Raw genomic sequence first — 72,089 nt, 5'->3', positions numbered from 1 at the left:
GATACTGCCTAAAGAGTTGTGTATCTAATCCTATCCTGTGTGATACTGCTTAAAGAGTTGTGTATCTAATCCTATCCTGTGTGATACTGCCTAAAGAGTTGTGTATCTAACCCTATCCTGTGTGATACTGCCTAAAGAGTTGTGTATCTACTCCTATCCTGTGTGATACTGCCTAAAGAGTTGTGTATCTACTCCTATCCTGTGTGATACTGCCTAAAGAGTTGTGTATCTACTCCTATCCTGTGTGATACTGCCTAAAGAGTTGTGTATCTACTCCTATCCTGTGTGATACTGCCTAAAGAGTTGTGTATCTACTCCTATCCTGTGTGATACTGCCTAAAGAGTTGTGTATCTACTCCTATCCTGTGTGATACTGCCTAAAGAGTTGTGTATCTACTCCTATCCTGTGTGGTACTGCCTAAAGAGTTGTGTATCTACTCCTATCATGTGTGATACTGCCTAAAGAGTTGTGTATCTACTCCTATCCTGTGTGATACTGTCTAAAGAGTTGTGTATCTAATACTATCCTGTGTGATACTGCCTAAAGAGTTGTGTATCTACTCCTATCCTGTGTGATACTGCCTAAAGAGTTGTGTATATAATCCTATCCTGTGTAATACTGCCTAAAGAGTTGTGTATCTATTCTTTTCCTGTGTGATACTGCCTGAAGAGTTGTGTATCTAATCCTATCCTGTGTGATACTGCCTAAAGAGTTGTGTATCTACTCCTATCCTGTGTGATACTGCCTAAAGAGTTGTGTATCTACTCCTATCCTGTGTGATACTGCCTAAAGAGTTGTGTATCTAATTCTATCCTGTGTGATACAGACTAAAGAGTTGTGTATCTACTCCTATCCTGTGTGATACTGCCTAAAGAGTTGTGTATCTACTCCTATCCCGTGTGATACTGCCTAAAGAGTTGTGTATCTACTCCTATCCTGTGTGATACTGCCTAAAGAGTTGTGTATCTAATCCTATCCTGTGTGATACTGCCTAAAGAGTTGTGTATCTAATCCCATCCTGTGTGATACTGCCTAAAGAGTTGTGTATCTACTCCTATCCTGTGTGATACTGCCTAAAGAGTTGTGTATCTAACCCTATCCTGTGTGATACTGCCTAAAGAGTTGTGTATCTAACCCTATCCTGTGTGATACTGCCTAAAGAGTTGTGTATCTACTCCTATCCTGCGTGATACTGCCTAAAGAGTTGTGTATCTACTCCTATCCTGTGTGATACTGCCTAAAGAGTTGTGTATCTACTCCTATCCTGTGTGATACTGCCTAAAGTGTTGTGTATCTACTCCTATCCTGTGTGATACTGCCTAAAGAGTTGTGTATCTAATCCTATCCTGTGTGATACTGCTTAAAGAGTTGTGTATCTAATCCTATCCTGTGTGATACTGCCTAAAGAGTTGTGTATCTAACCCTATCCTGTGTGATACTGCCTAAAGAGTTGTGTATCTACTCCTATCCTGTGTGATACTGCCTAAAGAGTTGTGTATCTACTCCTATCCTGTGTGATACTGCCTAAAGAGTTGTGTATCTACTCCTATCCTGTGTGATACTGCCTAAAGAGTTGTGTATCTACTCCTATCCTGTGTGATACTGCCTAAAGAGTTGTGTATCTACTCCTATCCTGTGTGATACTGCCTAAAGAGTTGTGTATCTACTCCTATCCTGTGTGATACTGCCTAAAGAGTTGTGTATCTACTCCTATCCTGTGTGGTACTGCCTAAAGAGTTGTGTATCTACTCCTATCATGTGTGATACTGCCTAAAGAGTTGTGTATCTACTCCTATCCTGTGTGATACTGCCTAAAGAGTTGTGTATCTAATACTATCCTGTGTGATACTGCCTAAAGAGTTGTGTATCTACTCCTATCCTGTGTGATACTGCCTAAAGAGTTGTGTATCTAATCCTATCCTGTGTAATACTGCCTAAAGAGTTGTGTATCTATTCTTTTCCTGTGTGATACTGCCTGAAGAGTTGTGTATCTAATCCTATCCTGTGTGATACTGCCTAAAGAGTTGTGTATCTACTCCTATCCTGTGTGATACTGCCTAAAGAGTTGTGTATCTACTCCTATCCTGTGTGATACTGCCTAAAGAGTTGTGTATCTAATTCTATCCTGTGTGATACAGACTAAAGAGTTGTGTATCTACTCCTATCCTGTGTGATACTGCCTAAAGAGTTGTGTATCTACTCCTATCCCGTGTGATACTGCCTAAAGAGTTGTGTATCTACTCCTATCCTGTGTGATACTGCCTAAAGAGTTGTGTATCTAATCCTATCCTGTGTGATACTGCCTAAAGAGTTGTGTATCTAATCCCATCCTGTGTGATACTGCCTAAAGAGTTGTGTATCTACTCCTATCCTGTGTGATACTGCCTAAAGAGTTGTGTATCTAACCCTATCCTGTGTGATACTGCCTAAAGAGTTGTGTATCTAACCCTATCCTGTGTGATACTGCCTAAAGAGTTGTGTATCTACTCCTATCCTGCGTGATACTGCCTAAAGAGTTGTGTATCTACTCCTATCATGTGTGATACTGCCTAAAGAGTTGTGTATCTACTCCTATCCTGTGTGATACTGCCTAAAGAGTTGTGTATCTAATCATATCCTGTGTGATACTGCCTAAAGAGTTGCGTATCTACTCCTATCCTGTGTGATACTGCCTAAAGAGTTGTGTATCTACTCCTATCCTGTGTGGTACTGCCTAAAGAGTTGTGTATCTACTCCTATCCTGTGTGATACTACCTAAAGAGTTGTGTATCTAATCGTATCCTGTGTGATACTGCCTAAAGAGTTGTGTATCTAATCCTATCCTGTGTGATACTGCCTAAAGAGTTGTGTATCTACTCCTATCCTGTGTGATACTGCCTAAAGAGTTGTGTATCTAACCCTATCCTGTGTGATACTGCCTAAAGAGTTGTGTATCTAACCCTATCCTGTGTGATACTGCCTAAAGAGTTGTGCATCTACTCCTATCCTGTGTGATACTGCCTAAAGAGTTGTGTATCTAATCCTATCCTGTGTGATACTACCTAAAGCGTTGTGAATCTTCTCCTATCCTGTGTGATACTGCCTAAAGAGTTGTGTATCTACTCCTATCCTGTGTGATACTGCCTAAAGAGTTGTGTATCTACTCCTATCCTGTGTGATACTGCCTAAAGAGTTGTGTATCTACTCCTATCCTGTGTGATACTGCCTAAAGAGCTGTGTATCTAATCCTATCCTGTGTGATACTGCCTAAAGAGTTGTGTATCTAATCCTATCCTGTGTGATACTGCCTAAAGAGTTGTGTATCTAATCGTATCCTGTGTGATACTGCCTAAAGAGTTGTGTATCTAATCGTATCCTGTGTGATACTGCCTAAAGAGTTGTGTATCTAACCCTATCCTGTGTGATACTGCCTAAAGAGTTGTGCATCTACTCCTATCCTGTGTGATACTGCCTAAAGAGTTGTGTATCTACTCCTATCCTGTGTGATACTGCCTAAAGAGTTGTGTATCTCATCCTATCCTGTGTGATACTGCCTAAAGAGTTGTGTATCTACTCCTATCCTGTGTGATACTGCCTAAAGAGTTGTGTATCTACTCCTATCCTGTGTGATACTGCCTAAAGAGTTGTGCATCTAATCCTATCCTGTGTGATACTGCCTAAAGAGTTGTGTATCTACTCCTATCCTGTGTGATACTGCCTAAAGAGTTGTGTATCTAATCCTATCCTGTGTGATACTGCCTAAAGAGTTGTGTATCTAACCCTATCCTGTGTGATACTGCCTAAAGAGTTGTGTATCTAATCCTATCCTGTGTGATACTGCCTAAAGAGTTGTGTATCTAATTGTATCCTGTGTGATACTGCCTAAAGAGTTGTGTATCTAACCCTATCCTGTGTGATACTGCCTAAAGAGTTGTGCATCTACTCCTATCCTGTGTGATACTGCCTAAAGAGTTGTGTATCTACTCCTATCCTGTGTGATACTGCCTAAAGAGTTGTGTATCTAATCCTATCCTGTGTGATACTGCCTAAACAGTTGTGTATCTAATCCTATCCTGTGTGATACTGCCTGAAGAGTTGTGTATCTCATCCTATCCTGTGTGATACTGCCTAAAGAGTTGTGTATCTACTCCTATCCTGTGTGATACTGCCTAAAGTGTTGTGTATCTACTCCTATCCTGTGTGATACTGCCTAAAGAGTTGTGTATCTAATCCTATCCTGTGTGATACTGCTTAAAGAGTTGTGTATCTAATCCTATCCTGTGTGATACTGCCTAAAGAGTTGTGTATCTAACCCTATCCTGTGTGATACTGCCTAAAGAGTTGTGTATCTACTCCTATCCTGTGTGATACTGCCTAAAGAGTTGTGTATCTACTCCTATCCTGTGTGATACTGCCTAAAGAGTTGTGTATCTACTCCTATCCTGTGTGATACTGCCTAAAGAGTTGTGTATCTACTCCTATCCTGTGTGATACTGCCTAAAGAGTTGTCTATCTACTCCTATGCTGTGTGATACTGCCTAAAGAGTTGTGTATCTACTACTATCCTGTGTGATACTGCCTAAAGAGTTGTGTATCTACTCCTATCCTGTGTGGTACTGCCTAAAGAGTTGTGTATCTACTCCTATCATGTGTGATACTGCCTAAAGAGTTGTGTATCTACTCCTATCCTGTGTGATACTGCCTAAAGAGTTGTGTATCTAATACTATCCTGTGTGATACTGCCTAAAGAGTTGTGTATCTACTCCTATCCTGTGTGATACTGCCTAAAGAGTTGTGTATCTAATCCTATCCTGTGTAATACTGCCTAAAGAGTTGTGTATCTATTCTTTTCCTGTGTGATACTGCCTGAAGAGTTGTGTATCTAATCCTTTCCTGTGTGATACTGCCTAAAGAGTTGTGTATCTACTCCTATCCTGTGTGATACTGCCTAAAGAGTTGTGTATCTACTCCTATCCTGTGTGATACTGCCTAAAGAGTTGTGTATCTAATTCTATCCTGTGTGATACAGCCTAAAGAGTTGTGTATCTACTCCTATCCTGTGTGATACTGCCTAAAGAGTTGTGTATCTACTCCTATCCCGTGGGATACTGCCTAAAGAGTTGTGTATCTACTCCTATCCTGTGTGATACTGCTTAAAGAGTTGTGTATCTAATCCTATCCTGTGTGATACTGCCTAAAGAGTTGTGTATCTAATCCCATCCTGTGTGATACTACCTAAAGAGTTGTGTATCTACTCCTATCCTGTGTGATACTGCCTAAAGGGTTGTGTATCTAACCCTATCCTGTGTGATACTGCCTAAAGAGTTGTGTATCTAACCCTATCCTGTGTGATACTGCCTAAAGAGTTGTGTATCTACTCCTATCCTGCGTGATACTGCCTAAAGAGTTGTGTATCTAATCCTATCCTGTGTGATACTGCCTAAAGAGTTGTGTATCTACTCCTATCCTGTGTGATACTGCCTAAAGAGTTGTGTATCTAATCCTATCCTGTGTGATACTGCCTAAAGGGTTGTGTATCTACTCCTATCCTGTGTGATACTGCCTAAAGAGTTGTGTATCTAATCCTATCCTGTGTGATACTGCCTAAAGAGTTGTGTATCTAACCCTATCCTGTGTGATACTGCTTAAAGAGTTGTGTATCTAATCCTATCCTGTGTGATACTGCCTAAAGTGTTGTGTATCTACTCCTATCCTGTGTGATACTGCCTAAAGAGTTGTGTATCTAATCCTATCCTGTGTGATACTGACTAAAGAGTTGTGTTTCTACTCCTATCCTGTGTGATACTGCCTAAGGAGTTGTGTATCTACTCCTATCCTGTGTGATACTGCCGAAAGAGTTGTGTATCTAATCCTATCCTGTGTGATACTGCCTAAAGAGTTGTGTATCTAATCCTATCCTGTGTGATACTGCTTAAAGAGTTGTGTATCTAACCCTATCCTGTGTGATACTGCCTAAAGAGTTGTGTATCTACTCCTATCCTGTGTGATACTGCCTAAAGAGTTGTGTATCTACTCCTATCCTGTGTGATACTGCCTAAAGAGTTGTGTATCTACTCCTATCCTGTGTGATACTGCCTAAAGAGTTGTGTATCTACTCCTATCCTGTTTGATACTGCCTAAAGAGTTGTTTATCTACTCCTATCCTGTGTGATACTGCCTAAAGAGTTGTGTATCTACTCCTATCCTGTGTAATACTGCCTAAAGAGTTGTGTATCTAATCCTATCCTGTGTGATACTGCCTAAAGAGTTGTGTATCTACTCCTATCCTGTGTGATACTGCCTAAAGAGTTGTGTATCTAATCCTATCCTGTGTGATACTGCCTAAAGAGTTGTGTATCTACTCCTATCCTGCGTGATACTGCCTAAAGAGTTGTGTATCTAACCCTATCCTGTGTGATACTGCCTAAAGAGTTGTGTATCTACTCCTATCCTGTGTGATACTGCCTAAAGAGTTGTGCATCTAATCCTATCCTGTGTGATACTGCCTAAAGAGTTGTGTATCTAATCCTATCCTGTGTGATACTGCCTGAAGAGTTGTGTATCTAACCCTATCTTGTGTGATACTGCCTAAAGAGTTGTGTATCTAATCCTATCCTGTGTGATACTGCCTAAAGAGTTGTGTATCTACTCCTATCCTGTGTGATACTGCCTAAAGAGTTGTGTATCTACTCCTATCCTGTGTGATACTGCCTAAAGAGTTGTGTATCTACTCCTATCCTGTGTGATACTGCCTAAAGAGTTGTGTATCTAATCCTATCCTGTGTGATACTGCCTAAAGAGTTGTGTATCTACTCCTATCCTGTGTGATACTGCCTAAAGAGTTGTGTATCTACTCCTATCCTGTGTGATACTGCCTAAAATTTGTGTCTAATCCTATCCTGTGTGATACTGCCTAAAGAGTTGTGTATCTACTCCTATCCTGTGTGATACTGCCTAAAGAGTTGTGTATCTAATCCTATCCTGTGTGATACTGCCTAAAGAGTTGTGTATCTAACCCTATCCTGTGTGATACTGCCTAAAGAGTTGTGTATCTAATCCTATCCTGTGTGATACTGCCTAAAGAGTTGTGTATCTAATCGTATCCTGTGTGATACTGCCTAAAGAGTTGTGTATCTAACCCTATCCTGTGTGATACTGCCTAAAGAGTTGTGCATCTACTCCTATCCTGTGTGATACTGCCTAAAGAGTTGTGTATCTACTCCTATCCTGTGTGATACTGCCTAAAGAGTTGTGTATCTAATCCTATCCTGTGTGATACTGCCTAAAGAGTTGTGTATCTAATCCTATCCTGTGTGATACTGCCTGAAGAGTTGTGTATCTAATCCTATCCTGTGTAATACTGCCTAAAGAGTTGTGTATCTACTCCTATCCTGTGTGATACTGCCTAAAGTGTTGTGTATCTACTCCTATCCTGTGTGATACTGCCTAAAGAGTTGTGTATCTAATCCTATCCTGTGTGATTCTGCCTAAAGAGTTGTGTATGTAATCCTATCCTGTGTGATATTGCCTAAAGAGTTGTGTATCTAACCCTATCCTGTGTGATACTGCCTAAAGAGTTGTGTATGTAATCCTATCCTGTGTGATACTGCCTAAAGAGTTGTGTATCTAATCTCTATCCTGTGTGATACTGCCTAAAGAGTTGTGTATCGACTCCTATCCTGTGTGATACTGCCTAAAGAGTTGTGTATCTACTCCTATCCTGTTTGATCCTGCCTAAAGAGTTGTGTATCTATTCCATTCCTGTGTGATACTGCCTGAAGAGTTGTGTATCTAATCCTATTCTGTGTGATACTGCCTAAAGAGTTGTGTATCTACTCCTATCCTGTGTGATACTGCCTAAAGAGTTGTGTATCTACTCCTATCCTGTGTGATACTGCCTAAAGAGTTGTGTATCTAATCCTATCCTGTGTGATACTGCCTAAAGAGTTGTGTATCTACTCCTATCCTGTGTGATACTGACTAAAGAGTTGTGTATCTACTCCTATCCTGTGTGATACTGCCTAAAGAGTTGTGTATCTACTCCTATCCTGTGTGATACTGCCTAAAGAGTTGTGTATCTAATCCTATCCTGTGTGATTCTGCCTAAAGAGTTGTGTATGTAATCCTATCCTGTGCGATACTGCCTAAAGAGTTGTGTATCTAACCCTATCCTGTGTGATACTGCCTAAAGAGTTGTGTATGTAATCCTATCCTGTGTGATACTGCCTAAAGAGTTGTGTATCTAATCCTATCCTGTGTGATACTGCCTAAAGAGTTGTGTATCGACTCCTATCCTGTGTGATACTGCCTAAAGAGTTGTGTATCTACTCCTATCCTGTTTGATACTGCCTAAAGAGTTGTGTATCTACTCCTATCCTGTGCGATACTGCCTAAAGAGTTGTGTATCTACTCCTATCCTGTGTGATACTGCCTAAAGAGTTGTGTATCTACTCCTATCCTGTGTGATACTGCCTAAAGAGTTGTGTATCTACTCCTATCCTGTGTGATACTGCCTAAAGAGTTGTGTATCTACTCCTATCCTGTGTGATACTGCCTAAAGAGTTGTGTATCTACTCCTATCCTGTGTGATACTGCCTAAAGAGTTGTGTATCTACTCCTATCCTGTGTGATACTGCCTAAAGAGTTGTGTATCTACTCCTATCCTGTGTGATACTGCCTAAAGAGTTGTGTATCTACTCCTATCCTGTGTGGTACTGCCTAAAGAGTTGTTTATCTACTCCTATCATGTGTGATACTGCCTAAAGAGTTGTGTATCTACTCCTATCCTGTGTGATACTGCCTAAAGAGTTGTGTATCTAATACTATCCTGTGTGATACTGCCTAAAGAGTTGTGTATCTACTCCTATCCTGTGTGATACTGCCTAAAGAGTTGTGTATCTAATCCTATCCTGTGTAATACTGCCTAAAGAGTTGTGTATCTATTCTTTTCCTGTGTGATACTGCCTGAAGAGTTGTGTATCTAATCCTTTCCTGTGTGATACTGCCTAAAGAGTTGTGTATCTACTCCTATCCTGTGTGATACTGCCTAAAGAGTTGTGTATCTACTCCTATCCTGTGTGATACTGCCTAAAGAGTTGTGTATCTAATTCTATCCTGTGTGATACAGCCTAAAGAGTTGTGTATCTACTCCTATCCTGTGTGATACTGCCTAAAGAGTTGTGTATCTACTCCTATCCTGTGTGATTCTGCCTAAAGAGTTGTGTATGTAATCCTATCCTGTGTGATATTGCCTAAAGAGTTGTGTATCTAACCCTATCCTGTGTGATACTGCCTAAAGAGTTGTGTATGTAATCCTATCCTGTGTGATACTGCCTAAAGAGTTGTGTATCTAATCTCTATCCTGTGTGATACTGCCTAAAGAGTTGTGTATCGACTCCTATCCTGTGTGATACTGCCTAAAGAGTTGTGTATCTACTCCTATCCTGTTTGATCCTGCCTAAAGAGTTGTGTATCTATTCCATTCCTGTGTGATACTGCCTGAAGAGTTGTGTATCTAATCCTATTCTGTGTGATACTGCCTAAAGAGTTGTGTATCTACTCCTATCCTGTGTGATACTGCCTAAAGAGTTGTGTATCTACTCCTATCCTGTGTGATACTGCCTAAAGAGTTGTGTATCTAATCCTATCCTGTGTGATACTGCCTAAAGAGTTGTGTATCTACTCCTATCCTGTGTGATACTGACTAAAGAGTTGTGTATCTACTCCTATCCTGTGTGATACTGCCTAAAGAGTTGTGTATCTACTCCTATCCTGTGTGATGCTGCCTAAAGAGTTGTGTATCTAATCCTATCCTGTGTGATTCTGCCTAAAGAGTTGTGTATGTAATCCTATCCTGTGTGATACTGCCTAAAGAGTTGTGTATCTAACCCTATCCTGTGTGATACTGCCTGAAGAGTTGTGTATGTAATCCTATCCTGTGTGATACTGCCTAAAGAGTTGTGTATCTAATCCTATCCTGTGTGATACTGCCTAAAGAGTTGTGTATCGACTCCTATCCTGTGTGATACTGCCTAAAGAGTTGTGTATCTACTCCTATCCTGTTTGATACTGCCTAAAGAGTTGTGTATCTACTCCTATCCTGTGCGATACTGCCTAAAGAGTTGTGTATCTACTCCTATCCTGTGTGATACTGCCTAAAGAGTTGTGTATCTACTCCTATCCTGTGTGATACTGCCTAAAGAGTTGTGTATCTACTCCTATCCTGTGTGATACTGACTAAAGAGTTGTGTATCTACTCCTATCCTGTGTGATACTGCCTAAAGAGTTGTGTATCTACTCCTATCCTGTGTGATACTGCCTAAAGAGTTGTGTATCTACTCCTATCCTGTGTGATACTGCCTAAAGAGTTGTGTATCTACTCCTATCCTGTGTGATACTGCCTAAAGAGTTGTGTATCTACTCCTATCCTGTGTGGTACTGCCTAAAGAGTTGTTTATCTACTCCTATCATGTGTGATACTGCCTAAAGAGTTGTGTATCTACTCCTATCCTGTGTGATACTGCCTAAAGAGTTGTGTATCTAATACTATCCTGTGTGATACTGCCTAAAGAGTTGTGTATCTACTCCTATCCTGTGTGATACTGCCTAAAGAGTTGTGTATCTAATCCTATCCTGTGTAATACTGCCTAAAGAGTTGTGTATCTATTCTTTTCCTGTGTGATACTGCCTGAAGAGTTGTGTATCTAATCCTTTCCTGTGTGATACTGCCTAAAGAGTTGTGTATCTACTCCTATCCTGTGTGATACTGCCTAAAGAGTTGTGTATCTACTCCTATCCTGTGTGATACTGCCTAAAGAGTTGTGTATCTAATTCTATCCTGTGTGATACAGCCTAAAGAGTTGTGTATCTACTCCTATCCTGTGTGATACTGCCTAAAGAGTTGTGTATCTACTCCTATCCCGTGTGATACTGCCTAAAGAGTTGTGTATCTACTCCTATCCTGTGTGATACTGCCTAAAGAGTTGTGAATCTAATCCTATCCTGTGTGATACTGCCTAAAGAGTTGTGTATCTAATCCCATCCTGTGTGATACTGCCTAAAGAGTTGTGTATCTACTCCTATCCTGTGTGATACTGCCTAAAGAGTTGTGTATCTAACCCTATCCTGTGTGATACTGCCTAAAGAGTTGTGTATCTAACCCTATCCTGTGTGATACTGCCTAAAGAGTTGTGTATCTACTCCTATCCTGCGTGATACTGCCTAAAGAGTTGTGTATCTAATCCTATCCTGTGTGATACTGCCTAAAGAGTTGTGTATCTACTCCTATCCTGTGTGATACTGCCTAAAGAGTTGTGTATCTAATCCTATCCTGTGTGATACTGCCTAAAGGGTTGTGTATCTACTCCTATCCTGTGTGATACTGCCTAAGGAGTTGTGTATCTAATCCTATCCTGTGTGATACTGCCTAAAGAGTTGTGTATCTAACCCTATCCTGTGTGATACTGCTTAAAGAGTTGTGTATCTAATCCTATCCTGTGTGATACTGCCTAAAGTGTTGTGTATCTACTCCTATCCTGTGTGATACTGCCTAAAGAGTTGTGTATCTAATCCTATCCTGTGTGACACTGCCTAAAGAGTTGTGTTTCTACTCCTATCCTGTGTGATACTGCCTAAGGAGTTATGTATCTACTCCTATCCTGTGTGATACTGCCGAAAGAGTTGTGTATCTAATCCTATCCTGTGTGATACTGCCTAAAGAGTTGTGTATCTAATCCTATCCTGTGTGATACTGCTTAAAGAGTTGTGTATCTAACCCTATCCTGTGTGATACTGCCTAAAGAGTTGTGTATCTACTCCTATCCTGTGTGATACTGCCTAAAGAGTTGTGTATCTACTCCTATCCTGTGTGATACTGCCTAAAGAGTTGTGTATCTACTCCTATCCTGTGTGATACTGCCTAAAGAGTTGTGTATCTACTCCTATCCTGTTTGATACTGCCTAAAGAGTTGTGTATCTACTCCTATCCTGTGTGATACTGCCTAAAGAGTTGTGTATCTACTCCTATCCTGTGTAATACTGCCTAAAGAGTTGTGTATCTAATCCTATCCTGTGTGATACTGCCTAAAGAGTTGTGTATCTACTCCTATCCTGTGTGATACTGCCTAAAGAGTTGTGTATCTAATCCTATCCTGTGTGATACTGCCTAAAGAGTTGTGTATCTACTCCTATCCTGCGTGATACTGCCTAAAGAGTTGTGTATCTAATCCTATCCTGTGTGATACTGCCTAAAGAGTTGTGTATCTACTCCTATCCTGTGTGATACTGCCTAAAGAGTTGTGTATCTAATCCTATCCTGTGTGATACTGCCTAAAGAGTTGTGTATCTACTCCTATCCTGTGTGATACTGCCTAAAGAGTTGTGTATCTAATCCTATCCTGTGTGATACTGCCTAAAGAGTTGTGTATCTAACCCTATCCTGTGTGATACTGCTTAAAGAGTTGTGTATCTAATCCTATCATGTGTGATACTGCCTAAAGAGTTGTGCATCTAATCCTATCCTGTGTGATGCTGCCTAAAGAGTTGTGTATCTAATCCTATCCTGTGTGATACTGCCTGAAGAGTTGTGTATCTAACCCTATCCTGTGTGATACTACCTAAAGAGTTGTGTATCTAATCCTATCCTGTGTGATACTGCCTAAAGAGTTGTGTATCTACTCCTATCCTGTGTGATACTGCCTAAAGAGTTGTGTATCTACTCCTATCCTGTGTGATACTGCCTAAAGAGTTGTGTATCTACTCCTATCCTGTGTGATACTGCCTAAAGAGTTGTGTATCTACTCCTATCCTGTGTGATACTGACTAAAGAGTTGTGTATCTACTCCTATCCTGTGTGATACTGCCTAAAGAGTTGTGTATCTACTCCTATCCTGTGTGATACTGCCTAAAGAGTTGTGTATCTAATCCTATCCTGTGTGATTCTGCCTAAAGAGTTGTGTATGTAATCCTATCCTGTGTGATACTGCCTAAAGAGTTGTGTATCTAACCCTATCCTGTGTGATACTGCCTAAAGAGTTGTGTATGTAATCCTATCCTGTGTGATACTGCCTAAAGAGTTGTGTATCTAATCCTATCCTGTGTGATACTGCCTAAAGAGTTGTGTATCGACTCCTATCCTGTGTGATACTGCCTAAAGAGTTGTGTATCTAACCCTATCCTGTGTGATACTGCCTAAAGAGTTGTGTATATAATCCTATCCTGTGTGATACTGCCTAAAGAGTTGTGTATCTACTCCTATCCTGTGTGATACTGCCTAAAGAGTTGTGTATCTACTCCTATCCTGTGTGATACTGCCTAAAGAGTTGTGTATCTACTCCTATCCTGTGTGATACTGCCTAAAGAGTTGTGTATCTACTCCTATCCTGTGTGATACTGCCTAAAGAGTTGTGTATCTACTCCTATCCTGTGTGATACTGACTAAAGAGTTGTGTATCTACTCCTATCCTGTGTGATACTGCCTAAAGAGTTGTGTATCTACTCCTATCCTGTGTGATACTGCCTAAAGAGTTGTGTATCTAATCCTATCCTGTGTGATTCTGCCTAAAGAGTTGTGTATGTAATCCTATCCTGTGTGATACTGCCTAAAGAGTTGTGTATCTAACCCTATCCTGTGTGATACTGCCTAAAGAGTTGTGTATGTAATCCTATCCTGTGTGATACTGCCTAAAGAGTTGTGTATCTAATCCTATCCTGTGTGATACTGCCTAAAGAGTTGTGTATCGACTCCTATCCTGTGTGATACTGCCTAAAGAGTTGTGTATCTACTCCTATCCTGTTTGATACTGCCTAAAGAGTTGTGTATCTACTCCTATCCTGTGTGATACTGCCTAAAGAGTTGTGTATCTACTCCTATCCTGTGTGATACTGCCTAAAGAGTTGTGTATCTACTCCTATCCTGTGTGATACTGCCTAAAGAGTTGTGTATCTACTCCTATCCTGTGTGATACTGCCTAAAGAGTTGTGTATCTACTCCTATCCTGTGTGATACTGCCTAAAGAGTTGTGTATCTACTCCTATCCTGTGTGATACTGCCTAAAGAGTTGTGTATCTACTCCTATCCTGTGTGATACTGCCTAAAGAGTTGTGTATCTACTCCTATCCTGTGTGATACTGCCTAAAGAGTTGTGTATCTACTCCTATCCTGTGTGATACTGCCTAAAGAGTTGTGTATCTAATCCCATCCTGTGTGATACTGCCTAAAGAGTTGTGTATCTACTCCTATCCTGTGTGATACTGCCTAAAGAGTTGTGTATCTAACCCTATCCTGTGTGATACTGCCTAAAGAGTTGTGTATCTAACCCTATCCTGTGTGATACTGCCTAAAGAGTTGTGCATCTACTCCTATCCTGTGTGATACTGCCTAAAGAGTTGTGTATCTAATCCTATCCTGTGTGATACTACCTAAAGCGTTGTGAATCTTCTCCTATCCTGTGTGATACTGCCTAAAGAGTTGTGTATCTACTCCTATCCTGTGTGATACTGCCTAAAGAGTTGTGTATCTACTCCTATCCTGTGTGATACTGCCTAAAGAGTTGTGTATCTACTCCTATCCTGTGTGATACTGCCTAAAGAGCTGTGTATCTAATCCTATCCTGTGTGATACTGCCTAAAGAGTTGTGTATCTAATCCTATCCTGTGTGATACTGCCTAAAGAGTTGTGTATCTAATCGTATCCTGTGTGATACTGCCTAAAGAGTTGTGTATCTAATCGTATCCTGTGTGATACTGCCTAAAGAGTTGTGTATCTAACCCTATCCTGTGTGATACTGCCTAAAGAGTTGTGCATCTACTCCTATCCTGTGTGATACTGCCTAAAGAGTTGTGTATCTACTCCTATCCTGTGTGATACTGCCTAAAGAGTTGTGTATCTCATCCTATCCTGTGTGATACTGCCTAAAGAGTTGTGTATCTACTCCTATCCTGTGTGATACTGCCTAAAGAGTTGTGTATCTACTCCTATCCTGTGTGATACTGCCTAAAGAGTTGTGCATCTAATCCTATCCTGTGTGATACTGCCTAAAGAGTTGTGTATCTACTCCTATCCTGTGTGATACTGCCTAAAGAGTTGTGTATCTAATCCTATCCTGTGTGATACTGCCTAAAGAGTTGTGTATCTAACCCTATCCTGTGTGATACTGCCTAAAGAGTTGTGTATCTAATCCTATCCTGTGTGATACTGCCTAAAGAGTTGTGTATCTAATTGTATCCTGTGTGATACTGCCTAAAGAGTTGTGTATCTAACCCTATCCTGTGTGATACTGCCTAAAGAGTTGTGCATCTACTCCTATCCTGTGTGATACTGCCTAAAGAGTTGTGTATCTACTCCTATCCTGTGTGATACTGCCTAAAGAGTTGTGTATCTAATCCTATCCTGTGTGATACTGCCTAAACAGTTGTGTATCTAATCCTATCCTGTGTGATACTGCCTGAAGAGTTGTGTATCTCATCCTATCCTGTGTGATACTGCCTAAAGAGTTGTGTATCTACTCCTATCCTGTGTGATACTGCCTAAAGTGTTGTGTATCTACTCCTATCCTGTGTGATACTGCCTAAAGAGTTGTGTATCTAATCCTATCCTGTGTGATACTGCTTAAAGAGTTGTGTATCTAATCCTATCCTGTGTGATACTGCCTAAAGAGTTGTGTATCTAACCCTATCCTGTGTGATACTGCCTAAAGAGTTGTGTATCTACTCCTATCCTGTGTGATACTGCCTAAAGAGTTGTGTATCTACTCCTATCCTGTGTGATACTGCCTAAAGAGTTGTGTATCTACTCCTATCCTGTGTGATACTGCCTAAAGAGTTGTGTATCTACTCCTATCCTGTGTGATACTGCCTAAAGAGTTGTCTATCTACTCCTATGCTGTGTGATACTGCCTAAAGAGTTGTGTATCTACTACTATCCTGTGTGATACTGCCTAAAGAGTTGTGTATCTACTCCTATCCTGTGTGGTACTGCCTAAAGAGTTGTGTATCTACTCCTATCATGTGTGATACTGCCTAAAGAGTTGTGTATCTACTCCTATCCTGTGTGATACTGCCTAAAGAGTTGTGTATCTAATACTATCCTGTGTGATACTGCCTAAAGAGTTGTGTATCTACTCCTATCCTGTGTGATACTGCCTAAAGAGTTGTGTATCTAATCCTATCCTGTGTAATACTGCCTAAAGAGTTGTGTATCTATTCTTTTCCTGTGTGATACTGCCTGAAGAGTTGTGTATCTAATCCTTTCCTGTGTGATACTGCCTAAAGAGTTGTGTATCTACTCCTATCCTGTGTGATACTGCCTAAAGAGTTGTGTATCTACTCCTATCCTGTGTGATACTGCCTAAAGAGTTGTGTATCTAATTCTATCCTGTGTGATACAGCCTAAAGAGTTGTGTATCTACTCCTATCCTGTGTGATACTGCCTAAAGAGTTGTGTATCTACTCCTATCCCGTGGGATACTGCCTAAAGAGTTGTGTATCTACTCCTATCCTGTGTGATACTGCTTAAAGAGTTGTGTATCTAATCCTATCCTGTGTGATACTGCCTAAAGAGTTGTGTATCTAATCCCATCCTGTGTGATACTACCTAAAGAGTTGTGTATCTACTCCTATCCTGTGTGATACTGCCTAAAGGGTTGTGTATCTAACCCTATCCTGTGTGATACTGCCTAAAGAGTTGTGTATCTAACCCTATCCTGTGTGATACTGCCTAAAGAGTTGTGTATCTACTCCTATCCTGCGTGATACTGCCTAAAGAGTTGTGTATCTAATCCTATCCTGTGTGATACTGCCTAAAGAGTTGTGTATCTACTCCTATCCTGTGTGATACTGCCTAAAGAGTTGTGTATCTAATCCTATCCTGTGTGATACTGCCTAAAGGGTTGTGTATCTACTCCTATCCTGTGTGATACTGCCTAAAGAGTTGTGTATCTAATCCTATCCTGTGTGATACTGCCTAAAGAGTTGTGTATCTAACCCTATCCTGTGTGATACTGCTTAAAGAGTTGTGTATCTAATCCTATCCTGTGTGATACTGCCTAAAGTGTTGTGTATCTACTCCTATCCTGTGTGATACTGCCTAAAGAGTTGTGTATCTAATCCTATCCTGTGTGATACTGACTAAAGAGTTGTGTTTCTACTCCTATCCTGTGTGATACTGCCTAAGGAGTTGTGTATCTACTCCTATCCTGTGTGATACTGCCGAAAGAGTTGTGTATCTAATCCTATCCTGTGTGATACTGCCTAAAGAGTTGTGTATCTAATCCTATCCTGTGTGATACTGCTTAAAGAGTTGTGTATCTAACCCTATCCTGTGTGATACTGCCTAAAGAGTTGTGTATCTACTCCTATCCTGTGTGATACTGCCTAAAGAGTTGTGTATCTACTCCTATCCTGTGTGATACTGCCTAAAGAGTTGTGTATCTACTCCTATCCTGTGTGATACTGCCTAAAGAGTTGTGTATCTACTCCTATCCTGTTTGATACTGCCTAAAGAGTTGTTTATCTACTCCTATCCTGTGTGATACTGCCTAAAGAGTTGTGTATCTACTCCTATCCTGTGTAATACTGCCTAAAGAGTTGTGTATCTAATCCTATCCTGTGTGATACTGCCTAAAGAGTTGTGTATCTACTCCTATCCTGTGTGATACTGCCTAAAGAGTTGTGTATCTAATCCTATCCTGTGTGATACTGCCTAAAGAGTTGTGTATCTACTCCTATCCTGCGTGATACTGCCTAAAGAGTTGTGTATCTAACCCTATCCTGTGTGATACTGCCTAAAGAGTTGTGTATCTACTCCTATCCTGTGTGATACTGCCTAAAGAGTTGTGCATCTAATCCTATCCTGTGTGATACTGCCTAAAGAGTTGTGTATCTAATCCTATCCTGTGTGATACTGCCTGAAGAGTTGTGTATCTAACCCTATCTTGTGTGATACTGCCTAAAGAGTTGTGTATCTAATCCTATCCTGTGTGATACTGCCTAAAGAGTTGTGTATCTACTCCTATCCTGTGTGATACTGCCTAAAGAGTTGTGTATCTACTCCTATCCTGTGTGATACTGCCTAAAGAGTTGTGTATCTACTCCTATCCTGTGTGATACTGCCTAAAGAGTTGTGTATCTAATCCTATCCTGTGTGATACTGCCTAAAGAGTTGTGTATCTACTCCTATCCTGTGTGATACTGCCTAAAGAGTTGTGTATCTACTCCTATCCTGTGTGATACTGCCTAAAATTTGTGTCTAATCCTATCCTGTGTGATACTGCCTAAAGAGTTGTGTATCTACTCCTATCCTGTGTGATACTGCCTAAAGAGTTGTGTATCTAATCCTATCCTGTGTGATACTGCCTAAAGAGTTGTGTATCTAACCCTATCCTGTGTGATACTGCCTAAAGAGTTGTGTATCTAATCCTATCCTGTGTGATACTGCCTAAAGAGTTGTGTATCTAATCGTATCCTGTGTGATACTGCCTAAAGAGTTGTGTATCTAACCCTATCCTGTGTGATACTGCCTAAAGAGTTGTGCATCTACTCCTATCCTGTGTGATACTGCCTAAAGAGTTGTGTATCTACTCCTATCCTGTGTGATACTGCCTAAAGAGTTGTGTATCTAATCCTATCCTGTGTGATACTGCCTAAAGAGTTGTGTATCTAATCCTATCCTGTGTGATACTGCCTGAAGAGTTGTGTATCTAATCCTATCCTGTGTAATACTGCCTAAAGAGTTGTGTATCTACTCCTATCCTGTGTGATACTGCCTAAAGTGTTGTGTATCTACTCCTATCCTGTGTGATACTGCCTAAAGAGTTGTGTATCTAATCCTATCCTGTGTGATTCTGCCTAAAGAGTTGTGTATGTAATCCTATCCTGTGTGATATTGCCTAAAGAGTTGTGTATCTAACCCTATCCTGTGTGATACTGCCTAAAGAGTTGTGTATGTAATCCTATCCTGTGTGATACTGCCTAAAGAGTTGTGTATCTAATCTCTATCCTGTGTGATACTGCCTAAAGAGTTGTGTATCGACTCCTATCCTGTGTGATACTGCCTAAAGAGTTGTGTATCTACTCCTATCCTGTTTGATCCTGCCTAAAGAGTTGTGTATCTATTCCATTCCTGTGTGATACTGCCTGAAGAGTTGTGTATCTAATCCTATTCTGTGTGATACTGCCTAAAGAGTTGTGTATCTACTCCTATCCTGTGTGATACTGCCTAAAGAGTTGTGTATCTACTCCTATCCTGTGTGATACTGCCTAAAGAGTTGTGTATCTAATCCTATCCTGTGTGATACTGCCTAAAGAGTTGTGTATCTACTCCTATCCTGTGTGATACTGACTAAAGAGTTGTGTATCTACTCCTATCCTGTGTGATACTGCCTAAAGAGTTGTGTATCTACTCCTATCCTGTGTGATACTGCCTAAAGAGTTGTGTATCTAATCCTATCCTGTGTGATTCTGCCTAAAGAGTTGTGTATGTAATCCTATCCTGTGCGATACTGCCTAAAGAGTTGTGTATCTAACCCTATCCTGTGTGATACTGCCTAAAGAGTTGTGTATGTAATCCTATCCTGTGTGATACTGCCTAAAGAGTTGTGTATCTAATCCTATCCTGTGTGATACTGCCTAAAGAGTTGTGTATCGACTCCTATCCTGTGTGATACTGCCTAAAGAGTTGTGTATCTACTCCTATCCTGTTTGATACTGCCTAAAGAGTTGTGTATCTACTCCTATCCTGTGCGATACTGCCTAAAGAGTTGTGTATCTACTCCTATCCTGTGTGATACTGCCTAAAGAGTTGTGTATCTACTCCTATCCTGTGTGATACTGCCTAAAGAGTTGTGTATCTACTCCTATCCTGTGTGATACTGCCTAAAGAGTTGTGTATCTACTCCTATCCTGTGTGATACTGCCTAAAGAGTTGTGTATCTACTCCTATCCTGTGTGATACTGCCTAAAGAGTTGTGTATCTACTCCTATCCTGTGTGATACTGCCTAAAGAGTTGTGTATCTACTCCTATCCTGTGTGATACTGCCTAAAGAGTTGTGTATCTACTCCTATCCTGTGTGGTACTGCCTAAAGAGTTGTTTATCTACTCCTATCATGTGTGATACTGCCTAAAGAGTTGTGTATCTACTCCTATCCTGTGTGATACTGCCTAAAGAGTTGTGTATCTAATACTATCCTGTGTGATACTGCCTAAAGAGTTGTGTATCTACTCCTATCCTGTGTGATACTGCCTAAAGAGTTGTGTATCTAATCCTATCCTGTGTAATACTGCCTAAAGAGTTGTGTATCTATTCTTTTCCTGTGTGATACTGCCTGAAGAGTTGTGTATCTAATCCTTTCCTGTGTGATACTGCCTAAAGAGTTGTGTATCTACTCCTATCCTGTGTGATACTGCCTAAAGAGTTGTGTATCTACTCCTATCCTGTGTGATACTGCCTAAAGAGTTGTGTATCTAATTCTATCCTGTGTGATACAGCCTAAAGAGTTGTGTATCTACTCCTATCCTGTGTGATACTGCCTAAAGAGTTGTGTATCTACTCCTATCCTGTGTGATTCTGCCTAAAGAGTTGTGTATGTAATCCTATCCTGTGTGATATTGCCTAAAGAGTTGTGTATCTAACCCTATCCTGTGTGATACTGCCTAAAGAGTTGTGTATGTAATCCTATCCTGTGTGATACTGCCTAAAGAGTTGTGTATCTAATCTCTATCCTGTGTGATACTGCCTAAAGAGTTGTGTATCGACTCCTATCCTGTGTGATACTGCCTAAAGAGTTGTGTATCTACTCCTATCCTGTTTGATCCTGCCTAAAGAGTTGTGTATCTATTCCATTCCTGTGTGATACTGCCTGAAGAGTTGTGTATCTAATCCTATTCTGTGTGATACTGCCTAAAGAGTTGTGTATCTACTCCTATCCTGTGTGATACTGCCTAAAGAGTTGTGTATCTACTCCTATCCTGTGTGATACTGCCTAAAGAGTTGTGTATCTAATCCTATCCTGTGTGATACTGCCTAAAGAGTTGTGTATCTACTCCTATCCTGTGTGATACTGACTAAAGAGTTGTGTATCTACTCCTATCCTGTGTGATACTGCCTAAAGAGTTGTGTATCTACTCCTATCCTGTGTGATGCTGCCTAAAGAGTTGTGTATCTAATCCTATCCTGTGTGATTCTGCCTAAAGAGTTGTGTATGTAATCCTATCCTGTGTGATACTGCCTAAAGAGTTGTGTATCTAACCCTATCCTGTGTGATACTGCCTGAAGAGTTGTGTATGTAATCCTATCCTGTGTGATACTGCCTAAAGAGTTGTGTATCTAATCCTATCCTGTGTGATACTGCCTAAAGAGTTGTGTATCGACTCCTATCCTGTGTGATACTGCCTAAAGAGTTGTGTATCTACTCCTATCCTGTTTGATACTGCCTAAAGAGTTGTGTATCTACTCCTATCCTGTGCGATACTGCCTAAAGAGTTGTGTATCTACTCCTATCCTGTGTGATACTGCCTAAAGAGTTGTGTATCTACTCCTATCCTGTGTGATACTGCCTAAAGAGTTGTGTATCTACTCCTATCCTGTGTGATACTGACTAAAGAGTTGTGTATCTACTCCTATCCTGTGTGATACTGCCTAAAGAGTTGTGTATCTACTCCTATCCTGTGTGATACTGCCTAAAGAGTTGTGTATCTACTCCTATCCTGTATGATACTGCCTAAAGAGTTGTGTATCTACTCCTATCCTGTGTGATACTGCCTAAAGAGTTGTGTATCTACTCCTATCCTGTGTGGTACTGCCTAAAGAGTTGTTTATCTACTCCTATCATGTGTGATACTGCCTAAAGAGTTGTGTATCTACTCCTATCCTGTGTGATACTGCCTAAAGAGTTGTGTATCTAATACTATCCTGTGTGATACTGCCTAAAGAGTTGTGTATCTACTCCTATCCTGTGTGATACTGCCTAAAGAGTTGTGTATCTAATCCTATCCTGTGTAATACTGCCTAAAGAGTTGTGTATCTATTCTTTTCCTGTGTGATACTGCCTGAAGAGTTGTGTATCTAATCCTTTCCTGTGTGATACTGCCTAAAGAGTTGTGTATCTACTCCTATCCTGTGTGATACTGCCTAAAGAGTTGTGTATCTACTCCTATCCTGTGTGATACTGCCTAAAGAGTTGTGTATCTAATTCTATCCTGTGTGATACAGCCTAAAGAGTTGTGTATCTACTCCTATCCTGTGTGATACTGCCTAAAGAGTTGTGTATCTACTCCTATCCCGTGTGATACTGCCTAAAGAGTTGTGTATCTACTCCTATCCTGTGTGATACTGCCTAAAGAGTTGTGAATCTAATCCTATCCTGTGTGATACTGCCTAAAGAGTTGTGTATCTAATCCCATCCTGTGTGATACTGCCTAAAGAGTTGTGTATCTACTCCTATCCTGTGTGATACTGCCTAAAGAGTTGTGTATCTAACCCTATCCTGTGTGATACTGCCTAAAGAGTTGTGTATCTAACCCTATCCTGTGTGATACTGCCTAAAGAGTTGTGTATCTACTCCTATCCTGCGTGATACTGCCTAAAGAGTTGTGTATCTAATCCTATCCTGTGTGATACTGCCTAAAGAGTTGTGTATCTACTCCTATCCTGTGTGATACTGCCTAAAGAGTTGTGTATCTAATCCTATCCTGTGTGATACTGCCTAAAGGGTTGTGTATCTACTCCTATCCTGTGTGATACTGCCTAAGGAGTTGTGTATCTAATCCTATCCTGTGTGATACTGCCTAAAGAGTTGTGTATCTAACCCTATCCTGTGTGATACTGCTTAAAGAGTTGTGTATCTAATCCTATCCTGTGTGATACTGCCTAAAGTGTTGTGTATCTACTCCTATCCTGTGTGATACTGCCTAAAGAGTTGTGTATCTAATCCTATCCTGTGTGACACTGCCTAAAGAGTTGTGTTTCTACTCCTATCCTGTGTGATACTGCCTAAGGAGTTATGTATCTACTCCTATCCTGTGTGATACTGCCGAAAGAGTTGTGTATCTAATCCTATCCTGTGTGATACTGCCTAAAGAGTTGTGTATCTAATCCTATCCTGTGTGATACTGCTTAAAGAGTTGTGTATCTAACCCTATCCTGTGTGATACTGCCTAAAGAGTTGTGTATCTACTCCTATCCTGTGTGATACTGCCTAAAGAGTTGTGTATCTACTCCTATCCTGTGTGATACTGCCTAAAGAGTTGTGTATCTACTCCTATCCTGTGTGATACTGCCTAAAGAGTTGTGTATCTACTCCTATCCTGTTTGATACTGCCTAAAGAGTTGTGTATCTACTCCTATCCTGTGTGATACTGCCTAAAGAGTTGTGTATCTACTCCTATCCTGTGTAATACTGCCTAAAGAGTTGTGTATCTAATCCTATCCTGTGTGATACTGCCTAAAGAGTTGTGTATCTACTCCTATCCTGTGTGATACTGCCTAAAGAGTTGTGTATCTAATCCTATCCTGTGTGATACTGCCTAAAGAGTTGTGTATCTACTCCTATCCTGCGTGATACTGCCTAAAGAGTTGTGTATCTAATCCTATCCTGTGTGATACTGCCTAAAGAGTTGTGTATCTACTCCTATCCTGTGTGATACTGCCTAAAGAGTTGTGTATCTAATCCTATCCTGTGTGATACTGCCTAAAGAGTTGTGTATCTACTCCTATCCTGTGTGATACTGCCTAAAGAGTTGTGTATCTAATCCTATCCTGTGTGATACTGCCTAAAGAGTTGTGTATCTAACCCTATCCTGTGTGATACTGCTTAAAGAGTTGTGTATCTAATCCTATCATGTGTGATACTGCCTAAAGAGTTGTGCATCTAATCCTATCCTGTGTGATACTGCCTAAAGAGTTGTGTATCTAATCCTATCCTGTGTGATACTGCCTGAAGAGTTGTGTATCTAACCCTATCCTGTGTGATACTACCTAAAGAGTTGTGTATCTAATCCTATCCTGTGTGATACTGCCTAAAGAGTTGTGTATCTACTCCTATCCTGTGTGATACTGCCTAAAGAGTTGTGTATCTACTCCTATCCTGTGTGATACTGCCTAAAGAGTTGTGTATCTACTCCTATCCTGTGTGATACTGCCTAAAGAGTTGTGTATCTACTCCTATCCTGTGTGATACTGACTAAAGAGTTGTGTATCTACTCCTATCCTGTGTGATACTGCCTAAAGAGTTGTGTATCTACTCCTATCCTGTGTGATACTGCCTAAAGAGTTGTGTATCTAATCCTATCCTGTGTGATTCTGCCTAAAGAGTTGTGTATGTAATCCTATCCTGTGTGATACTGCCTAAAGAGTTGTGTATCTAACCCTATCCTGTGTGATACTGCCTAAAGAGTTGTGTATGTAATCCTATCCTGTGTGATACTGCCTAAAGAGTTGTGTATCTAATCCTATCCTGTGTGATACTGCCTAAAGAGTTGTGTATCGACTCCTATCCTGTGTGATACTGCCTAAAGAGTTGTGTATCTAACCCTATCCTGTGTGATACTGCCTAAAGAGTTGTGTATATAATCCTATCCTGTGTGATACTGCCTAAAGAGTTGTGTATCTACTCCTATCCTGTGTGATACTGCCTAAAGAGTTGTGTATCTACTCCTATCCTGTGTGATACTGCCTAAAGAGTTGTGTATCTACTCCTATCCTGTGTGATACTGCCTAAAGAGTTGTGTATCTACTCCTATCCTGTGTGATACTGCCTAAAGAGTTGTGTATCTACTCCTATCCTGTGTGATACTGACTAAAGAGTTGTGTATCTACTCCTATCCTGTGTGATACTGCCTAAAGAGTTGTGTATCTACTCCTATCCTGTGTGATACTGCCTAAAGAGTTGTGTATCTAATCCTATCCTGTGTGATTCTGCCTAAAGAGTTGTGTATGTAATCCTATCCTGTGTGATACTGCCTAAAGAGTTGTGTATCTAACCCTATCCTGTGTGATACTGCCTAAAGAGTTGTGTATGTAATCCTATCCTGTGTGATACTGCCTAAAGAGTTGTGTATCTAATCCTATCCTGTGTGATACTGCCTAAAGAGTTGTGTATCGACTCCTATCCTGTGTGATACTGCCTAAAGAGTTGTGTATCTACTCCTATCCTGTTTGATACTGCCTAAAGAGTTGTGTATCTACTCCTATCCTGTGTGATACTGCCTAAAGAGTTGTGTATCTACTCCTATCCTGTGTGATACTGCCTAAAGAGTTGTGTATCTACTCCTATCCTGTGTGATACTGCCTAAAGAGTTGTGTATCTACTCCTATCCTGTGTGATACTGCCTAAAGAGTTGTGTATCTACTCCTATCCTGTGTGATACTGCCTAAAGAGTTGTGTATCTACTCCTATCCTGTGTGATACTGCCTAAAGAGTTGTGTATCTACTCCTATCCTGTGTGATACTGCCTAAAGAGTTGTGTATCTACTTCTATCCTGTGTGATACTGCCTAAAGAGTTGTGTATCTACTCCTATCCTGTGTGGTACTGCCTAAAGAGTTGTGTATCTACTCCTATCATGTGTGATACTGCCTAAAGAGTTGTGTATCTACTCCTATCCTGTGTGATACTGCCTAAAGAGTTGTGTATCTAATACTATCCTGTGTGATACTGCCTAAAGAGTTGTGTATCTACTCCTATCCTGTGTGATACTGCCTAAAGAGTTGTGTATCTAATCCTATCCTGTGTAATACTGCCTAAAGAGTTGTGTATCTATTCTTTTCCTGTGTGATACTGCCTGAAGAGTTGTGTATCTAATCCTTTCCTGTGTGATACTGCCTAAAGAGTTGTGTATCTACTCCTATCCTGTGTGATACTGCCTAAAGAGTTGTGTATCTACTCCTATCATGTGTGATACTGCCTAAAGAGTTGTGTATCTAATTCTATCCTGTGTGATACAGCCTAAAGAGTTGTGTATCTACTCCTATCCTGTGTGATACTGCCTAAAGAGTTGTGTATCTACTCCTATCCCGTGTGATACTGCCTAAAGAGTTGTGTATCTACTCCTATCCTGTGTGATACTGCCTAAAGAGTTGTGTATCTAATCGTATCCTGTGTGATACTGCCTAAAGAGTTGTGTATCTACTCCTTTCCTGTGTGATACTGCCTAAAGAGTTGTGTATCTAACACTATCCTGTGTGATACTGCCTAAAGAGTTGTGTATCTAACCCTATCCTGTGTGATACTGCCTAAAGAGTTGTGTATCTACTCCTATCCTGCGTGATACTGCCTAAAGAGTTGTGTATCTAATCCTATCCTGTGTGATACTGCCTAAAGAGTTGTGTATCTACTCCTATCCTGTGTGATACTGCCTAAAGAGTTGTGTATCTACTCCTATCCTGTGTGATACTGCCTAAAGAGTTGTGTATCTACTCCTATCCTGTGTGATACTGCCTAAAGAGTTGTGTATCTAATCCTATCCTGTGTGATACTGCCTAAAGGGTTGTGTATCTACTCCTATCCTGTGTGATACTGCCTAAAGAGTTGTGTATCTAATCCTATCCTGTGTGATACTGCCTAAAGAGTTGTGTATCTAACCCTATCCTGTGTGATACTGCTTAAAGAGTTGTGTATCTAATACTATCCTGTGTGATACTGCCTAAAGTGTTGTGTATCTACTCCTATCCTGTGTGATACTGCCTAAAGAGTTGTGTATCTAATCCTATCCTGTGTGATACTGCCTAAAGAGTTGTGTTTCTACTCCTATCCTGTGTGATACTGCCTAAGGAGTTGTGTATCTACTCCTATCCTGTGTGATACTGCCGAAAGAGTTGTGTATCTAATCCTATCCTGTGTGATACTGCCTAAAGAGTTGTGTATCTAATCCTATCCTGTGTGATACTGCTTAAAGAGTTGTGTATCTAACCCTATCCTGTGTGATACTGCCTAAAGAGTTGTGTATCTACTCCTATCCTGTGTGATACTGCCTAAAGAGTTTTGTATCTACTCCTATCCTGTGTGATACTGCCTAAAGAGTTGTGTATCTACTCCTATACTGTGTGATACTGCCTAAAGAGTTGTGTATCTACTCCTATCCTGTTTGATACTGCCTAAAGAGTTGTGTATCTACTCCTATCCTGTGTGATACTGCCTAAAGAGTTGTGTATCTACTCCTATCCTGTGTAATACTGCCTAAAGAGTTGTGTATCTACTCCTATCCTGTGTGATACTGCCTAAAGAGTTGTGTATCTACTCCTATACTGTGTGATACTGCCTAAAGAGTTGTGTATCTACTCCTATCCTGTTTGATACTGCCTAAAGAGTTGTGTATCTACTCCTATCCTGTGTGATACTGCCTAAAGAGTTGTGTATCTACTCCTATCCTGTGTATTACTGCCTAAAGAGTTGTGTATCTAATCCTATCCTGTGTGATGCTGCCTAAAGAGTTGTGTATCTACTCCTATCCTGTGTGATACTGCCTAAAGAGTTGTGTATCTAATCCTATCCTGTGTGATACTGCCTAAAGAGTTGTGTATCTACTCCTATCCTGCGTGATACTGCCTAAAGAGTTGTGTATCTAATCCTATCCTGTGTGATACTGCCTAAAGAGTTGTGTATCTACTCCTATCCCGTGTGATACTGCCTAAACAGTTGTGTATCTACTCCTATCCTGTGTGATACTGCCTAAAGAGTTGTGTATCTAATCCTATCCTGTGTGATACTGCCTAAAGAGTTGTGTATCTAATCCCATCCTGTGTGATACTGCCTAAAGAGTTGTGTATCTACTCCTATCCTGTGTGATACTGCCTAAAGAGTTGTGTATCTAACCCTATCCTGTGTGATACTGCCTAAAGAGTTGTGTATCTAACCCTATCCTGTGTGATACTGCCTAAAGAGTTGTGTATCTACTCCTATCCTGCGTGATACTGCCTAAAGAGTTGTGTATCTAATCCTATCCTGTGTGATACTGCCTAAAGAGTTGTGTATCTACTCCTATCCTGTGTGATACTGCCTAAAGAGTTGTGTATCTAATCCTATCCTGTGTGATACTGCCTAAAGGGTTGTGTATCTACTCCTATCCTGTGTGATACTGCCTAAAGAGTTGTGTATCTAATCCTATCCTGTGTGATACTGCCTAAAGAGTTGTGTATCTAACCCTATCCTGTGTGATACTGCTTAAAGAGTTGTGTATCTAATCCTATCCTGTGTGATACTGCCTAAAGTGTTGTGTATCTACTCCTATCCTGTGTGATACTGCCTAAAGAGTTGTGTATCTAATCCTATCCTGTGTGATACTGCCTAAAGAGTTGTGTTTCTACTCCTATCCTGTGTGATACTGCTGAAAGAGTTGTGTATCTAATCCTATCCTGTGTGATACTGCCTAAAGAGTTGTGTATCTAATCCTATCCTGTGTGATACTGCTTAAATAGTTGTGTATCTAACCCTATCCTGTGTGATACTGCCTAAAGAGTTGTGTATCTACTCCTATCCTGTGTGATACTGCCTAAAGAGTTGTGTATCTACTCCTATCCTGTGTGATACTGCCTAAAGAGTTGTGTATCTACTCCTATCCTGTGTGATACTGCCTAATGAGTTGTGTATCTACTCCTATCCTGTTTGATACTGCCTAAAGAGTTGTGTATCTACTCCTATCCTGTGTGATACTGCCTAAAGAGTTGTGTATCTACTCCTATCCTGTGTAATACTGCCTAAAGAGTTGTGTATCTAATCCTATCCTGTGTGATACTGCCTAAAGAGTTGTGTATCTACTCCTATCCTGTGTGATACTGCCTAAAGAGTTGTGTATCTAATCCTATCCTGTGTGATACTGCCTAAAGAGTTGTGTATCTACTCCTATCCTGCGTGATACTGCCTAAAGAGTTGTGTATCTAATCCTATCCTGTGTGATACTGCCTAAAGAGTTGTGTATCTACTCCTATCCTGTGTGATACTGCCTAAAGAGTTGTGTATCTAATCCTATCCTGTGTGATACTGCCTAAAGAGTTGTGTATCTACTCCTATCCTGTGTGATACTGCCTAAAGAGTTGTGTATCTAATCCTATCCTGTGTGATACTGCCTAAAGAGTTGTGTATCTAACCCTATCCTGTGTGATACTGCTTAAAGAGTTGTGTATCTAATCCTATCATGTGTGATACTGCCTAAAGAGTTGTGCATCTAATCCTATCCTGTGTGATACTGCCTAAAGAGTTGTGTATCTAATCCTATCCTGTGTGATACTGCCTGAAGAGTTGTGTATCTAACCCTATCCTGTGTGATACTGCCTAAAGAGTTGTGTATCTAATCCTATCCTGTGTGATACTGCCTAAAGAGTTGTGTATCTACTCCTATCCTGTGTGATACTGCCTAAAGAGTTGTGTATCTACTCCTATCCTGTGTGATACTGCCTAAAGAGTTGTGTATCTACTCCTATCCTGTGTGATACTGCCTAAAGAGTTGTGTATCTAATCCTATCCTGTGTGATACTGCCTAAAGAGTTGTGTATCTACTCCTATCCTGTGTGATACTGCCTAAAGAGTTGTGTATCTACTCCTATCCTGTGTGATACTGCCTAAAATTTGTGTCTAATCCTATCCTGTGTGATACTGCCTAAAGAGTTGTGTATCTACTCCTATCCTGTGTGATACTGCCTAAAGAGTTGTGTATCTAATCCTATCCTGTGTGATACTGCCTAAAGAGTTGTGTATCTAACCCTATCCTGTGTGATACTGCCTAAAGAGTTGTGTATCTAATCCTATCCTGTGTGATACTGCCTAAAGAGTTGTGTATCTAATCGTATCCTGTGTGATACTGCCTAAAGAGTTGTGTATCTAACCCTATCCTGTGTGATACTGCCTAAAGAGTTGTGCATCTACTCCTATCCTGTGTGATACTGCCTAAAGAGTTGTGTATCTACTCCTATCCTGTGTGATACTGCCTAAAGAGTTGTGTATCTAATCCTATCCTGTGTGATACTGCCTAAAGAGTTGTGTATCTAATCCTATCCTGTGTGATACTGCCTGAAGAGTTGTGTATCTAATCCTATCCTGTGTGATACTGCCTAAAGAGTTGTGTATCTACTCCTATCCTGTGTGATACTGCCTAAAGTGTTGTGTATCTACTCCTATCCTGTGTGATACTGCCTAAAGAGTTGTGTATCTAATCCTATCCTGTGTGATTCTGCCTAAAGAGTTGTGTATGTAATCCTATCCTGTGTGATATTGCCTAAAGAGTTGTGTATCTAACCCTATCCTGTGTGATACTGCCTAAAGAGTTGTGTATGTAATCCTATCCTGTGTGATACTGCCTAAAGAGTTGTGTATCTAATCTCTATCCTGTGTGATACTGCCTAAAGAGTTGTGTATCGACTCCTATCCTGTGTGATACTGCCTAAAGAGTTGTGTATCTACTCCAATCCTGTTTGATCCTGCCTAAAGAGTTGTGTATCTATTCCATTCCTGTGTGATACTGCCTGAAGAGTTGTGTATCTAATCCTATTCTGTGTGATACTGCCTAAAGAGTTGTGTATCTACTCCTATCCTGTGTGATACTGCCTAAAGAGTTGTTGTCATGAAAACAACACCCACTCTTGGGTCAGACCTTGCAGCTCTGTGGCGCCCCCTTATCCTGCTGGTCAAACACGGTATTGACAGAGGATAAGCACGGGTGCCGCTGCTCTAATTTATGTCGACTATTGTGGCACGTGATGTGACAGGACGTATATATACCACCAGTTCCTTCCAGGAACGTATATATACCTCCGACCAGCCACCCTCAAACCACAATATCACATAAATACTGGTATACTGCCACCACCGATCGCTTAACAGGTGGATCGGGTACCTGGTAGGTAACGTGAATTAGCGGGTGAGGAACGTGTTTGCTCGACATAGGACAAGAAGAAAGAAACTGGTAAATAATTAATGATTTACTCCCAAAAGGGGGGCAGTGTTTACAAAATATATACAAGATATTATAAAGGAGACAATTTACATGTATGCATAAACAGTTATTAAAATAAAAGGGATAAGTAATAGCAAAACCTGCTTCACAAGGTGATGGTCTCAGATTCTGTGGGAGGGACGGCTCCCCGGAAATTAGAGGTGATTCTTCTTACGCCGCGTGATGTGCGTGCGTTCGACGTCCCTGAGAAGAATGACCTGAAAATGGCCGATTTGCTTTTTAGTAAGCAGCCAAAACTCTGGGGAACACCCCTTATTTACCTTACAAGGGGGGCTCGGCTTTGCGAGCCCACCCAGCTGCAGAAGACCTAAAAGATCCTTCAGATTCCATATCTTGGTGTGGGGGGTCCCACATCCAAGAGGGAGACATCATCTTGACCGTCACCAATATTCATGAAGATAGATATTAAATATGAAACCTCTATGACGCTCAGACGCTCAGAATCCATTATCTCAGTTCCCGGTCCTTCCTCAGTTATGCAAGTTATACTATTGTAATGGGAAAAAGGTGAGCATTCAAAAAACTTGGTTCCGATGTTTCTGTCAGACCTGTGCGTGATTAAAATTGGCATAAAACGTTTGTACAATTAAACAATGGGATTTTTTGGAGGGATTTTCCGGTTTGTACTAGCGCTTGCCCTGGACTGAGGTTTTATGGCGGGTCATAAAAATTCCTGGTTTGGGGAAAAGCAAAAGTGAGTTCTATGTCTTCACTTACAAACAGATAGGGGGTGGGGTTTTTTTTTCCTTTTTTAAAACATCTCTCATTTTTAAAAACTCGGGCAAAAATACCTTTTGCCTGACACCTCCCCCTTTTTGACTGCGCTATGGAGGTAGGACCTTCTGGTACTCCTCCAAGCGTATGTCTGGAGGCTCCCCTCGCCGGGACAACCCATCGGCATTGCCATGCTCGCTGCCCCTGCGGTGTTGAACGGTAAAGTCGTACTGCTGGAGGGTGAGGCTCCAGCGTAACAACCTTCCGTTGGCACCTGACATGGTGTGCAGCCAACTCAGGGGGTTGTGGTCAGTCACGACAGTGAAGGGGCGCCCGTACAAGTAAGGCTGTAAGCGGTTGAGGGCCCATACAATGGCCAGGCACTCCTTCTCTATGGTGGAATAGGCCACTTCCCTCGGCAGCAGTTTCCGGCTTAGGTACAACACGGGGTGTTCTTGGTTCCCCGAGTCGACCTGGCTGAGTATAGCACCGAGGCCAAATTCACTGGCGTCGGTCTGTACTAAGAGTGGCCGTGTGCCGTCGACCGCCTTTAGTACAGGAGAGCTGCTCAGGGCAGTCTTCAAAGCCCTAAAGGCCACCTCGCATTCATCCGTCCATTTGACGGAATGGGGTAGGCTCTTCCTGGTGAGGTCTGTCAAGGGCTTCGCAAGGCTACTATAGTCCTGCACAAAGCGTCTATAGTACCCTGCGGTGCCCAAGAAGGACTGCACCAGCTTCTTGGTCCTGGGGGTGGGCCAGGACACGATAGCGTCCACCTTCCCAGGCTCTGGCTTCAGAGTACCCCCACCTACCCGGTGCCCCAGGTAGTGGACCTCGTTCATGCCCATCTGGCACTTTCCCGGCTTGATGGTCAAGCCCGCCTGGTGAATGCGCCCGAGCACCTGCTGCAGATGCTCGAGGTGATCCTCCCAGGTGGGACTGAAGATGGCAATGTCATCCAGGTACGCTACTGCGTACCTCTCCAGTCCCTGGAGCAGGTGGTTGACCATTCGCTGGAACGTGGCAGGGGCATTTTTCATGCCGAAGGGCATGACCGTGGATTCATACAATCCGAAGGGGGTGATAAAGGCGGACTTCTCCTGAGCCCCGGGGCTCAAGGGAATCTGCCAATATCCCCGACTCAAATCCATAATGGAGAGATAGCTCGCGCTGGCTAACCGCTCCAGCAGCTCCTCAATGCGTGGCATTGGTTGTGCGTCAGAGGCGGTGATAGCGTTGAGCCCCCTGTAGTCCACACAGAACCGGGTGGTCCGGTCCTTCTTAGGCACCAGGACTACAGGTGAGGCCCACGCGCTCTTGGACCGCTTAATCACCCCCAACTGCAGCATCTCCTCGACCTCCTGGCGCATGACATGCTGCACCTCGTCGGAGATTCGATAGGCTGTCCGCCGGAGTGGGGCATGATTCCCGGTGTCCACTTCATGGACCGCCACTTCAGTCCTGCCAGGCAGGTTGGTGAACACTGCTTGGAAGGGTTTCAGCACTGCTTGCATCTGAGACCTCTGGTCTGCGGATAGCAAGTCGCTTAGCTCTACATCCTCTAGGGACCCGCTGGCCTTTGCTTGGGCGAGCATGTCCAAGAGGGGGTCATCCTCCCAATCCTCGGGCAGGTTGCAGACCGGTAGGACGCAGGTTCCACGTTCTTGATGAGCCTTCATCATATTAACGTGAAACGCCTTCCGCCTACCCCGCTCGTGGTCAAGGGTGATCACGTAGGTGACCGGGTTGAGCTGTTGGTGAATGACGTACGGGCCTTCCCAGGCCGCCTGAAGCTTGTCCTTTGGTACGGGGACCAGCACCCACACCTTCTGACCCACCTGGTAGGTCCGTTCTCAGGCGTTCTGGTCGTACCAATGCTTCTGGTCAGCCTGGGCTTGCGCCATGTTGTCATGCACCAACTGCGTCAAGGTCTGCATCTTGTCACGGAAGCGCATGACATACTCCACGATGGACACTCCTGGGGAGCTCGGCTCTTCTTCCCAGAATTCCCTTATCAACCCAAGGGGTCCTCGGACACGCCTGCCATACAGGAGCTCAAAGGGGGAGAACCCCGTCGAGGCCTGTGGAACCTCTCTGTAAGCAAATAGCAGGTGTGGGAGGTAACGCTCCCAGTCGCGACCCTGGGTCTCAACCAGCATTTTTAACATCTGTTTGAGGGTACCGTTGAATCGCTCACACAAACCATTGGTCTGTGGGTGATACGCACTCGATACCAGATGCTGCACCTGCATTTTCTTACATAGGGCCTCCATTAAGCGTGACATGAACTGAGTCCCCTGATCGGTAAGCATCTCCCTGGGAAATCCTACTCGCGAAAAGATGGCCAAGAGGGCGTCCGCCACCTTATCCGCCCTAATTGAGGACAGGGCTACTGCCTCCGGATACCGGGTAGCATAGTCTACCACGGTAAGGATGAATCGTTTTCCAGAGCTGCTGGGTATGGCCAGTGGTCCCACAATGTCCACAGCAATCCTCTGGAAAGGCTCCTCTATCACTGGCAAAGAGATCAGGGGGGCTTTGGGGGCCGGCCCTGACTTTCCCACTCTTTGACACGTGGTACAGGATCGACAGTAGTTCACCACATCTGTCCTCATTTTGGGCCAATAAAAGTGATGAGACAGCCGGGCCTTGGTTTTGCTGACCCCCAAGTGTCCAGCGAGTGGAATTTCATGGGCGATCCGCAACAACTCATCCCTGAATGGGTAGGGGACGACCAGCTGTCTTTCCCTCAGCCACTCCTGTTGGGGTGTACAGGGAACTGTCTCCCGGTACAACCTCCCTTGGTCCCAGAATACCCTCTCCTTATCCGACTTGGAGGTGGGTTTCTCCGCGAGGCTCCTTAACGTCTCCAGGCTAGCATCTGAGTGCAGAGCTGCCTGAAACTCCTGGCTGGAGGAAGCCAGAAGTGAGGTTAAGGCCACGTCCTCACTGGGACCCTCTGGGACCGGCTCTGGGTCCATACCTGATCCTGTTATTCCTCTGTCCGAGGAGGGTCCAGAAGGCAGGGCGTTACTTGCATTCTGGGCACTCTGACTGCGGGTAACAGCGGCTATATAGGCCGTCTCCCCGGGGAATAACACCGTCTCATTAGCCTGAGAGGCCATGAGAACTACTTCTCCATCATCCTCCATTACCTCAGGCACAGTGCTACGTATGCGGCAGCTACCATCAGCCAGGTCACCTTCTGTTGTGACACTGGTCACTGGCACAGCACCACCTGCTTCATGGTCCTCGTGCCTCTCCCCATTACCCTTGGCACTGACATTTGCTCCTGCTAGGGGATCCTCAGCAACATCACCCCGCAGAGTGACATGGCTGAGTTCTCCTGCACCTTCCAATACAACAACATCATCATCATCATCATCATCATCATCACCATCATCATGTAAAGCATTGACATTCACATTATTAGCATTAACCTTACCAACCGTATCAGATCGGGGAGGGGTGTCAGGGACATAATAAGCAAACATCCTCCCCAAATCAGTTCCCAACAAAACATTTGCAGGTAGGTTTTTGGATACTCCCACTTCCTTCACCCCACTCCCCGCACCCCAATCAATAAAAACCCGGGCCATGGGCAAGGGGCATCGGACGCCCCCAATCCCAGTGACAGTCAGGGTCTTTCCTGGAATAAGCGCTTCAGGGGACACCAGTTCGGGTCGGATGAGGGTTCGTTCGGCCCCAGTGTCCTTGAGGCCTACAGTGAGAGTGTCCCCCACCCTGACAGACTGAAAGTTTTCACAGGCCCTCCCAACCGGCCCACCCACCAAAAGAACTGAAGCATTAGGCCCTGGGGCCTTGGATGGGGGGTTCTTCCTCTGCTTCTCTGGGCAAGTGGCGCTGAGATGACCAGTCTGGTTGCAGGAATAACACCTGCGGGCATCGGATGCAGGCAGGGCCTTGGCAACGGGAAAAAGGCCTCCGGAAGGTCGGCTGGCAGGGGCAGGGATGGTGGTTGATGGCTTACCCCCTTTCCAGCTGGCGACGACCGGCTTCCGCACCTCTGGTCTCCGGTTGGCCTCGTAGGTGTCTGCGATCTGCGCTGCTTTATTGGCATCAGGTGGCTCCCGATCCATCACGAACTGCCGTACCTCAGTCGGACACAGATGCAGGAACTGGTCTTTCACCATCAGGTCCTTTAGCTGCTCAAAGGTGGTCGCTGACAGTCCTTGGATCCACTGCTCAAAGTTGATTCTGAGCCCGTCTACCACATCACGGTAGGTGTCCTGTGGTCCACGTTGGAGGGTTCTGAATTTTTTCCGGTAAACCTCCGGAGTCAGCTGGTACTTTTTTATCAGGGCCTGCTTGACGGCCTCATAGTCTCCATCCTGCTCTCGAGGGAGGGAAGCAAACACCTCCAAAGCTTTTCCTCTGAGCCCTGGTGTCAAATATCTTGCCCATTGGTCCATGGGCAGCTGATACTGCCTGCAGGCCTTTTCAAAGCCTCGCAGAAATGTGTCCAAGTCCCCATCCTTTTCCATCACAGGGAAGTGCTCAGGACGAGGTTTAAAGCAGCTGGCACTGTTGGACTCACGGGTCTGCGTAGAGGGCGACTCCTTCTGAATCCGGGCTAGCTCCAGCTGGTGTTGTCGGTCAGCTTGTCGCTCAGCAGTCTCTCGGTCAGCTTGTCGCTCAGCAGCCTCTCGGTCAGCTTGTCGCTCAGCAGCCTCTCGGTCAGCTTGGGCTTGTCGCTCAGCCCGCTCCTGGAATTTCAGGATCAGCTCCAGTCGTCCATCATGATTGTCTGTGGCGAGCTCCTCCAAGGCCATCTGCAGGTGGGGGTCCACACTACCCTGGTTGCGGGTATGGCTGGCAATCACCGGTTGGACCCCGGCAGCAGCGCCATCCGGGCCCTGGCTGGCCGCCCCCTCATCAGGGCTCTGCTGTCGGACGGGCTCTGCAGCACCTTGTAACAGTTCAGAAATCATTTGTTCTTTGCTTTTGCCGTGGGGGTCAATGCCTTTGGTTATACATATTCCAGTAAGAGTGTCCTTTTTCTGCTGGTGATACCAGGACTCCCCAACTACGACCATGATCACCAAAATAAAAATAGAACAGAAAAAGCGAAGAAGGGTAGGGGTAACTGCTACACATACAGTATTGTCTCAGATCTAATAAACACTGAGTTCGATCTTCAAAACTTTTGTGCAAGTTTTTAGTGAGAGGAATGATTGCTCAAACCAGATCACTAATGTCCTATGATCCCACCGCTGCCACCAATTTGTCATGAAAACAACACCCACTCTTGGGTCAGACCTTGCAGCTCTCTGGCGCCCCCTTATCCTGCTGGTCAAACACGGTATTGACAGAGGATAAGCACGGGTGCCGCTGCTCTAATTTATGTCGACTATTGTGGCACGTGATGTGACAGGACGTATATATACCACCAGTTCCTTCCAGGAACGTATATATACCTCCGACCAGCCACCCTCAAACCACAATATCACATAAATACTGGTATACTGCCACCACCGATCGCTTAACAGGTGGATCGGGTACCTGGTAGGTAACGTGAATTAGCGGGTGAGGAACGTGTTTGCTCGACATAGGACAAGAAGAAAGAAACTGGTAAATAATTAATGATTTACTCCCAAAAGGGGGGCAGTGTTTACAAAATATATACAAGATATTATAAAGGAGACAATTTACATGTATGCATAAACAGTTATTAAAATAAAAGGGATAAGTAATAGCAAAACCTGCTTCACAAGGTGATGGTCTCAGATTCTGTGGGAGGGACGGCTCCCCGGAAATTAGAGGTGATTCTTCTTACGCCGCGTGATGTGCGTGCGTTCGACGTCCCTGAGAAGAATGACCTGAAAATGGCCGATTTGCTTTTTAGTAAGCAGCCAAAACTCTGGGGAACACCCCTTATTTACCTTACAAGGGGGGCTCGGCTTTGCGAGCCCACCCAGCTGCAGAAGACCTAAAAGATCCTTCAGATTCCATATCTTGGTGTGGGGGGTCCCACATCCAAGAGGGAGACATCATCTTGACCGTCACCAATATTCATGAAGATAGATATTAAATATGAAACCTCTATGACGCTCAGACGCTCAGAATCCATTATCTCAGTTCCCGGTCCTTCCTCAGTTATGCAAGTTATACTATTGTAATGGGAAAAAGGTGAGCATTCAAAAAACGTGGTTCCGATGTTTCTGTCAGACCTGTGCGTGATTAAAATTGGCATAAAACGTTTGTACAATTAAACAATGGGATTTTTTGGAGGGATTTTCCGGTTTGTACTAGCGCTTGCCCTGGACTGAGGTTTTATGGCGGGTCATAAAAATTCCTGGTTTGGGGAAAAGCAAAAGTGAGTTCTATGTCTTCACTTACAAACAGATAGGGGGTGGGGTTTTTTTTTCCTTTTTTAAAACATCTCTCATTTTTAAAAACTCGGGCAAAAATACCTTTTGCCTGACAGTTGTGTATCTACTCCTATCCTGTGTGATACTGCCTAAAGAGTTGTGTATCTAATCCTATCCTGTGTGATACTGCCTAAAGAGTTGTGTATCTACTCCTATCCTGTGTGATACTGACTAAAGAGTTGTGTATCTACTCCTATCCTGTGTGATACTGCCTAAAGAGTTGTGTATCTACTCCTATCCTGTGTGATACTGCCTAAAGAATTGTGTATCTAATCCTATCCTGTGTGATTCTGCCTAAAGAGTGTTGTGTATGTAATCCTATCCTGTGTGATACTGCCTAAAGAGTTGTGTATCTAACCCTATCCTGTGTGATACTGCCTAAAGAGTTGTGTATGTAATCCTATCCTGTGTGATACTGCCTAAAGAGTTGTGTATCTAATCCTATCCTGTGTGATACTGCCTAAAGAGTTGAGTATCGACTCCTATCCTGTGTGATACTGCCTAAAGAGTTGTGTATCTACTCCTATCCTGTTTGATACTGCCTAAAGAGTTGTGTATCTACTCCTATCCTGTGTGATACTGCCTAAAGAGTTGTGTATCTACTCCTATCATGTGTGATACTGCCTAAAGAGTTGTGTATCTACTCCTATCCTGTGTGATACTGCCTAAAGAGATGTGTATCTACTCCTATCCTGTGTGATACTGCCTAAAGAGTTGTGTATCTAATCCTATCCTGTGTGATACTGCCTAAAGAGTTGTGTATCTACTCCTATCATGTGTGATACTGCTTAAAGAGTTGTGTATCTACTCCTATCCTGTGTGATACTGCCTAAAGAGTTGTGTATCTACTCCTATCCTGTGTGATACTGCCTAAAAAGTTGTGTATCTAATCCTATCCTGTGTGATACTGCCTAAAGAGTTGTGTATCTAATCCTATCCTGTGTGATACTGCCTAAAGAGTTGTGTATCTAATCCTATCCTGTGTGATACTGCCTAAAGAGTTGTGAATCTAATCCTTTCCTTTGTGATACTGCCTGAAGAGTTGTGCATCTAATCCTATCCTGTGTGATACTGCCTAAAGAGTTGTGTATCTACTCCTATCCTGTGTGATACTGCCTAAAGAGTTGTGTATCTACTCCTATCCTGTGTGATACTGCCTAAAGAGTTGTGTATCTAATCCTATCCTGTGTGATACTGCCTAAAGAGTTGTGTATCTACTCCTATCCTGTGTGATACTGCCTAAAGAGTTGTGTATCTACTCCTATCCTGTGTGGTACTGCCTAAAGAGTTGTGTATCTACTCCTATCCTGTGTGATACTGCCTAAAGAGTTGTGTATCTAATCCTATCCTGTGTGATACTGCCTAAAGAGTTGTGTATCTAATCCTATCCTGTGTGATACTGCCTAAAGAGTTGTGTATCTACTCCTATCCTGTGTGATACTGCCTAAAGAGTTGTGTATCTAACCCTATCCTGTGTGATACTGCCTAAAGAGTTGTGTATCTAACCCTATCCTGTGTGATACTGCCTAAAGAGTTGTGCATCTACTCCTATCCTGTGTGATACTGCCTAAAGAGTTGGGTATCTAATCCTATCCTGTTTGATACTGCCTAAAGAGTTGTGAATCTTCTCCTATCCTGTGTGATACTGCCTAAAGAGTTGTGTATCTACTCCTATACTGAGTGATACTGCCTAAAGAGTTGTGTATCTACTCCTATCCTGTGTGATACTGCCTAAAGTGTTGTGTATCTACTCCTATCCTGTGTGATACTGCCTAAAGAGTTGTGTATCTAATCCTATCCTGTGTGATACTGCCTAAAGAGTTGTGTATCTAACCCTATCCTGTGTGATACTGCCTAAAGAGTTGTGTATCTAATCCTATCCTGTGTGATACTGCCTAAAGAGTTGTGTATCTAATTGTATCCTGTGTGATACTGCCTAAAGAGTTGTGTATCTAACCCTATCCTGTGTGATACTGCCTAAAGAGTTGTGCATCTACTCCTATCCTGTGTGATACTTCCTAAAGAGTTGTGTATCTACTCCTATCCTGTGTGATACTGCCTAAAGAGTTGTGTATCTAATCCTATCCTGTGTGATACTGCCTAAAGAGTTGTGTATCTACTCCTATCCTGTGTGATACTGCCTAAAGAGTTGTGTATCTACTCCTATCCTGTGTGATACTGCCTAAAGAGTTGTGTATCTAAGCCTATCCTGTGTGATACTGCCTAAAGAGTTGTGTATCTACTCCTATCCTGTGTGATACTGCCTAAAGAGTTGTGTATCTAATCCTATCCTGTGTGATACTGCCTAAAGAGTTGTGTATCTAATCGTATCCTGTGTGATACTGCCTAAAGAGTTGTGTACCTAACCCTATCCTGTGTGATACTGCCTAAAGAGTTGTGCATCTACTCCTATCCTGTGTGATACTGCCTAAAGAGTTGTGTATCTACTCCTATCCTGTGTGATACTGCCTAAAGAGTTGTGTATCTAATCCTATCCTGTGTGATACTGCCTAAAGAGTTGTGTATCTACTCCTATCCTGTGTGATACTGCCTGAAGAGTTGTGTATCTAATCCTATCCTGTGTGATACTGCCTAAAGAGTTGTGTATCTACTCCTATCCTGTGTGATACTGCCTGAAGAGTTGTGTATCTAATCCTATCCTGTGTGATACTGCCTAAAGAGTTGTGTATCAAACCCTATCCTGTGTGATACTGCCTAAAGAGTTGTGTATCTACTCCTATCCTGTGTGATACTGCCTAAAGAGTTGTGTATCTACTCCTATCCTGTGTGATACTGCCTAAAGAGTTGTGTATCTACTCCTATCCTGTGTGATACTGCCTAAAGAGTTGTGTATCTACTCCTATCCTGTGTGATACTGCCTAAAGAGTTGTGTATCTACTCCTATCCTGTGTGATACTGCCTAAAGAGTTGTGTATCTACTCCTATCCTGTGTGATACTGCCTAAAGAGTTGTATATCTACTCCTATCCTGTGTGGTACTGCCTAAAGAGTTGTGTATCTACTCCTATCCTGTGTGATACTGCCTAAAGAGTTGTGTATCTACTCCTATCCTGTGTGATACTGCCTAAAGAGTTGTGTATCTACTCCTATCATGTGTGATACTGCCTAAAGAGTTGTGTATCTAATCCTATCCTGTGTGATACTGCCTAAAGAGTTGTGTATCTACTCCTATCCTGTGTGATACTGCCTAAAGAGTTGTGTATCTAATCCAATCCTGTGTAATACTGCCTAAAGAGTTGTGTATCTACTCCTATCCTGTGTGATACTGCCTGAAGAGTTGTGTATCTACTCCTATCCTGTGTGATACTGCCTAAAGAGTTGTGTATCTAATTCTATCCTGTGTGATACAGCCTAAAGAGTTGTGTATCTACTCCTATGCTGTGTGATACTGCCTAAGGAGTTGTGTATCTACTCCTATCCTGTGTGATACTGCCTAAAGAGTTGTGTATCTAATCCTATCCTGTGTGATACTGCCTAAGGAGTTGTGTATCTACTCCTATCCTGTGTGATACTGCCTAAAGAGTTGTGTATCAAACCCTATCCTGTGTGATACTGCCTAAAGAGTTGTGTATCTAATCGTATTCTGTGTGATACTGCATAAAGAGTTGTGTATCTAACCCTATCCTGTGTGATACTGCATAAAGAGTTGTGCATCTACTCCTATCCTGTGTGATACTGCCTAAAGAGTTGTGTATCTACTCCTATCCTGTGTGATACTGCCTAAAGAGTTGTGTATCTAATCCTATCCTGTGTGATACTGCCTAAAGAGTTGTGTATCTACTCCTATTCTGTGTGATACTGCATGAAGAGTTGTGTATCTAATCCTATCCTGTGTGATACTGCCTAAAGAGTTGTGTATCTAATCGTATTCTGTGTGATACTGCCTAAAGAGTTGTGTATCTAATCCTATCCTGTGTGATACTGCCTAAAGAGTTGTGTATCTACTCCTATTCTGTGTGATACTGCCTGAAGAGTTCTGTATCAAATCCTATCCTGTGTGATACTGCCTAAAGAGTTGTGTATCTAATCGTATTCTGTGTGATACTGCATAAAGAGTTGTGTATCTAACCCTATCCTGTGTGATACTGCCTAAAGAGTTGTGCATCTACTCCTATCCTGTGTGATACTGCCTAAAGAGTTGTGTATCTACTCCTATCCTTTGTGATACTGCCTAAAGAGTTGTGTATCTAATCCTATCCTGTGTGATACTGCCTAAAGAGTTGTGTATCTACTCCTATTCTGTGTGATACTGCCTGAAGAGTTGTGTATCTAATCCTATCCTGTGTGATACTGCCTAAAGAGTTGTGTATCTACTCCTACCCTGTGTGATACTGCCTGAAGAGTTGTGTATCTAATCCTATCCTGTGTGATACTGCCTAAAGAGTTGTGTATCTACTCCTATCCTGTGTGATACTGCCTAAAGTGTTGTATATCTACTCCTATCCTGTGTGATACTGCCTAAGGAGTTGTGTATCTACTCCTATCCTGTGTGATACTGCCTAAAGAGTTGTGTATCTAATCCTATCCTGTGTGATACTGCCTAAGGAATTGTGTATCTACTCCTATCCTGTGTTATACTGCCTAAAGAGTTGTGTATCAAACCCTATCCTGTGTGATACTGCCTAAAGAGTTGTGTATCTACTCCTATCCTGTGTGATACTGCCTAAAGAGTTGTGTATCTACTCCTATCCTGTGTGATACTGCCTAAAGAGTTGTGTATCTACTCCTATCCTGTGTGATACTGCCTAAAGAGTTGTGTATCTAATCCTATCCTGTGTAATACTGCCTAAAGAGTTGTGTATCTACTCCTATCCTGTGTGATACTGCCTGAAGAGTTGTGTATCTACTCCTATCCTGTGTGATACTGCCTAAAGAGTTGTGTATCTAATTCTATCCTGTGTGATACAGCCTAAAGAGTTGTGTATCTACTCCTATCCTGTGTGATACTGCCTAAAGAGTTGTGTATCTACTCCTATCCTGTTTGATACTGCCTAAAGAGTTGTGTATCTACTCCTATCCTGTGTGATACTGCCTAAAGAATTGTGTATCTAATCCTATCCTGTGTGATACTGCCTAAAGAGTTGTGTATCTAATCCTATCCTGTGTGATACTGCCTACAGAGATGTGTATCTACTCCTATCCTTTGTGATACTGCTTAAAGAGTTGTGTATCTAATCCTATCCTGTGTGATACTGCCTAAAGTGTTGTGTATCTACTCCTATCCTGTGTGATACTGCTTAAAGAGTTGTGTATCTAATCCTATCCTGTGTGATACTGCCTAAAAAGTTGTGTATCTACTCCTATCCTGTGTGATACTGCCTAAGGAGTTGTGTATCTACTCCTATCCTGTGTGATACTGCCTAAAGAGTTGTGTATCTACTCCTATCCTGTGTGATACTGCCTAAAGAGTTGTGTATCTACTCCTATCCTGTGTGATACTGCCTAAAGAGTTGTGTATCTAACCCTATCCTGTGTGATACTGCCTAAAGAGTTGTGTATCTACTCCTATCCTGTGTGATACTGCCTAAAGAGTTGTGTATCTACTCCTATCCTGTGTGATACTGCCTAAAGAGTTGTGTATCTACTCCTATCCTGTGTGATACTGCCTAAAGAGTTGTGTATCTACTCCTATCCTGTGTGATACTGCCTAAAGAGTTGTGTATCTACTCCTATCCAGTGTGATACTGCCTAAAGAGTTGTGTATCTACTCCTATCCTGTGTGGTACTGCCTAAAGAGTTGTGTATCTACTCCTATCCTGTGTGATACTGCCTAAAGAGTTGTGTATCTACTCCTATCCTATGTGATACTGCCTAAAGAGTTGTGTATCTACTCCTATCCTGTGTGATACTGCCTAAAGAGTTGTGTATCTACTCCTATCCTGTGTGATACTGCCTAAAGAGTTGTGTATCTACTCCTATCCTGTGTGATACTGCCTAAAGAGTTGTGTATCTAATCCTATCCTGTGTAATACTGCCTAAAGAGTTGTGTATCTATTCTTTTCCTGTGTGATACTGCCTGAAGAGTTGTGTATCTAATCCTATCCTGTGTAATACTGCCTAAAGAGTTGTGTATCTACTCCTATCCTGTGTGATACTGCCTAAAGAGTTGTGTATCTACTCCTATCCTGTGTGATACTGCCTAAAGAGTTGTGTATCTACTCCTATCCTGTGTGATACTGAATAAAGAGTTGTGTATCTACTCCTATCCTGTGTGATACTGCCTAAAGAGTTGTGTATCTACTCCTATCCTGTGTGATACTGCCTAAAGAGTTGTGTATCTAATCCTATCCTGTGTGATACTGCCTAAAGAGTTGTGTATCTACTCCTATCCTGTGTGATACTGCCTAAAGAGTTGTGTATCTAACCCTATCCTGTGTGATACTGCCTAAAGAGTTGTGCATCTACTCCTATCCTGTGTGATACTGCCTAAAGAGTTGTGTATCTACTCCTATCCTGTGTGATACTGCCTAAAGAGTTGTGTATCTACTCCTATCCTGTGTGATACTGCCTAAAGAGTTGTGTATCTAATCCTATCCTGTGTGATACTGCCTAAAGAGTTGTGTATCTACTCATATCCTGTGTGATACTGCCTAAAGAGTTGTGTATCTAATCCTATCCTGTGTGATACTGCCTAAAGAGTTGTGTATCTAACCCTATCCTGTGTGATACTGCTTAAAGAGTTGTGTATCTAATCCTATCCTGTGTGATACTGCCTAAAGTGTTGTGTATCTACTCCTATCCTGTGTGATACTGCCTAAAGAGTTGTGTATCTAATCCTATCCTGTGTGATACTGCCTAAAAAGTTGTGTATCTACTCCTATCCTGTGTGATACTGCCTAAGGAGATGTGTATCTACTCCTATCCTGTGTGATACTGCCTAAAGAGTTGTGTATCTACTCCTATCCTGTGTGATACTGCCTAAAGAGTTGTGTATCTACTCCTATCCTGTGTGATACTGCCTAAAGAGTTGTGTATCTACTCCTATCCTGTGTGATACTGCCTAAAGAGTTGTGTATCTACTCCTATCCTGTGTGATACTGCCTAAAGAGTTGTGTATCTACTCCTATCCTGTGTTATACTGCCTAAAAAGTTGTGTATCTACTCCTATCCTGTGTGATACTGCCTAAAGAGTTGTGTATCTACTCCTATCCTGTGTGATACTGCCTAAAGAGTTGTGTATCTACTCCTAACCTGTGTGATACTGCCTAAAGAGTTGTGTATCTACTCCTATCCTGTGTGATACTGCCTAAAGAGTTGTGTATCTACTCCTATCCTGTGTGATACTGCCTAAAGAGTTGTGTATCTACTCCTATCCTGTGTGATACTGCCTAAAGAGTTGTGTGTCTACTCCTATCCTGTGTGATACTGCCTAAAGAGTTGTGTATCTACTCCTAACCTGTGTGATACTGCCTAAAGAGTTGTGTATCTACTCCTATCCTGTGTGGTACTGCCTAAAGAGTTGTGTATCTACTCCTATCCTGTGTGATACTGCCTAAAGAGTTGTGTATCTAGTCCTATCCTGTGTGATACTGCCTAAAGAGTTGTGTATCTAGTCCTATCCTGTGTGATACTGCCTAAAGAGTTGTGTATCTAGTCCTATCCTGTGTGATACTGTTTAAAGAGTTGTGTATCTACTCCTATCATGTGTGATACTGCCTAAAGAGTTGTGTATCTAATCCTATCCTGTGTAATACTGCCTAAAGAGTTGTGTATCTATTCTTTTCCTGTGTGATACTGCCTGAAGAGTTGTGTATCTAATCCTATCCTGTGTGATACTGCCTAAAGAGTTGTGTATCTACTCCTATCCTGTGTGATACTGCCTAAAGAGTTGTGTATCTACTCCTATCCTGTGTGATACTGCCTAAAGAGTTGTGTATCTACTCCTATCCTGTGTGATACTGCCTAAAGAGTTGTGTATCTACTAGTATCCTGTGTGATACTGCCTAAAGAGTTGTGTATCTACTCCTATCCTGTGTGATACTGCCTAAAGAGTTGTGTATCTAATCCTATCCTGTGTGATACTGCCTAAAGAATTGTGTATCTACTCCTATCCTGTGTGATACTGCCTAAAGAGTTGAGTATCTAACCCTATCCTGTGTGATACTGCCTAAAGAGTTGTGTATCTAACCCTATCCTGTGTGATACTGCCTAAAGAGTTGTGTATCTAATCCTATCCTGTGTGATACTGCCTAAAGAGTTGTGTATCTAATCCTATCCTGTGTGATACTGCCTAAAGAGTTGTGTATCTAATCCTATCCTGTGTAATACTGCCTAAAGAGTTGTGTATCTATTCTTTTCCTGTGTGATACTGCCTGAAGAGTTGTGTATCTAATCCTATCCTGTGTGATACTGCCTAAAGAGTTGTGTATCTACTCCTATCCTGTGTGATACTGCCTAAAGAGTTGTGTATCTACTCCTATCCTGTGTGATACTGCCTAAAGAGTTGTGTATCTACTCCTATCCTGTGTGATACTGACTAAAGAGTTGTGTATCTACTAGTATCCTGTGTGATACTGCCTAAAGAGTTGTGTATCTACTCCTATCCTGTGTGATACTGCCTAAAGAGTTGTGTATCTAATCCTATCCTGTGTGATACTGCCTAAAGAATTGTGTATCTACTCCTATCCTGTGTGATACTGCCTAAAGAGTTGAGTATCTAACCCTATCCTGTGTGATACTGCCTAAAGAGTTGTGTATCTAACCATATCCTGTGTGATACTGCCTAAAGAGTTGTGTATCTAACCCTATCCTGTGTGATACTGCCTAAAGAGTTGTGTATCTAACCCTATCCTGTGTGATACTGCCTAAAGAGTTGTGTATCTATTCCTATCCTGTGTGATACTGCCTAAAGAGTTGTGTATCTACTCCTATCCTGTGTGATACTGCCTAAAGAGTTGAGTATCTAACCCTATCCTGTGTGATACTGCCTAAAGAGTTGTGTATCTAACCCTATCCTGTGTGATACTGCCTAAAGAGTTGTGTATCTAACCCTATCCTGTGTGATACTGCCTAAAGAGTTGTGTATCTAACCCTATCCTGTGTGATACTGCCTAAAGAGTTGTGTATCTACTCCTATCCTGTGTGATACTGCCTAAAGAGTTGTGTATCTAACCCTATCCTGTGTGATACTGCCTAAAGAGTTGTGTATCTAACCCTATCCTGTGTGATACTGCCTAAAGAGTTGTGTATCTACTCCTATCCTGTGTGATACTGCCTAAAGAGTTGTGTATCTAACCCTATGCTGTGTGATACTGCCTAAAGAGTTGTGTATCTACTCCTATCCTGTGTGATACTGCCTAAAGAGTTGTGTATCTAATCCTATCCTGTGTGATACTGCCTAAAGAGTTGTGTATCTAACCCTATCCTGTGTGATACTGCTTAAAGAGTTGTGTATCTAATCCTATCCTGTGTGATACTGCCTAAAGTGTTGTGTATCTACTCCTATCCTGTGTGATACTGCTTAAAGAGTTGTGTATCTAATCCTATCCTGTGTGATACTGCCTAAAAAGTTGTGTATCTACTCCTATCCTGTGTGATACTGCCTAAGGAGTTGTGTATCTACTCCTATCCTGTGTGATACTGCCTAAAGAGTTGTGTATCTACTCCTATCCTGTGTGATACTGCCTAAAGAGTTGTGTATCTACTCCTATCCTGTGTGATACTGCCTAAAGAGTTGTGTATCTAACCCTATCCTGTGTGATACTGCCTAAAGAGTTGTGTATCTACTCCTATCCTGTGTGATACTGCCTAAAGAGTTGTGTATCTACTCCTATCCTGTGTGATACTGCCTAACGAGTTGTGTATCTACTCCTATCCTGTGTGATACTGCTAAAGAGTTGTGTATCTACTCCTATCCTGTGTGATACTGCCTAAAGAGTTGTGTATCTACTCCTATCCAGTGTGATACTGCCTAAAGAGTTGTGTATCTACTCCTATCCTGTGTGGTACTGCCTAAAGAGTTGTGTATCTACTCCTATCCTGTGTGATACTGCCTAAAGAGTTGTGTATCTACTCCTATCCTGTGTGATACTGCCTAAAGAGTTGTGTATCTAATCCTATCCTGTGTAATACTGCCTAAAGAGTTGTGTATCTATTCTTTTCCTGTGTGATACTGCCTGAAGAGTTGTGTATCTAATCCTATCCTGTGTGATACTGCCTAAAGAGTTGTGTATCTACTCCTATCCTGTGTGATACTGCCTAAAGAGTTGTGTATCTACTCCTATCCTGTGTGATACTGCCTAAAGAGTTGTGTATCTACTCCTATCCTGTGTGATACTGAATAAAGAGTTGTGTATCTACTCCTATCCTGTGTGATACTGCCTAAAGAGTTGTGTATCTACTCCTATCCTGTGTGATACTGCCTAAAGAGTTGTGTATCTAATCCTATCCTGTGTGATACTGCCTAAAGAGTTGTGTATCTACTCCTATCCTGTGTGATACTGCCTAAAGAGTTGTGTATCTAACCCTATCCTGTGTGATACTGCCTAAAGAGTTGTGCATCTACTCCTATCCTGTGTGATACTGCCTAAAGAGTTGTGTATCTACTCCTATCCTGTGTGATACTGCCTAAAGAGTTGTGTATCTACTCCTATCCTGTGTGATACTGCCTAAAGAGTTGTGTATCTAATCCTATCCTGTGTGATACTGCCTAAAGAGTTGTGTATCTACTCATATCCTGTGTGATACTGCCTAAAGAGTTGTGTATCTAATCCTATCCTGTGTGATACTGCCTAAAGAGTTGTGTATCTAACCCTATCCTGTGTGATACTGCTTAAAGAGTTGTGTATCTAATCCTATCCTGTGTGATACTGCCTAAAGTGTTGTGTATCTACTCCTATCCTGTGTGATACTGCCTAAAGAGTTGTGTATCTAATCCTATCCTGTGTGATACTGCCTAAAAAGTTGTGTATCTACTCCTATCCTGTGTGATACTGCCTAAGGAGATGTGTATCTACTCCTATCCTGTGTGATACTGCCTAAAGAGTTGTGTATCTACTCCTATCCTGTGTGATACTGCCTAAAGAGTTGTGTATCTACTCCTATCCTGTGTGATACTGCCTAAAGAGTTGTGTATCTACTCCTATCCTGTGTGATACTGCCTAAAGAGTTGTGTATCTACTCCTATCCTGTGTGATACTGCCTAAAGAGTTGTGTATCTACTCCTATCCTGTGTTATACTGCCTAAAAAGTTGTGTATCTACTCCTATCCTGTGTGATACTGCCTAAAGAGTTGTGTATCTACTCCTATCCTGTGTGATACTGCCTAAAGAGTTGTGTATCTACTCCTAACCTGTGTGATACTGCCTAAAGAGTTGTGTATCTACTCCTATCCTGTGTGATACTGCCTAAAGAGTTGTGTATCTACTCCTATCCTGTGTGATACTGCCTAAAGAGTTGTGTATCTACTCCTATCCTGTGTGATACTGCCTAAAGAGTTGTGTGTCTACTCCTATCCTGTGTGATACTGCCTAAAGAGTTGTGTATCTACTCCTAACCTGTGTGATACTGCCTAAAGAGTTGTGTATCTACTCCTATCCTGTGTGGTACTGCCTAAAGAGTTGTGTATCTACTCCTATCCTGTGTGATACTGCCTAAAGAGTTGTGTATCTAGTCCTATCCTGTGTGATACTGCCTAAAGAGTTGTGTATCTAGTCCTATCCTGTGTGATACTGCCTAAAGAGTTGTGTATCTAGTCCTATCCTGTGTGATACTGCCTAAAGAGTTGTGTATCTACTCCTATCATGTGTGATACTGCCTAAAGAGTTGTGTATCTAATCCTATCCTGTGTAATACTGCCTAAAGAGTTGTGTATCTATTCTTTTCCTGTGTGATACTGCCTGAAGAGTTGTGTATCTAATCCTATCCTGTGTGATACTGCCTAAAGAGTTGTGTATCTACTCCTATCCTGTGTGATACTGCCTAAAGAGTTGTGTATCTACTCCTATCCTGTGTGATACTGCCTAAAGAGTTGTGTATCTACTCCTATCCTGTGTGATACTGCCTAAAGAGTTGTGTATCTACTAGTATCCTGTGTGATACTGCCTAAAGAGTTGTGTATCTACTCCTATCCTGTGTGATACTGCCTAAAGAGTTGTGTATCTAATCCTATCCTGTGTGATACTGCCTAAAGAATTGTGTATCTACTCCTATCCTGTGTGATACTGCCTAAAGAGTTGAGTATCTAACCCTATCCTGTGTGATACTGCCTAAAGAGTTGTGTATCTAACCCTATCCTGTGTGATACTGCCTAAAGAGTTGTGTATCTAATCCTATCCTGTGTGATACTGCCTAAAGAGTTGTGTATCTAATCCTATCCTGTGTGATACTGCCTAAAGAGTTGTGTATCTAATCCTATCCTGTGTAATACTGCCTAAAGAGTTGTGTATCTATTCTTTTCCTGTGTGATACTGCCTGAAGAGTTGTGTATCTAATCCTATCCTGTGTGATACTGCCTAAAGAGTTGTGTATCTACTCCTATCCTGTGTGATACTGCCTAAAGAGTTGTGTATCTACTCCTATCCTGTGTGATACTGCCTAAAGAGTTGTGTATCTACTCCTATCCTGTGTGATACTGCCTAAAGAGTTGTGTATCTACTAGTATCCTGTGTGATACTGCCTAAAGAGTTGTGTATCTACTCCTATCCTGTGTGATACTGCCTAAAGAGTTGTGTATCTAATCCTATCCTGTGTGATACTGCCTAAAGATTTGTGTATCTACTCCTATCCTGTGTGATACTGCCTAAAGAGTTGAGTATCTAACCCTATCCTGTGGGATACTGCCTAAAGAGTTGTGTATCTAACCCTATCCTGTGTGATACTGCCTAAAGAGTTGTGTATCTAACCCTATCCTGTGTGATACTGCCTAAAGAGTTGTGTATCTAACCCTATCCTGTGTGATACTGCCTAAAGAGTTGTGTATCTATTCCTATCCTGTGTGATACTGCCTAAAGAGTTGTGTATCTACTCCTATCCTGTGTGATACTGCCTAAAGAGTTGAGTATCTAACCCTATCCTGTGTGATACTGCCTAAAGAGTTGTGTATCTAACCCTATCCTGTGTGATACTGCCTAAAGAGTTGTGTATCTAACCCTATCCTGTGTGATACTGCCTAAAGAGTTGTGTATCTAACCCTATCCTGTGTGATACTGCCTAAAGAGTTGTGTATCTACTCCTATCCTGTGTGATACTGCCTAAAGAGTTGTGTATCTAACCCTATCCTGTGTGATACTGCCTAAAGAGTTGTGTATCTAACCCTATCCTGTGTGATACTGCCTAAAGAGTTGTGTATCTACTCCTATCCTGTGTGATACTGCCTAAAGAGTTGTGTATCTAACCCTATCCTGTGTGATACTGCCTAAAGAGTTGTGTATCTACTCCTATCCTGTGTGATACTGCCTAAAGAGTTGTGTATCTAATCCTATCCTGTGTGATACTGCCTAAAGAGTTGTGTATCTAACCCTATCCTGTGTGATACTGCTTAAAGAGTTGTGTATCTAATCCTATCCTGTGTGATACTGCCTAAAGTGTTGTGTATCTACTCCTATCCTGTGTGATACTGCTTAAAGAGTTGTGTATCTAATCCTATCCTGTGTGATACTGCCTAAAAAGTTGTGTATCTACTCCTATCCTGTGTGATACTGCCTAAGGAGTTGTGTATCTACTCCTATCCTGTGTGATACTGCCTAAAGAGTTGTGTATCTACTCCTATCCTGTGTGATACTGCCTAAAGAGTTGTGTATCTACTCCTATCCTGTGTGATACTGCCTAAAGAGTTGTGTATCTAACCCTATCCTGTGTGATACTGCCTAAAGAGTTGTGTATCTACTCCTATCCTGTGTGATACTGCCTAAAGAGTTGTGTATCTACTCCTATCCTGTGTGATACTGCCTAAAGAGTTGTGTATCTACTCCTATCCTGTGTGATACTGCCTAAAGAGTTGTGTATCTACTCCTATCCTGTGTGATACTGCCTAAAGAGTTGTGTATCTACTCCTATCCTGTGTTATACTGCCTAAAAAGTTGTGTATCTACTCCTATCCTGTGTGATACTGCCTAAAGAGTTGTGTATCTACTCCTATCCTGTGTGATACTGCCTAAAGAGTTGTGTATCTACTCCTAACCTGTGTGATACTGCCTAAAGAGTTGTGTATCTACTCCTATCCTGTGTGATACTGCCTAAAGAGTTGTGTATCTACTCCTATCCTGTGTGATACTGCCTAAAGAGTTGTGTATCTACTCCTATCCTGTGTGATACTGCCTAAAGAGTTGTGTGTCTACTCCTATCCTGTGTGATACTGCCTAAAGAGTTGTGTATCTACTCCTAACCTGTGTGATACTGCCTAAAGAGTTGTGTATCTACTCCTATCCTGTGTGGTACTGCCTAAAGAGTTGTGTATCTACTCATATCCTGTGTGATACTGCCTAAAGAGTTGTGTATCTAGTCCTATCCTGTGTGATACTGCCTAAAGAGTTGTGTATCTAGTCCTATCCTGTGTGATACTGCCTAAAGAGTTGTGTATCTAGTCCTATCCTGTGTGATACTGCCTAAAGAGTTGTGTATCTACTCCTATCATGTGTGATACTGCCTAAAGAGTTGTGTATCTAATCCTATCCTGTGTAATACTGCCTAAAGAGTTGTGTATCTATTCTTTTCCTGTGTGATACTGCCTGAAGAGTTGTGTATCTAATCCTATCCTGTGTGATACTGCCTAAAGAGTTGTGTATCTACTCCTATCCTGTGTGATACTGCCTAAAGAGTTGTGTATCTACTCCTATCCTGTGTGATACTGCCTAAAGAGTTGTGTATCTACTCCTATCCTGTGTGATACTGCCTAAAGAGTTGTGTATCTACTAGTATCCTGTGTGATACTGCCTAAAGAGTTGTGTATCTACTCCTATCCTGTGTGATACTGCCTAAAGAGTTGTGTATCTAATCCTATCCTGTGTGATACTGCCTAAAGAATTGTGTATCTACTCCTATCCTGTGTGATACTGCCTAAAGAGTTGAGTATCTAACCCTATCCTGTGTGATACTGCCTAAAGAGTTGTGTATCTAACCCTATCCTGTGTGATACTGCCTAAAGAGTTGTGTATCTAATCCTATCCTGTGTGATACTGCCTAAAGAGTTGTGTATCTAATCCTATCCTGTGTGATACTGCCTAAAGAGTTGTGTATCTAATCCTATCCTGTGTAATACTGCCTAAAGAGTTGTGTATCTATTCTTTTCCTGTGTGATACTGCCTGAAGAGTTGTGTATCTAATCCTATCCTGTGTGATACTGCCTAAAGAGTTGTGTATCTACTCCTATCCTGTGTGATACTGCCTAAAGAGTTGTGTATCTACTCCTATCCTGTGTGATACTGCCTAAAGAGTTGTGTATCTACTCCTATCCTGTGTGATACTGCCTAAAGAGTTGTGTATCTACTAGTATCCTGTGTGATACTGCCTAAAGAGTTGTGTATCTACTCCTATCCTGTGTGATACTGCCTAAAGAGTTGTGTATCTAATCCTATCCTGTGTGATACTGCCTAAAGAATTGTGTATCTACTCCTATCCTGTGTGATACTGCCTAAAGAGTTGAGTATCTAACCCTATCCTGTGTGATACTGCCTAAAGAGTTGTGTATCTAACCCTATCCTGTGTGATACTGCCTAAAGAGTTGTGTATCTAACCCTATCCTGTGTGATACTGCCTAAAGAGTTGTGTATCTAACCCTATCCTGTGTGATACTGCCTAAAGAGTTGTGTATCTACTCCTATCCTGTGTGATACTGCCTAAAGAGTTGTGTATCTAACCCTATCCTGTATGATACTGCCTAAAGAGTTGTGTATCTAACCCTATCCTGTGTGATACTGCCTAAAGAGTTGTGTATCTACTCCTATCCTGTGTGATACTGCCTAAAGAGTTGTGTATCTAACCCTATCCTGTGTGATACTGCCTAAAGAGTTGTGTATCTACTCCTATCCTGTGTGATACTGCCTAAAGAGTTGTGTATCTAATCCTATCCTGTGTGATACTGCCTAAAGAGTTGTGTATCTAACCCTATCCTGTGTGATACTGCTTAAAGAGTTGTGTATCTAATCCTATCCTGTGTGATACTGCCTAAAGTGTTGTGTATCTACTCCTATCCTGTGTGATACTGCTTAAAGAGTTGTGTATCTAATCCTATCCTGTGTGATACTGCCTAAAAAGTTGTGTATCTACTCCTATCCTGTGTGATACTGCCTAAGGAGTTGTGTATCTACTCCTATCCTGTGTGATACTGCCTAAAGAGTTGTGTATCTACTCCTATCCTGTGTGATACTGCCTAAAGAGTTGTGTATCTACTCCTATCCTGTGTGATACTGCCTAAAGAGTTGTGTATCTAACCCTATCCTGTGTGATACTGCCTAAAGAGTTGTGTATCTACTCCTATCCTGTGTGATACTGCCTAAAGAGTTGTGTATCTACTCCTATCCTGTGTGATACTGCCTAAAGAGTTGTGTATCTACTCCTATCCTGTGTGATACTGCCTAAAGAGTTGTGTATCTACTCCTATCCTGTGTGATACTGCCTAAAGAGTTGTGTATCTACTCCTATCCAGTGTGATACTGCCTAAAGAGTTGTGTATCTAACCCTATCCTGTATGATACTGCCTAAAGAGTTGTGTATCTAACCCTATCCTGTGTGATACTGCCTAAAGAGTTGTGTATCTACTCCTATCCTGTGTGATACTGCCTAAAGAGTTGTGTATCTAACCCTATCCTGTGTGATACTGCCTAAAGAGTTGTGTATCTACTCCTATCCTGTGTGATACTGCCTAAAGAGTTGTGTATCTAATCCTATCCTGTGTGATACTGCCTAAAGAGTTGTGTATCTAACCCTATCCTGTGTGATACTGCTTAAAGAGTTGTGTATCTAATCCTATCCTGTGTGATACTGCCTAAAGTGTTGTGTATCTACTCCTATCCTGTGTGATACTGCTTAAAGAGTTGTGTATCTAATCCTATCCTGTGTGATACTGCCTAAAAAGTTGTGTATCTACTCCTATCCTGTGTGATACTGCCTAAGGAGTTGTGTATCTACTCCTATCCTGTGTGATACTGCCTAAAGAGTTGTGTATCTACTCCTATCCTGTGTGATACTGCCTAAAGAGTTGTGTATCTACTCCTATCCTGTGTGATACTGCCTAAAGAGTTGTGTATCTAACCCTATCCTGTGTGATACTGCCTAAAGAGTTGTGTATCTACTCCTATCCTGTGTGATACTGCCTAAAGAGTTGTGTATCTACTCCTATCCTGTGTGATACTGCCTAAAGAGTTGTGTATCTACTCCTATCCTGTGTGATACTGCCTAAAGAGTTGTGTATCTACTCCTATCCTGTGTGATACTGCCTAAAGAGTTGTGTATCTACTCCTATCCAGTGTGATACTGCCTAAAGAGTTGTGTATCTACTCCTATCCTGTGTGGTATTGCCTAAAGAGTTGTGTATCTACTCCTATCCTGTGTGATACTGCCTAAAGAGTTGTGTATCTACTCCTATCCTATGTGATACTGCCTAAAGAGTTGTGTATCTACTCCTATCCTGTGTGATACTGCCTAAAGAGTTGTGTATCTACTCCTATCCTGTGTGATACTGCCTAAAGAGTTGTGTATCTACTCCTATCCTGTGTGATACTGCCTAAAGAGTTGTGTATCTAATCCTATCCTGTGTAATACTGCCTAAAGAGTTGTGTATCTATTCTTTTCCTGTGTGATACTGCCTGAAGAGTTGTGTATCTAATCCTATCCTGTGTGATACTGCCTAAAGAGTTGTGTATCTACTCCTATCCTGTGTGATACTGCCTAAAGAGTTGTGTATCTACTCCTATCCTGTGTGATACTGCCTAAAGAGTTGTGTATCTACTCCTATCCTGTGTGATACTGAATAAAGAGTTGTGTATCTACTCCTATCCTGTGTGATACTGCCTAAAGAGTTGTGTATCTACTCCTATCCTGTGTGATACTGCCTAAAGAGTTGTGTATCTAATCCTATCCTGTGTGATACTGCCTAAAGAGTTGTGTATCTACTCCTATCCTGTGTGATACTGCCTAAAGAGTTGTGTATCTAACCCTATCCTGTGTGATACTGCCTAAAGAGTTGTGCATCTACTCCTATCCTGTGTGATACTGCCTAAAGAGTTGTGTATCTACTCCTATCCTGTGTGATACTGCCTAAAGAGTTGTGTATCTACTCCTATCCTGTGTGATACTGCCTAAAGAGTTGTGTATCTAATCCTATCCTGTGTGATACTGCCTAAAGAGTTGTGTATCTACTCATATCCTGTGTGATACTGCCTAAAGAGTTGTGTATCTAATCCTATCCTGTGTGATACTGCCTAAAGAGTTGTGTATCTAACCCTATCCTGTGTGATACTGCTTAAAGAGTTGTGTATCTAATCCTATCCTGTGTGATACTGCCTAAAGTGTTGTGTATCTACTCCTATCCTGTGTGATACTGCCTAAAGAGTTGTGTATCTAATCCTATCCTGTGTGATACTGCCTAAAAAGTTGTGTATCTACTCCTATCCTGTGTGATACTGCCTAAGGAGATGTGTATCTACTCCTATCCTGTGTGATACTGCCTAAAGAGTTGTGTATCTACTCCTATCCTGTGTGATACTGCCTAAAGAGTTGTGTATCTACTCCTATCCTGTGTGATACTGCCTAAAGAGTTGTGTATCTACTCCTATCCTGTGTGATACTGCCTAAAGAGTTGTGTATCTACTCCTATCCTGTGTGATACTGCCTAAAGAGTTGTGTATCTACTCCTATCCTGTGTTATACTGCCTAAAAAGTTGTGTATCTACTCCTATCCTGTGTGATACTGCCTAAAGAGTTGTGTATCTACTCCTATCCTGTGTGATACTGCCTAAAGAGTTGTGTATCTACTCCTAACCTGTGTGATACTGCCTAAAGAGTTGTGTATCTACTCCTATCCTGTGTGATACTGCCTAAAGAGTTGTGTATCTACTCCTATCCTGTGTGATACTGCCTAAAGAGTTGTGTATCTACTCCTATCCTGTGTGATACTGCCTAAAGAGTTGTGTATCTACTCCTATCCTGTGTGATACTGCCTAAAGAGTTGTGTATCTACTCCTATCCTATGTGATACTGCCTAAAGAGTTGTGTATCTACTCCTATCCTGTGTGATACTGCCTAAAGAGTTGTGTATCTACTCCTATCCTGTGTGATACTGCCTAAAGTGTTGTGTATCTACTCCTATCCTGTGTGATACTGCCTAAAGAGTTGTGTATCTACTCCTATCCTGTGTGATACTGCCTAAAGAGTTGTGTATCTAATCCTATCCTGTGTGATACTGCCTAAGGAGTTGTGTATCTACTCCTATCCTGTGTGATACTGCCTAAAGAGTTGTGTATCTAATCCTATCCTGTGTGATACTGCCTAAAGAGTTGTGTATCTACTCCTATCCTGTGTGATACTGCCTAAAGAGTTGTGTATCTACTCCTATCCTGTGTGATACTGCCTAAAGAGTTGTGTATCTACTCCTATCCTGTGTGATACTGCCTAAAGAGTTGTGTATCTACTCCTATCCTGTGTGATACTGCCTAAAGAGTTGTGTATCTACTCCTATCCTGTGTGATACTGCCTAAAGAGTTGTGTATCTACTCCTATCCTGTGTGATACTGCCTAAAGAGTTGTGTATCTACTCCTATCCTGTGTGATACTGCCTAAAGAGTTGTGTATCTACTCCTATCCTGTGTGATACTGCCTAAAGAGTTGTGTATCTACTCCTATCCTGTGTGATACTGCCTAAAGAGTTGTGTATCAAATCCTATCCTGTGTGATACTGCCTAAAGAGTTGTGTATCTACTCATATCCTGTGTGATACTGCCTAAAGAGTTGTGTATCTAATCCTATCCTGTGTGATACTGCCTAAAGAGTTGTGTATCTAACCCTATCCTGTGTGATACTGCTTAAAGAGTTGTGTATCTAATCATATCCTGTGTGATACTGCCTAAAGTGTTGTGTATCTACTCCTATCCTGTGTGATACTGCCTAAAGAGTTGTGTATCTAATCCTATCCTGTGTGATACTGCCTAAAAAGTTGTGTATCTACTCCTATCCTGTGTGATACTGCCTAAGGAGTTGTGTATCTACTCCTATCCTGTGTGATACTGCCTAAAGAGTTGTGTATCTACTCCTATCCTGTGTGATACTGCCTAAAGAGTTGTGTATCTACTCCTATCCTGTGTGATACTGCCTAAAGAGTTGTGTATCTACTCCTATCCTGTGTGATACTGCCTAAAGAGTTGTGTATCTACTCCTATCCTGTGTGATACTGCCTAAAGAGTTGTGTATCTACTCCTATCCTGTGTGATACTGCCTAAAGAGTTGTGTATCTACTCCTATCCTGTGTGATACTGCCTAAAGAGTTGTGTATCTACTCCTATCCTGTGTGATACTGCCTAAAGAGTTGTGTATCTACTCCTATCCTATGTGGTACTGCCTAAAAAGTTGTGTATCTACTCCTATCCTGTGTGATACTGCCTAAAGAGTTGTGTATCTACTCCTATCCTGTGTGATACTGCCTAAAGAGTTGTGTATCTAGTAATATCCTGTGTGATACTGCCTAAAGAGTTGTGTATCTAGTCCTATCCTGTGTGATACTGCCTAAAGAGTTGTGTATCTAATCGTATCCTGTGTGATACTGCCTAAAGAGTTGTGTATCTACTCCTATCCTGTGTGATACTGCCTAAAGAGTTGTGTATCTAATCCTATCCTGTGTGATACTGCCTAAAGAGTTGTGTATCTACTACTATTCTGTGTGATACTGCCTGAAGAGTTGTGTATCTAATCCTATCCTGTATGATACTGCCTAAAGAGTTGTGTATCTACTCCTATCCTGTGTGATACTGCCTGAAGAGTTGTGTATCTCCTCCTATCCTGTGTGATACTGCCTAAAGAGTTGTGTATCTACTCCTATCCTGTGTGATACTGCCTAAAGTGTTGTGTATCTACTCCTATCCTGTGTGATACTGCCTAAAGAGTTGTGTATCTACTCTTATCCTGTGTGATACTGCCTAAAGAGTTGTGTATCTAATCCTATCCTGTGTGATACTGCCTAAGGAGTTGTGTATCTACTCCTATCCTGTGTGATACTGCCTAAAGAGTTGTGTATCTAATCCTATCCTGTGTGATACTGCCTAAAGAGTTGTGTATCTACTCCTATCCTGTGTGATACTGCCTAAAGAGTTGTGTATCTACTCCTATCCTGTGTGATACTGCCTAAAGAGTTGTGTATCTACTCCTATCCTGTGTGATACTGCCTAAAGAGTTGTGTATCTACTCCTATCCTGTGTGATACTGCCTAAAGAGTTGTGTATCTACTCCTATCCTGTGTGATACTGCCTAAAGAGTTGTGTAACTACTCCTATCCTGTGTGATACTGCCTAAAGAGTTGTGTATCTACTCCTATCCTGTGTGGTACTGCCTAAAGAGTTGTGTATCTACTCCTATCCTGTGTGATACTGCCTAAAGAGTTGTGTATCTACTCCTATCCTGTGTGATACTGCCTAAAGAGTTGTGTATCTACTCCTATCCTGTGTGATACTGCCTAAAGAGTTGTGTATCTAGTCCTATCCTGTGTGATACTGCCTAAAGAGTTGTGTATCTACTCCTATCATGTGTGATACTGGCTAAAGAGTTGTGTATCTAATCCTATCCTGTGTAATACTGCCTAAAGAGTTGTGTATCTATTCTTTTCCTGTGTGATACTGCCTGAAGAGTTGTGTATCTAATCCTATCCTGTGTGATACTGCCTAAAGAGTTGTGTATCTACTCCTATCCTGTGTGATACTGCCTAAAGAGTTGTGTATCTACTCCTATCCTGTGTGATACTGCCTAAAGAGTTGTGTATCTACTCCTATCCTGTGTGATACTGCCTAAAGAGTTGTGTATCAAATCCTATCCTGTGTAATACTGCCTAAAGAGTTGTGTATCTACTCATATCCTGTGTGATACTGCCTAAAGAGTTGTGTATCTAATCCTATCCTGTGTGATACTGCCTAAAGAGTTGTGTATCTAACCCTATCCTGTGTGATACTGCTTAAAGAGTTGTGTATCTAATCATATCCTGTGTGATACTGCCTAAAGTGTTGTGTATCTACTCCTATCCTGTGTGATACTGCCTAAAGAGTTGTGTATCTAATCCTATAAAGTGTGATACTGCCTAAAAAGTTGTGTATCTACTCCTATCCTGTGTGATACTGCCTAAGGAGTTGTGTATCTACTCCTATCCTGTGTGATACTGCCTAAAGAGTTGTGTATCTACTCCTATCCTGTGTGATACTGCCTAAAGAGTTGTGTATCTACTCCTATCCTGTGTCATACTGCCTAAAGAGTTGTGTATCTACTCCTATCCTGTGTGATACTGCCTAAAGAGTTGTGTATCTACTCCTATCCTGTGTGATACTGCCTAAAGAGTTGTGTATCTACTCCTATCCTGTGTGATACTGCCTAAAGAGTTGTGTATCTACTCCTATCCTGTGTGATACTGCCTAAAGGGTTGTGTATCTACTCCTATCCTGTGTGATACTGCCTAAAGAGTTGTGTATCTACTCCTATCCTGTGTGATACTGCCTAAAGAGTTGTGTATCTACTCCTATCCTGTGTGATACTGCCTAAAGAGTTGTGTATCTACTCCTATCCTGTGTGATACTGCCTAAAGAGTTGTGTATCTACTCCTATCCTGTGTGTACTGCCTAAAAAGTTGTGTATCTACTCCTATCCTGTGTGATACTGCCTAAAGAGTTGTGTATCTACTCCTATCCTGTGTGATACTGCCTAAAGAGTTGTGTATCTACTCCTATCCTGTGTGATACTGCCTAAAGAGTTGTGTATCTACTCCTATTCTGTGTGATACTGCCTGAAGAGTTGTGTATCTAATCCTATCCTGTGTGATACTGCCTAAAGAGTTGTGTATCTACTCCTATCCTGTGTGATACTGCCTGAAGAGTTGTGTATCTCCTCCTATCCTGTGTGATACTGCCTAAAGAGTTGTGTATCTACTCCTATCCTGTGTGATACTGCCTAAAGTGTTGTGTATCTACTCCTATCCTGTGTGATACTGCCTAAAGAGTTGTGTATCTACTCCTATCCTGTGTGATACTGCCTAAAGAGTTGTGTATCTAATCCTATCCTGTGTGATACTGCCTAAGGAGTTGTGTATCTACTCCTATCCTGTGTGATACTGCCTAAAGAGTTGTGTATCTAATCCTATCCTGTGTGATACTGCCTAAAGAGTTGTGTATCTACTCCTATCCTGTGTGATACTGCCTAAAGAGTTGTGTATCTACTCCTATCCTGTGTGATACTGCCTAAAGAGTTGTGTATCTACTCCTATCCTGTGTGATACTGCCTAAAGAGTTGTGTATCTACTCCTATCCTGTGTGATACTGCCTAAAGAGTTGTGTATCTACTCCTATCCAGTGTGATACTGCCTAAAGAGTTGTGTATCTACTCCTATCCTGTGTGGTATTGCCTAAAGAGTTGTGTATCTACTCCTATCCTGTGTGATACTGCCTAAAGAGTTGTGTATCTACTCCTATCCTATGTGATACTGCCTAAAGAGTTGTGTATCTACTCCTATCCTGTGTGATACTGCCTAAAGAGTTGTGTATCTACTCCTATCCTGTGTGATACTGCCTAAAGAGTTGTGTATCTACTCCTATCCTGTGTGATACTGCCTAAAGAGTTGTGTATCTAATCCTATCCTGTGTAATACTGCCTAAAGAGTTGTGTATCTATTCTTTTCCTGTGTGATACTGCCTGAAGAGTTGTGTATCTAATCCTATCCTGTGTGATACTGCCTAAAGAGTTGTGTATCTACTCCTATCCTGTGTGATACTGCCTAAAGAGTTGTGTATCTACTCCTATCCTGTGTGATACTGCCTAAAGAGTTGTGTATCTACTCCTATCCTGTGTGATACTGAATAAAGAGTTGTGTATCTACTCCTATCCTGTGTGATACTGCCTAAAGAGTTGTGTATCTACTCCTATCCTGTGTGATACTGCCTAAAGAGTTGTGTATCTAATCCTATCCTGTGTGATACTGCCTAAAGAGTTGTGTATCTACTCCTATCCTGTGTGATACTGCCTAAAGAGTTGTGTATCTAACCCTATCCTGTGTGATACTGCCTAAAGAGTTGTGCATCTACTCCTATCCTGTGTGATACTGCCTAAAGAGTTGTGTATCTACTCCTATCCTGTGTGATACTGCCTAAAGAGTTGTGTATCTACTCCTATCCTGTGTGATACTGCCTAAAGAGTTGTGTATCTAATCCTATCCTGTGTGATACTGCCTAAAGAGTTGTGTATCTACTCATATCCTGTGTGATACTGCCTAAAGAGTTGTGTATCTAATCCTATCCTGTGTGATACTGCCTAAAGAGTTGTGTATCTAACCCTATCCTGTGTGATACTGCTTAAAGAGTTGTGTATCTAATCCTATCCTGTGTGATACTGCCTAAAGTGTTGTGTATCTACTCCTATCCTGTGTGATACTGCCTAAAGAGTTGTGTATCTAATCCTATCCTGTGTGATACTGCCTAAAAAGTTGTGTATCTACTCCTATCCTGTGTGATACTGCCTAAGGAGATGTGTATCTACTCCTATCCTGTGTGATACTGCCTAAAGAGTTGTGTATCTACTCCTATCCTGTGTGATACTGCCTAAAGAGTTGTGTATCTACTCCTATCCTGTGTGATACTGCCTAAAGAGTTGTGTATCTACTCCTATCCTGTGTGATACTGCCTAAAGAGTTGTGTATCTACTCCTATCCTGTGTGATACTGCCTAAAGAGATGTGTATCTACTCCTATCCTGTGTTATACTGCCTAAAAAGTTGTGTATCTACTCCTATCCTGTGTGATACTGCCTAAAGAGTTGTGTATCTACTCCTATCCTGTGTGATACTGCCTAAAGAGTTGTGTATCTACTCCTAACCTGTGTGATACTGCCTAAAGAGTTGTGTATCTACTCCTATCCTGTGTGATACTGCCTAAAGAGTTGTGTATCTACTCCTATCCTGTGTGATACTGCCTAAAGAGTTGTGTATCTACTCCTATCCTGTGTGATACTGCCTAAAGAGTTGTGTATCTACTCCTATCCTGTGTGATACTGCCTAAAGAGTTGTGTATCTACTCCTATCCTATGTGATACTGCCTAAAGAGTTGTGTATCTACTCCTATCCTGTGTGATACTGCCTAAAGAGTTGTGTATCTACTCCTATCCTGTGTGATACTGCCTAAAGTGTTGTGTATCTACTCCTATCCTGTGTGATACTGCCTAAAGAGTTGTGTATCTACTCCTATCCTGTGTGATACTGCCTAAAGAGTTGTGTATCTAATCCTATCCTGTGTGATACTGCCTAAGGAGTTGTGTATCTACTCCTATCCTGTGTGATACTGCCTAAAGAGTTGTGTATCTAATCCTATCCTGTGTGATACTGCCTAAAGAGTTGTGTATCTACTCCTATCCTGTGTGATACTGCCTAAAGAGTTGTGTATCTACTCCTATCCTGTGTGATACTGCCTAAAGAGTTGTGTATCTACTCCTATCCTGTGTGATACTGCCTAAAGAGTTGTGTATCTACTCCTATCCTGTGTGATACTGCCTAAAGAGTTGTGTATCTACTCCTATCCTGTGTGATACTGCCTAAAGAGTTGTGTATCTACTCCTATCCTGTGTGATACTGCCTAAAGAGTTGTGTATCTACTCCTATCCTGTGTGATACTGCCTAAAGAGTTGTGTATCTACTCCTATCCTGTGTGATACTGCCTAAAGAGTTGTGTATCTACTCCTATCCTGTGTGATACTGCCTAAAGAGTTGTGTATCAAATCCTATCCTGTGTGATACTGCCTAAAGAGTTGTGTATCTACTCATATCCTGTGTGATACTGCCTAAAGAGTTGTGTATCTAATCCTATCCTGTGTGATACTGCCTAAAGAGTTGTGTATCTAACCCTATCCTGTGTGATACTGCTTAAAGAGTTGTGTATCTAATCATATCCTGTGTGATACTGCCTAAAGTGTTGTGTATCTACTCCTATCCTGTGTGATACTGCCTAAAGAGTTGTGTATCTAATCCTATCCTGTGTGATACTGCCTAAAAAGTTGTGTATCTACTCCTATCCTGTGTGATACTGCCTAAGGAGTTGTGTATCTACTCCTATCCTGTGTGATACTGCCTAAAGAGTTGTGTATCTACTCCTATCCTGTGTGATACTGCCTAAAGAGTTGTGTATCTACTCCTATCCTGTGTGATACTGCCTAAAGAGTTGTGTATCTACTCCTATCCTGTGTGATACTGCCTAAAGAGTTGTGTATCTACTCCTATCCTGTGTGATACTGCCTAAAGAGTTGTGTATCTACTCCTATCCTGTGTGATACTGCCTAAAGAGTTGTGTATCTACTCCTATCCTGTGTGATACTGCCTAAAGAGTTGTGTATCTACTCCTATCCTGTGTGATACTGCCTAAAGAGTTGTGTATCTACTCCTATCCTATGTGGTACTGCCTAAAAAGTTGTGTATCTACTCCTATCCTGTGTGATACTGCCTAAAGAGTTGTGTATCTACTCCTATCCTGTGTGATACTGCCTAAAGAGTTGTGTATCTAGTAATATCCTGTGTGATACTGCCTAAAGAGTTGTGTATCTAGTCCTATCCTGTGTGATACTGCCTAAAGAGTTGTGTATCTAATCGTATCCTGTGTGATACTGCCTAAAGAGTTGTGTATCTACTCCTATCCTGTGTGATACTGCCTAAAGAGTTGTGTATCTAATCCTATCCTGTGTGATACTGCCTAAAGAGTTGTGTATCTACTACTATTCTGTGTGATACTGCCTGAAGAGTTGTGTATCTAATCCTATCCTGTATGATACTGCCTAAAGAGTTGTGTATCTACTCCTATCCTGTGTGATACTGCCTGAAGAGTTGTGTATCTCCTCCTATCCTGTGTGATACTGCCTAAAGAGTTGTGTATCTACTCCTATCCTGTGTGATACTGCCTAAAGTGTTGTGTATCTACTCCTATCCTGTGTGATACTGCCTAAAGAGTTGTGTATCTACTCTTATCCTGTGTGATACTGCCTAAAGAGTTGTGTATCTAATCCTATCCTGTGTGATACTGCCTAAGGAGTTGTGTATCTACTCCTATCCTGTGTGATACTGCCTAAAGAGTTGTGTATCTAATCCTATCCTGTGTGATACTGCCTAAAGAGTTGTGTATCTACTCCTATCCTGTGTGATACTGCCTAAAGAGTTGTGTATCTACTCCTATCCTGTGTGATACTGCCTAAAGAGTTGTGTATCTACTCCTATCCTGTGTGATACTGCCTAAAGAGTTGTGTATCTACTCCTATCCTGTGTGATACTGCCTAAAGAGTTGTGTATCTACTCCTATCCTGTGTGATACTGCCTAAAGAGTTGTGTAACTACTCCTATCCTGTGTGATACTGCCTAAAGAGTTGTGTATCTACTCCTATCCTGTGTGGTACTGCCTAAAGAGTTGTGTATCTACTCCTATCCTGTGTGATACTGCCTAAAGAGTTGTGTATCTACTCCTATCCTGTGTGATACTGCCTAAAGAGTTGTGTATCTACTCCTATCCTGTGTGATACTGCCTAAAGAGTTGTGTATCTAGTCCTATCCTGTGTGATACTGCCTAAAGAGTTGTGTATCTACTCCTATCATGTGTGATACTGGCTAAAGAGTTGTGTATCTAATCCTATCCTGTGTAATACTGCCTAAAGAGTTGTGTATCTAATCCTATCCTGTGTGATACTGCCTAAAGAGTTGTGTATCTACTCCTATCCTGTGTGATACTGCCTAAAGAGTTGTGTATCTACTCCTATCCTGTGTGATACTGCCTAAAGAGTTGTGTATCTACTCCTATCCTGTGTGATACTGCCTAAAGAGTTGTGTATCAAATCCTATCCTGTGTAATACTGCCTAAAGAGTTGTGTATCTACTCATATCCTGTGTGATACTGCCTAAAGAGTTGTGTATCTAATCCTATCCTGTGTGATACTGCCTAAAGAGTTGTGTATCTAACCCTATCCTGTGTGATACTGCTTAAAGAGTTGTGTATCTAATCATATCCTGTGTGATACTGCCTAAAGTGTTGTGTATCTACTCCTATCCTGTGTGATACTGCCTAAAGAGTTGTGTATCTAATCCTATAAAGTGTGATACTGCCTAAAAAGTTGTGTATCTACTCCTATCCTGTGTGATACTGCCTAAGGAGTTGTGTATCTACTCCTATCCTGTGTGATACTGCCTAAAGAGTTGTGTATCTACTCCTATCCTGTGTGATACTGCCTAAAGAGTTGTGCATCTACTCCTATCCTGTGTCATACTGCCTAAAGAGTTGTGTATCTACTCCTATCCTGTGTGATACTGCCTAAAGAGTTGTGTATCTACTCCTATCCTGTGTGATACTGCCTAAAGAGTTGTGTATCTACTCCTATCCTGTGTGATACTGCCTAAAGAGTTGTGTATCTACTCCTATCCTGTGTGATACTGCCTAAAGGGTTGTGTATCTACTCCTATCCTGTGTGATACTGCCTAAAGAGTTGTGTATCTACTCCTATCCTGTGTGATACTGCCTAAAGAGTTGTGTATCTACTCCTATCCTGTGTGATACTGCCTAAAGAGTTGTGTATCTACTCCTATCCTGTGTGATACTGCCTAAAGAGTTGTGTATCTACTCCTATCCTGTGTGTACTGCCTAAAAAGTTGTGTATCTACTCCTATCCTGTGTGATACTGCCTAAAGAGTTGTGTATCTACTCCTATCCTGTGTGATACTGCCTAAAGAGTTGTGTATCTACTCCTATCCTGTGTGATACTGCCTAAAGAGTTGTGTATCTACTCCTATTCTGTGTGATACTGCCTGAAGAGTTGTGTATCTAATCCTATCCTGTGTGATACTGCCTAAAGAGTTGTGTATCTACTCCTATCCTGTGTGATACTGCCTGAAGAGTTGTGTATCTCCTCCTATCCTGTGTGATACTGCCTAAAGAGTTGTGTATCTACTCCTATCCTGTGTGATACTGCCTAAAGTGTTGTGTATCTACTCCTATCCTGTGTGATACTGCCTAAAGAGTTGTGTATCTACTCCTATCCTGTGTGATACTGCCTAAAGAGTTGTGTATCTAATCCTATCCTGTGTGATACTGCCTAAGGAGTTGTGTATCTACTCCTATCCTGTGTGATACTGCCTAAAGAGTTGTGTATCTAATCCTATCCTGTGTGATACTGCCTAAAGAGTTGTGTATCTACTCCTATCCTGTGTGATACTGCCTAAAGAGTTGTGTATCTACTCCTATCCTGTGTGATACTGCCTAAAGAGTTGTGTATCTACTCCTATCCTGTGTGATACTGCCTAAAGAGTTGTGTATCTACTCCTATCCTGTGTGATACTGCCTAAAGAGTTGTGTATCTACTCCTATCCTGTGTGATACTGCCTAAAGAGTTGTGTAACTACTCCTATCCTGTGTGATACTGCCTAAAGAGTTGTGTATCTACTCCTATCCTGTGTGGTACTGCCTAAAGAGTTGTGTATCTACTCCTATCCTGTGTGATACTGCCTAAAGAGTTGTGTATCTACTCCTATCCTGTGTGATACTGCCTAAAGAGTTGTGTATCTACTCCTATCCTGTGTGATACTGCCTAAAGAGTTGTGTATCTAGTCCTATCCTGTGTGATACTGCCTAAAGAGTTGTGTATCTACTCCTATCATGTGTGATACTGCCTAAAGAGTTGTGTATCTAATCCTATCCTGTGTAATACTGCCTAAAGAGTTGTGTATCTATTCTTTTCCTGTGTGATACTGCCTGAAGAGTTGTGTATCTAATCCTATCCTGTGTGATACTGCCTAAAGAGTTGTGTATCTACTCTTATCCTGTGTGATACTGCCTAAAGAGTTGTGTATCTACTCCTATCCTGTGTGATACTGCCTAAAGAGTTGTGTATCTACTCCTATCCTGTGTGATACTGCCTAAAGAGTTGTGTATCTACTCCTATCCTGTGTGATACTGCCTAAAGAGTTGTGTATCTACTCCTATCCTGTGTGATACTGCCTAAAGAGTTGTGTATCTAATCCTATCCTGTGTGATACTGCCTAAAGAGTTGTGTATCTACTCCTATCCTGTGTGATACTGCCTAAAGAGTTGAGTATCTAACCCTATCCTGTGTGATACTGCCTAAAGAGTTGTGTATCTAACCCTATCCTGTGTGATACTGCCTAAAGAGTTGTGTATCTAATCCTATCCTGTGTGATACTGCCTAAAGAGTTGTGTATCTAATCCTATCCTGTGTGATACTGCCTAAAGAGTTGTGTATCTAATCCTATCCTGTGTGATACTGCCTGAAGAGTTGTGTATCTAATCCTATCCTGTGTGATACTGCCTAAAGAGTTGTGTATCTAATCCTATCCTGTGTGATACTGCCTGAAGAGTTGTGTATCTAACCCTATCCTGTGTGATACTGCCTAAAGAGTTGTGTATCTACTCCTATCCTGTGTGATACTGCCTAAAGAGTTGTTTATCTACTCCTATCCTGTGTGATACTGCCTAAAGAGTTGTGTATCTAATCCTATCCTGTGTGATACTGCCTAAAGAGTTGTGTATCTACTCCTATCCTGTGTGATACTGCCTAAAGAGTTGTGTATCTTCTCCTATCCTGTGTGATTCTGCCTAAAGAGTTGTGTATCTACTCCTATCCTGTGTGATACTGCCTAAAGAGTTGTGTATCTACTCCTATCCTGTTTGATACTGCCTAAAGATTTGTGTCTAATCCTATCCTGTGTGATACTGCCTAAAGAGTTGTGTATCTACTCCTATCCTGTGTGATACTGCCTAAAGAGTTGTGTATCTAATCCTATCCTGTGTGATACTGCCTAAAGAGTTGTGTATCTAACCCTATCCTGTGTGATACTGCCTAAAGAGTTGTGTATCTAACCCTATCCTGTGTGATACTGCCTAAAGAGTTGTGTATCTAATCGTATCCTGTGTGATACTGCCTAAAGAGTTGTGTATCTACTCCTATCCTGTGTGATACTGCCTAAAGAGTTGTGTATCTAATCCTATCCTGTGTGATACTGCCTAAAGAGTTGTGTATCTACTCCTATCCTGTGTGATACTGCCTAAAGATTTGTGTCTAATCCTATCCTGTGTGATACTGCCTAAAGAGTTGTGTATCTACTCCTATCCTGTGTGATACTGCCTAAAGAGTTGTGTATCTAATCCTATCCTGTGTGATACTGCCTAAAGAGTTGTGTATCTACTCCTATCCTGTGTGATACTGCCTGAAGAGTTGTGTATCTACTCCTATCCTGTGTGATACTGCCTGAAGAGTTGTGTATCTACTCCTATCCTGTGTGATACTGCCTAAAGAGTTGTGTATCTACTCCTATCCTGTGTGATACTGCCTAAAGTGTTGTGTATCTACTCCTATCCTGTGTGATACTGCCTAAAGAGTTGTGTATCTACTCCTGTCCTGTGTGATACTGCCTAAAGAGTTGTGTATCTAATCCTATCCTGTGTGATACTGCCTAAGGAGTTGTGTATCTACTCCTATCCTGTGTGATACTGCCTAAAGAGTTGTGTATCTACTCCTATCCTGTGTGATACTGCCTAAAGAGTTGTGTATCTACTCCTATCCTGTGTGATACTGCCTAAAGAGTTGTGTATCTACTCCTATCCTGTGTGATACTGCCTAAAGAGTTGTGTATCTACTCCTATCCTGTGTGATACTGCCTAAAGAGTTGTGTATCAAATTCTATCCTGTGTGATACTGCCTAAAGAGTTGTGTATCTACTCATATCCTGTGTGATACTGCCTAAAGAGTTGTGTATCTAATCCTATCCTGTGTGATACTGCCTAAAGAGTTGTGTATCTAACCCTATCCTGTGTGATACTGCTTAAAGAGTTGTGTATCTAATCATATCCTGTGTGATACTGCCTAAAGTGTTGTGTATCTACTCCTGTCCTGTGTGATACTGCCTAAAGAGTTGTGTATCTAATCCTGTCCTGTGTGATACTGCCTAAAAAGTTGTGTATCTACTCCTATCCTGTGTGATACTGCCTAAGGAGTTGTGTATCTACTCCTATCCTGTGTGATACTGCCTAAAGAGTTGTGTATCTACTCCTATCCTGTGTGATACTGCCTAAAGAGTTGTGTATCTACTCCTATCCTGTGTGATACTGCCTAAAGAGTTGTGTATCTACTCCTATCCTGTGTGATACTGCCTAAAGAGTTGTGTATCTACTCCTATCCTGTGTGATACTGCCTAAAGAGTTGTGTATCTACTCCTATCCTGTGTGATACTGCCTAAAGAGTTGTGTATCTACTCCTATCCTGTGTGATACTGCCTAAAGAGTTGTGTATCTACTCCTATCCTGTGTGATACTGCCTAAAGAGTTGTGTATCTACTCCTATCCTGTGTGATACTGCCTAAAGAGTTGTGTATCTACTCCTATCCTGTGTGATACTGCCTAAAGAGTTGTGTATCTACTCCTATCCTGTGTGGTACTGCCTAAAGAGTTGTGTATCTACTCCTATCCTGTGTGATACTGCCTAAAGAGTTGTGTATCTACTCCTATCCTATGTGATACTGCCTAAAGAGTTGTGTATCTAGTCCTATCCTGTGTGATACTGCCTAAAGAGTTGTGTATCTAGTCCTATCCTGTGTGATACTGCCTAAAGAGTTGTGTATCTAATCGTATCCTGTGTGATACTGCCTAAAGAGTTGTGTATCTACTCCTATCCTGTGTGATACTGCCTAAAGAGTTGTGTATCTAATCCTATCCTGTGTGATACTGCCTAAAGAGTTGTGTATCTACTCCTATCCTGTGTGATACTGCCTGAAGAGTTGTGTATCTAATCCTATCCTGTGTGATACTGCCTAAAGAGTTGTGTATCTACTCCTATCCTGTGTGATACTGCCTGAAGAGTTGTGTATCTCCTCCTATCCTGTGTGATACTGCCTAAAGAGTTGTGTATCTACTCCTATCCTGTGTGATACTGCCTAAAGTGTTGTGTATCTACTCCTATCCTGTGTGATACTGCCTAAAGAGTTGTGTATCTACTCCTATCCTGTGTGATACTGCCTAAAGAGTTGTGTATCTAATTCTATCCTGTGTGATACTGCCTAAGGAGTTGTGTATCTACTCCTATCCTGTGTGATACTGCCTAAAGAGTTGTGTATCTAATCCTATCCTGTGTGATACTGCCTAAAGAGTTGTGTATCTACTCCTATCCTGTGTGATACTGCCTAAAGAGTTGTGTATCTACTCCTATCCTGTGTGATACTGCCTAAAGAGTTGTGTATCTACTCCTATCCTGTGTGATACTGCCTAAAGAGTTGTGTATCTACTCCTATCCTGTGTGATACTGCCTAAAGAGTTGTGTATCTACTCCTATCCTGTGTGATACTGCCTAAAGAGTTGTGTAACTACTCCTATCCTGTGTGATACTGCCTAAAGAGTTGTGTATCTACTCCTATCCTGTGTGGTACTGCCTAAAGAGTTGTGTGTCTACTCCTATCCTGTGTGATACTGCCTAAAGAGTTGTGTATCTACTCCTATCCTGTGTGATACTGCCTAAAGAGTTGTGTATCTACTCCTATCCTGTGTGATACTGCCTAAAGAGTTGTGTATCTACTCCTATCCTGTGTGATACTGCCTAAAGAGTTGTGTATCTACTCCTATCCTGTGTGATACTGCCTAAAGAGTTGTGTATCTAATTCTATCCTGTGTGATACAGCCTAAAGAATTGTGTATGTACTCCTATCCTGTGTGATACTGCCTAAAGAGTTGTGTATCTACTCCTATCCTGTGTGATACTGCCTAAAGAGTTGTGTATCTACTCCTATCCTGTGTGATACTGCCTAAAGAGTTGTGTATCTAATCCTATCCTGTGTGATACTGCCTAAAGAGTTGTGTATCTAATCCTATCCTGTGTGATACTGCCTAAAGAGTTGTGTATCTACTCCTATCCTGTGTG

Source organism: Phyllobates terribilis, unplaced genomic scaffold, assembly GCF_046119375.1.
Source record: "Phyllobates terribilis strain yellow unplaced genomic scaffold, ASM4611937v1 Scaffold_24__1_contigs__length_18792416, whole genome shotgun sequence".
NCBI lineage: Eukaryota > Metazoa > Chordata > Amphibia > Anura > Dendrobatidae > Phyllobates > Phyllobates terribilis.
Note: the sequence above shows the minus strand (reverse complement) of the source record.